Source organism: Lutjanus erythropterus, chromosome 8 (genome assembly GCF_056507025.1).
Source record: "Lutjanus erythropterus isolate fLutEry1 chromosome 8, fLutEry1.hap2, whole genome shotgun sequence".
Classification (NCBI taxonomy): Eukaryota; Metazoa; Chordata; class Actinopteri; order Lutjaniformes; family Lutjanidae; genus Lutjanus; species Lutjanus erythropterus.
This window is the reverse complement of record NC_139324.1, coordinates 40,888,711-40,960,799: the sequence shown is the minus strand read 5'-3', so window position 1 is coordinate 40,960,799 and position 72,089 is coordinate 40,888,711. Positions and strand designations below refer to the sequence as shown.

General features: G+C 39.1%; 2 protein-coding genes across 2 annotated transcripts; one reads left to right on the top strand and one right to left on the bottom strand.

Moving 5' to 3' along the window:
* Nucleotides 1-26,941: 26,941 nt before the first annotated feature.
* On the bottom strand, nt 26,942-33,938 carry LOC146323345 (carboxypeptidase O-like). The gene is made up of 11 exons (XM_084724195.1): nt 33,715-33,938; nt 32,595-32,658; nt 32,096-32,197; nt 31,424-31,534; nt 31,221-31,337; nt 30,788-30,878; nt 29,396-29,488; nt 28,958-29,067; nt 28,641-28,725; nt 27,375-27,455; nt 26,942-27,289 (listed from the first exon to the last, which is right to left on the bottom strand). Exons 1-11 carry the CDS (start codon nt 33,780-33,782, stop codon nt 27,069-27,071), a joined length of 1,143 nt encoding a protein of 380 aa, XP_084580321.1. The 5' UTR covers nt 33,783-33,938; the 3' UTR covers nt 26,942-27,068.
* Nucleotides 33,939-34,389: 451 nt separating this feature from the next.
* Nucleotides 34,390-41,182, top strand: LOC146323344 (melanoregulin). The gene is made up of 5 exons (XM_084724194.1): nt 34,390-34,662; nt 34,745-35,003; nt 40,449-40,539; nt 40,645-40,811; nt 41,024-41,182. Exons 1-5 carry the CDS (start codon nt 34,586-34,588, stop codon nt 41,129-41,131), a joined length of 702 nt encoding a protein of 233 aa, XP_084580320.1. The 5' UTR covers nt 34,390-34,585; the 3' UTR covers nt 41,132-41,182.
* The last annotated feature ends 30,907 nt before the right edge of the window (nt 41,183-72,089 follow it).

Below are 72,089 nucleotides of genomic sequence, written 5' to 3'. Positions count from 1 at the left end.
GCAGTACAATCAGTCAAGGAGACAAGGCGGCATTCAGATGCTGCTTGTTGTTCCAAGACAAATTCATCACAAAGCAATTAGTTTGCAAGACTTTAACCCCACAGTCTCTTTATTACTTTACTGATGCAACCCCACCATGTGCACTGTACCTGTAGCGCCTGGCGATGTAGCCTCTGTCCCATTAAAAACAGATCAGGATGTTTTGCAGCTGTGTTGTTATATAAAACCTGAACATAAAAGTACTTGAGGTTTTTTATGCCCTCCCCAAAATATTTTGTATGGATCATTTCATATTAATTAATATTTTTATAGATCAAATAAGTACGACTGTACGTATGTATGATTAGGCAGTTCCCCCCAACAAAAATTTTATAGTGTCAAGGTTAATAAAGGTCAAGGTTTATTTATATAGCACACTTAAAACAACCACCACTGACCAAAGGAACAGAATGCACATAAAACAGTAATAAAGGATGAAAATCAATTTTTAGTGGTGGCTTAAAGGTTTCAAGGGTCTGGGCAGCCCTTACCTGAAGAGGTAAGCTGTGGGGAGGAATCACAAAGGCTCGATCACCTCTATTTATGAGCCTCGATCTCGGCTCACCCAAGACCATTTGGTTGCTCGACCTCACTGCTCCAACTCAAGTATGAAAGTGCAAAAGATCTGCCAGAAAAAGTGATGCTATCCCATCTTAAAATCAATCCTGAGACAGACAGGAAGCCAGTTGAGAGAGGCCAATACTGGCGTGATGTGATCACAGAGTTAGATTTAGATATGACAAGCTTTAGGCTTTATAAGTCAACCCATAATGTTCAAGTAATCAAGTCAGAAAAAAGTAGAATACATTCTATCTTAAGAGTGCAAAACTTTGTCACTGGGGGAGTATCTCATAAATGTACATTAATCTACCCTTTTGTATCTTTTTGCTTTTTTCTTTCTGTTTGAAATGTTCAGTTTCCTTGAAAAGTTTATTTTCCTCAAAAAGTGTAGACAATGGAAACAGACAAACAAGGTGGATACTTTTTCATTGCATCACCTGTCTGTATAAGTAACAGACTGTATTTTGTATTACTGTCTCCCTAAACTAAAAAGTGCTGTTGAAACTCCCATCCCTAAAAAACTGGTCCTCTTCAATTTCAGACCTATTTCCAACCTGCCATTCTCCAGCAAAATCTCAGAATGCACAGTTTTCAGAGCAACTCAATTACCCCCTGTCCACTCACCACCTGTCAGAGCCCTTTCAGGTTTCAGGTTGCAGAAAGCAGAAGCATTTGTCTGGGTTACTTACTGCAGCCATTCCATTCTACTCAAATGCAAGGAAAAGTTTCTATGAATATCAGAAACTGCACCAGCACAGTTTACATCTCACCTGACATAATGCTAGTAAGGAGTCCCACAAGGCTCTGCTCTGGGCCCGCTGTTATTGTGCATTTACATGCTGCTTCTCTGCCATATTGTTAGGAAATAAAGGATTCCACCGCTATGCAGATGACACACAGATTTATACATCAGCCAAGCCTAATAAGACTGACTGCTCTGTGACTCTGCATGGTTGAGGACAACAAAAGTTTGGATGCAGCACAACGTCTAGACTATTCTCATCAATACTCTGATCAACTATAGATACAGCAAACAACCTGACCTACTGACAGCACTCCAGTATCTCCGTTATCACTGGTCCGAAACTTTAGTGTTTGACAGCCGTCTCTCACTGAAAAAGTAAAGTTGTTATCTGGTGTTTGGGCTTCACCTGTAGTGTTACTGAACTTTTGATCGACAAGCTTCATTTACTTTACTTTTAGTTTGTTGTACATTGCTAATAAATATGTTTCCCCAGTGAAATTCATTTCCTGTCCTTGGCCGGTGCACTCAGTGATCCTTTCAGCCTCATGTGCTGACAGGACGTCCAACAAGGCGTCGTATGGCATGTGACCAAACCCTAAGACAACACAGACAAGCACATAGACAAACAAGGGAAAGTACTTCCATATGCCTCTGCATGTATGTGTGTGTGAGGTCTGATAAAACTAATGTATCTGCAAACAGAGAACGAGTGTCAGACTCATAAAAGGCATCTGTCAGATAACTTTCTACACCGTGCATGGTTTTCTCATATGAGAGACAGGGAGGTATCTGTAGTGTAAACAGTGTCGGTATCCTGTGACCTATAAATCAGACACAGTCTTGTGTTAACAGTAGCGGCTGAGTGAAGGGTGTGTGTGAAGGATCATTTAAATTAACCGTTCAAAAGAAAATCACACTACCACCCTGTCTTTCATCCATGAAATTCCTCTCTCGTCTTCATCCAAAAACTCATAGACAAAAAAATGTCCTGCTCAAATTCAGCATATTTTATATGAAACAAACAGCTCTAAGGTTAAATGGCAAGTTTTCTAATCATCATAGCATTCATTTCAACTTCAAAACAGGTTAGTCTGGCTTCTTTGCAGCAGAGATGATCAATTTCAATGAGTTTCTTTTCACGGACATTGATTCATAATGCTTCATATTATAAGAAACCATCTGCAAAGACCAGACTTGCTGCTGTGTTTTCTTTCAAGTACTTATTTTATTGTATAGTATTGTATTTTGTCTTGGTTTGTTTGACTTTTAAGTTCACCATGACTGCATTTAACAACATACATTTCATATATTTAAGAAAAAAATTGGACTGCAGTCTTATCAAAGAAAACAGTCAGAAGCAATATGTATAATATGTAATATAAAACTTATTTCTCGGAGGATTTTATCTTATTATCTGATGTAAAAAAAAACAGGTTGAATGATGCACAACAGAGTCTGCATAATGTAACTCCACTGCCTCACTAGTTGGCCTAGAAACACTGGATAATAAGTAACATTTCCACATTAAGATGTCTCAAAACGCACAACATTTCTTGCTGAGTTGTGTACTTGCATGATGCCAAATTTTTCCAGTGAAATATCTAATTTATTCACGCTAACAGTGTGTTTCCTACTAGATGCTACCTACTACAGTGTGACTAAACATAATGTGAATTAAACTTTAATCCCTCGTCCATAAAAATGATTTCTGCCTGACTCATAGATTTTCACTGGCAGTGGTAGTTTTTTAACAGTGAAGACGATTCCCATGATCCTCCACTGCCTCACCACATCATCTTTAATGTGAAAGAGACGCCTAGCAGCAGAAATTGAATATTTTGCTTCAAAAAAACAACATAACATTTCATTAACTTCCCTCTGTTTCTTTGTGGTGAGCTTTAATGTGTCTCTTCAGGTTTGTGGTGTTCTTACCAACTATTTTATGACTATTTTATGTCTGTAACAAAAACAGGGCCAGATATTACCTTGTTTGTTGCTCCCATGTCCTGTTATTGTCATTGTCAGCTTACACTTGCTTTCTGTAAAATATGTATATATATATATGTATATATATATATATATATATATATATATATATATGTATATATATATATATATACATATATATATATATATATATATATATATGTATATATATATAGAGACTGTGGGAGGAAGCCAGGGTTCCCGGAGAACCCACATGGACATGAGGACAATGTGCAAACTCCACACAGAAAGGTTCCAGACCAGTACAAACTTCTTGCTGTGAGGTGACAGTGCTAACTACTGCACCACCGTACCGCCCTGGTTTTAATGCAGTTGGGGGAAATTGATTATTTTTGTTTTGCATCGTGTGCGTTGCCTTTCAACATCAAAACTGATTTTAATCTAAACAGACGAGACAAGAACTCATTAAAAAAAGTATTGATTTGTGTATTCATCAGTGCATTTCATGCACAACAAACGCAACAAGACAAAAACAACGTAAAAGATGTAGCAAGATATGAAGGTGTGAATTGACCACAGAAAAAGTGACATCTAGTTCCCTTTGCACAGATATAGCCAATAAAAATGTCCTTCAGAGGGCTTTATAGTTTGAGTGTTTCAGAGCCTGTATGTTTTTCCACTTTTACTTGAGTAAAGAAAACGAATCAGTACTTTTACTGCTAATTGAGCATGTGTGCATTTTTGCAACTTCTGCTTATCACCAAATATTTCAGCAACAAGCAGATGTCCCAAAACTCCTTGTGAGTTTTTATCACAGAGGGAGAGTGAAACAATACAATCCTCCATCTTTCTGCTGTCTCTCAATGTACATATTGTGTGTGTATGCGAGCACATGCCCTACATTTGCCCATGTGACGTATGTGTGTGCAACAGTGTGTGTGTCAGCCAGTTTGTGGCCAGTCAGCACTAATACAGGCACTCAACGATAATGAGTAATGAAGGGGCATCAATAACAGCCATGAGCGACATATCTGACAGGACAGCTTTTAATAACGGCCACCGTCAGCAGAGACAGACAGAGAGAGAGAGAGAGAGAGAGAGAGAGAGAGAGAGAGAGAGAGAGAGAGAGAGAGAGAGAGAGAGAGAGAGAGAGAGAGAGAGAGATGCAAAGTAGAGATGGAGAGAGAGATGAAGCAGTGAAGGCAAGTAGATAGGAGAGTGTTGATAGAGACGCATGGATAAAGATTAAAGAAGAGCAAGAGAGAGGGAACAAATAGAGACAGAGAGGAGCTGGAGTCAACATGGGAAGAAGGGATCAAGGGAGATCCATTCATCCATTTGTCATACTCAGTTTTCCTGTGCAGAGCCTCTCCCAGCATGCTTTGTGTGTGGCAACAGTGGTAAAAACTTTTACGAGTAATACAGATCAGCAGCATCGTGTTAGTCAAAAACACCTGCGATTATTGGTTTCCATGTGATGGTGAAAACCCACTGGAAATGAAAAACATAATGTAATTCTTGCTTATTAGCAAGAATTATGTAAATACACAACTCACGACTTTCTCCAACTATTCATGTGGCTCTGTGTCATGCAGCTTTTCCTAATTGTTTGTGCCTGTGGTCTTGGAGGCCCATATTAAACTCACAGAAACCTCAATGATGATTTTGGATATTTTTATTCACAGCTCTGTCTCCAACTTTCTCAAAAACTTCCTGTTCCACAACTGCGTTACTTTTTCTTTGACAGCTTCCACGTGAAATTTACCCTCACACAAATGTTCCACATTTTGGGATACACACTTATCCACTTTCTTGACAAAAGAAGAACAAGAAAGTGATTATGTGGTATTTCTTGAAATATCAAACCATTTGTTTACAGTAAAATTCCAACTTTGACCACTCCCTTTTCTCACGCTGGCCGTTTTGCTCGCCATCCTACGATGCCTGGGGTGCAATGAATTCATAAGTGGATTCTGTGTTACACACAATACATTTCTAACAACATTTTTTGTCCAATTACAGTCATGAAAATAGACTTAGGTCAAGGTTAGATCACACACTCGGAGCCATACATTTTCTAACAATGTATATAAACTAGAATGCATAAGCATTTAGAGACAGAGAGGAGCTGTTCATTTTATTCACCTGCAACGAGTGAACAACTCTGGAACTACCACCCCCTCCAAACGTCAGTCACAAATGTACCTTCAGCAACTTTTTCAGTCCAGATCAGCACAAAAGTTACTGCTCACTTAAGTTCCAACAACCTGATGCTGAAGAAAATAATCACTAATCTGTCGAGGATTGAGAGGAACGAGTTGATTCTGGGGCAGGTCGCTGTCCTCTGGCTCTGGTGGCTCAGACATGTCTGTGCAAGTCCAGAAAAGCTGCTATTTATGCATTTATGATTCAGGTCGTAGTGGTGTTAAGAATGCTGTTTAAAGTTTTTCATTTCCTTTTCCTCAAACCCTTTTGACTGGTTTTCATTGAGAAATGATAATGAGGTCCAGGCAAGCTGTTTTCTGTTTTGTATGTTAGTGTGAGGTATCCGCTGGAGTAGTTAATTATGTGATGGCGGGGAAGTACGCAGCAGTTGAAGGAGTGTTACTGCCAACTTTTGGAAAGTTCCTCTGAGGGTACTACAGCTACAGCTTCACCACCTTCCAGCTCAAAGACCTTTGTGTGAAAAACCAGCTTATTTATTTCGGGATCCATCCAACGGCAACCTACAAGGTGGAGCTTGCCACTTAAGGGAGCAGAGACCAGACCGATTTCTAGCTGGCTGCTCAGTAAGCTAACCCTCCTCCTGGCTGTTTCTCTGTTCTTTAAAACCAGTCGTTTCCCCCTTCACACATTCCGGGTCAGGGATACTTTATGACGTAAAATCTCTAAACTTTACTAGTCTGTAACATCAGTATTTGACACATTCAGAGTGTTTCAGAGCACAAAAAAACTTTTTTTTTCACAATTTTGAAGCCTAATTTCATATGCTGCAATTGTTTAATCATTTAAATTTGTCTGTGTGGTTAATCGTGTATATTTTTTTGTGGTGTGAAAAACTCAGAGCACATATTTATTATTGCTTTACATGGACTTGCATCATGTTAAGCTAGCACAGAAACAGCAGAGAAACTCACTGGACAAATGCTCACCCTGATCCTCATTTTCCTCTTGGACTACAGTACTACAGGACATAAAAAACTAAAGTAAAACAGCGTTTAGCTAACTTGCATCTACAACTAACTCTACTAATTTTCCTCTCTGTTCTTGATTCTAAAATGTGGTCATTTCATAGTATAATGCAAATACTATTGTAATGTCCGTGGTCGGTTTCAGGTATGCAGTACACAGAGATACAGGCATACGTTCTCTCCTCTGTCTGTCTCACATCAAACCTTCTCAGAGCATTAAAAGTTAAACTTATTATTACATTGAGAATTAGATTGGCATTAATCTAGTGAAGATTCTGTGGCATACTGATAATTATGTTGTAAATGTGGAAGGTAGGGAAACTATTCCAATTTCCTTCATGGACTGTAGAAAATGACTCAGCTTTATAGAAAGCTAAACCAAAAGCAATTAAGACCTTTTGCAGTTCATCACTGAAATTGAATTGTGTGAAATACAACCTAGTCATTATTAGCTGGCTGCTGGGCCCCCGCCATATTTTTTACAAATAATTGCAAAAAGCAGAAGAAAATGGATAGCGCAATTTTAATTAGGCGAGAGCTATGTATTATGTTATCATGCATGCCATGATAATAAAGAATAGCCATGGCCAACCAGGGATAAAGTGTCTAATGAATGGTATGTCTATTATTACCTTAATCAAACTGATTTCACACAATTATGGTTGACAAAGAGACAACTCAGTGGGAAAATAATTTGCAACGGTATGTCTCTTTCCTCAATGTCTGGTTTCATGTTTTTAATGAAAGACACAAGTGTCTCTGCAGCAGTTTCTTTTGGTTGACAGCAGCACAAACTGTCTTTGGACATGAATATGCATTTGATGATCTGTGTTTGTGTGTGTGTGTGTGTGTGTGTGTGTGTGTGTGTGTGAGAGACTGTTCAAGGGTGAAAGATGGGCAGAGAAAGACAGACAGACAGGCAGACAGACAGATAAAAGCTCCATCGTTCGTCTTTCTTTAAATGTAAATGGTTGTGTTGGGATTGGTTAGGGCCTCGCTGCTAACGAGGCACATCGGGGTGATAGATGGAGCTTTAATTCTGAAAAGGAATTGAACTACAGGCCTGGGACACATTAGTTAAGCAGCATGACACTCTTCCCATCCATCTGTGCCTCACCATCCTCCCTTTCAGCTCTTTTTTCCGCCCATCTTGCCACCTTGGTTTACCATTAGTCAGACACCATGTCCTGCCTCGGCCATCTATCAATCTATTGTTCCCACCCTCTGTCCCTCCATTCACCACTTTTTAATTTAAAAAACTCCATCATCTGACTATCATTCTTTCCTCCTCCTCTTCATCATCTGTTCATTTCTACAACAGCTTATTACAATTGTGCTAATCTTCTGTTTAGAATAAGTAAGTTCATTGTTTGTCATGCACACGGCATGGCTGAAGTGGTGGCAGTTTTGGTCCAGATGGAGATATCTCAACAACTGGTGGCTGGATTGCTGTGGAATTTGGTTCAGATATTCATGTCCCCTGCAAGTTTTATGACTCCACCAAATACTTCCACCAAATCAGCCACAGCTACAGACCTACTTTGTGTTCAGTGCTCATTAGCATGCTAACATGCTAAAGTAAGATGGTGAACATGGTAAACATTATAACTGCCAAAAATCAGCATGTTAATTTTGTCACACGGAGCATGTTAGCATGCTGATGTTAGCTTTTATCTCAAGCCTCTCAGGGCTGCTAGCATGGATGTAGACTCTATAGCACATTGTTCAAAGTAAGTGGTGCAAATGCACATAGGGTGTGTGCAGCTCCACTTTTGCTAGTTTAATAGTACATAATGTGGGCGTAAGGGATTGTACTGAGTAGGAAGCTGATCAGTTTGTGCATAAACTCAGGCAATGCTGAGACAGCCCATTGCCAAGAAATGCTGCACTTATTTTGACAGCAGCAAAAAGTGCTTAAGGACAGTTGGCATTAGTTTCCAAATCATCTGACGGGAGATTACAGATATCTGTTATAACTTGACAGGACTAAGGTTACAGGCCTGTCAAGTTAAAGCATCCTTTGTCTTTGCCCAGGAACAGGTATGTGGTCCTCGGCCTGAGTATCCTTTGCCCCCGCCACCTCCTAATTCTCTGTCCCATCAACATCTCCATTGACAGCATATGAGCTAATGTGCCGACATGCGCTGCTGCACATCCCTGTGTGAGTAACAAGCAGAGTGTTGGCATGTTGCGAACCTGCCTGTGTTGTACTATCTAAGAAATGTTTCCTACAATAGCAGGAAAATACTGCATAATTACTGCAGTTTTTATTGAGCAGTGCTGCAATGTCCTTCTGCTTCAAGGTAACAATGCACCAACAATGTGCCTGACCACACCTCATTTTAAGACCAGAACTTCCATGGGCGCACAGATGGGTGCGAGTACATTTGGAATGAGAGAATGAGAGTAACCCTGAATCAGTATTCCTTTCATCATTCTTTACCCTCCTTCATTCCTCCTTTCCCTCATCTAGTTTTCTTTACCATCCTCCCGCCTACAGCGTTCATCATTCATCACCAACATCCGACACCGTTTCATTCTTACTGTGTACTTACCATCTCCCCTTCTTCCCCCACGACATATTATTCCACACACCGGCCATCCATCCAGCAGGTTTGATCCCTCCCACTCTTACACTTTTTCATCGCTCTTTATCTCATCCTTACATCTCTCTTTCTCCTGGGTGTCTGCAGTGCCACACCCTGCCATCCCTGCCTCTGTCTTACATATTCTTCCCATTTATCAATGCTCCTCCCTTAAATCAAAATATTTGTGCCTTCACCTGTCCTCCTCTAGATCCCACTCTCACAATTTATACATTCATCCTCTTCTCTACTTTGGTGGTGTCAAGAAAACCAAAAATATGGTCTCATCCTTAAATTGTTTGTCCTCCATCCTCCACCTATTGTCTCCTTATTCATCTTATCTTTCCGTCTTCGGATCCTTTTACCATAATAACGCATCACAAGCTCTTTTTTGATTTAGCCATAACACAACAATTTGTTGCTCTCCGCTTATGTTCAATCCATCTTCCCCTCTTTCCCTCCCTCCTCTGACCCCACCCTCTCACGCTGCCTCCATCCATCCATCTGCCTCCCTTCCTCTCCTCTGCTTAGTGTTACATATGAGCCAGCGGCGGTGTAATGATTGGTTTAAACAGGTAGTCTGTATGCATGGAGGCTCACTAAACTATACTAATGTGTGTGTTTGTGTGTAGCTACCCTCTGTGTGTGTGTGTGTGTGGTAGGAGGCTAGGCTATCACATTATCAAGTAGCAGCATGATGAGTGTGTGCTGCCAGGAATTCATAGCTGAGTGTGTGTGTTCAGTGGTCTTATTGTCTCCTCAGGTGCTTTATCAGGGTTAAATCAGAGTTTATGGCTAATGGGGACAGAGTGTGTGTGTCTGTGCATTCTTGTATCTGAGTGACTGTGTGTGTGTTTTGCTTCCTCTGCATTCCATCAGGTTCTAATTTGATTTTCTTTTCCTTTTGAAACGGCGCAGAGCGTCAGACATCTTTAGTGTAAACCAATGGGCTTTTAGTTTGGACGGACAGTCTGAACGGCCAGACAGGCGGGATTGTTGTGAAAATGTTGATAGGAATTTACTGGTTGGACTTTTTAGTCACACCCAGCAATGCAGCATGAGGTCACCACTGAATTTTCTGGTTAATGCACTGTAAAAATAAATAGTTGAGACGACTGCACTGCAATAGATTTTTGAGTTTTGAGCCCGACTCAAACTCTGTTTCTCTTTAGATTAACTCGAATCTGTGAGTTTTAGAAACTAAAGAAAAAAGAAAAATGAAGTAGTCTTAATTGAAAATATTCAAATGTTAACATTTACTTCAATGAATTTACCCAATATTTTTTAAATACAGTGTTGTGAGTTTATAAAATTCAAAGCTTTAAGTTTATCTAAAGAAAAAAGTTCATTATGTCAACAAAAGTTGGTTGGTAAAACTTTTTTAAAACTTGTTGTAGTCTGTTGCCTCTGAGTTTTCTCCTACTCGACACATATTTTGATACGACTGCAGAAAAAAAACAGTTTGATGTTAATTTTTACATCATTATTCTTATTTTGATTGAAAAACATGTTAAAATGACTATTGTGTGACTTCTTTTAGTAGGAATCTGTACCCAATAAAGACTTTTTTAAAGTCTGTAAGATCTGATTTGTTGGACAGGACGTCTCTGCCTCACTACATTCATTAATTTAAAAAAATTCTGACACACATTTTATCTTTGACAAAAATTGCACCTCCTGCGATTTTGCAGGAATTGCAGAAAGCCTTTTTGCAGCCCTATCCTACACGTACAAAGCAGGATATATTTTCAGTGAACGCTGTCTGATTTTTTTAGCAGCCAATAAAAAGTTATATCTTCATCTGTATTTTTGTGATCCCACGGATGTCTTCTGTCTCCTTGTAAAGAAACATAATAATGTTGTGTTTCCACAGACTGCACTGCCCTGGCCTGCACAGTGGACTTAACGTATATTCCAGCGAGGAAGTGGCATCCTCTGTGAAAATATTGGATTTCCCCCCAGCGTCTGTGTAGGGAATGTAATCACAGAGAGACATATGAGTTGCTGAGATCGCAAATGGGGCTACTGTCCAAACATCTTGAGTGCAACAACTACTGTTAGACTTCTATGTGACTGTGTGTCTGACAAACGGTCCAGGTTTGTGCTTCCTTGTGTGTGTGTGTGCATGTTTTTTGTATGAGTGTGTTTCAGTTTGACTGAGAAGGAGGCCGAAGAGAGAGATCAGGCAAAAGATAGGGAGAAAAATGCTCTCTGAAAGGGCAGGAAACAAAAGGGCACACCATCCCTGACTGCTCTTGTGAGTTTTGCATCATGCAACATAAAATCCATGTTGTGTTTGTAGAGAATAACAGAATCATTGCCTGATGTCCATCACTAGAGAGAAGGTTAACTCACATTTGGTGCTGTGCTGTGGCTTTAATGTTTTCTCTCATCTGGAATAAACTGACTTCAGATGGAAAGCCGTGTATTGTTCCACGCCATCAGCAGGTAACTTGCATGATTTGTTGATCTGCTCTGACCCTGAATGTCTGCCGCCAACAGCTCAGCAGCTTCATGACTGCGACACAGCAGCATGAGAAATGATGACACCCCGACACATGCAGGAATACAGTATGCTTCTTACGTGGGCTAAAGGGCACTGTCTCCTCAGAGGACAGCCGGGCGGGAGCTCAACTCCGGCTGGCTCCTGTGTGCACACATCCATGCTTGATTACTCCGGAGGATTATCCATCTTCTGCTGAGGGTGTGTAGCCATGTTTATGCAGTGTGTCCTTATGATTAGGTGTCTATGGGTTAAATAAGTTTATGATATGTGACATTTAAGATACATTGAGAGTGTGTGAGATTTGAAGAAGAAAAAAGACAGAGATAAAGGGAGAGATGAAAAATAAAGATGGACAGTCTCAGTCTGCTGTTACCAGAGGAAGCTGTCTTTGGTTGAAACTGCTGGTAAAATAAATAAAATAAAAAAGTTCACAGTTGTGTGCTCATTTGTGTGAACCACCACCCACACACGCCTACACACACAAACACACACACACACACACACACACACACACACACACACACACACACACACACACACAAAAAAAAAAAGTGAGTAAGAAAGAGTCAGACTAAGAAAAGACCTTTGATATTTAGCTTTCATCATGTGGGAAACATCTGCTGTGCAAATCTAAATGAGGAAAAATATGCTTTTCTGTTTAGCCTCATGCAATCTTGATATTTAATTTGGATGCTACTCATTAGAACCACAATTCCAAAAAAGTTGGGATGCTGTATAAAATGTAAATTAAATGTCGTTTGCAAATGCTGTTCAACCTATATTCAACTGAAAAGAACAGTGACAATATATTTGATGTTCAAACTGACTTTTTTGTAAATATACACTTATTTTGACTTTAATGCCTGCAACATGTTCCAAAGAAGTTAGGACAGGATGTTTACCACTGTGATGCAGCAGCTTTTCTTTTAACAACACAGCATTTAGGAACTGAGAACAGTAATTGCTGAGATTTTTCCAAACAGTCCAGGGTCTCTGTTGTCGTATTTTGTGCTTCTTAATGCACCACACGTTTTCAGTGGGAGACAGGTCTGAACTGCAGGCAGGTCTGTTTCTGAACTCTTTTACTACAAAGAAACGCTGTTGGAACACAGACACAATGTGTCTTCACATTGTCTTGATGAAATAAGTAGGGACGTCTCTGAAAAAGACGTCATCTTGATGGCATCAAATGTTGCTCCAAAACCTGTATGTACCTTTTAATGGGGCCTTCACAGACGTGACAGTTTACCATGAAGTTAGCGCTGGTAACAATCTGGATGGTCCTTTTCCTCTTTAGCCCGGAGGACACGACGTCCATGATTTGTAAAAACAATCTGAAATGTGGACTTGTCAGACCACAGGACACTTTTCCACTTTGCGTCAGTCCATCTCGGATGAGCTCGGGTCCAGAGAAGTCTGCAGTGTTTCTGGATGTTGTTGATATATGTCTTTCTCTTTGCATGGTAGAGTCTTAACTTGGATTTGTAGATGCAGCGACGGTTTTACAAAGTGTTCCTGAGTCCATGTAGGAATATCTTTTATAAAATCATGATGGTTTTTAACGCAACACCACCTGAAGAGTGTCTCAAGCACTTGGTGTTTGTTTTCAGCCTTGACCCTTCATGCAGAGATTTCTCTGGATTCTCTGAATCTTTTAATGATATTATGGATTGTAGATGGTGAAATCTATAAATTCCTGCAGTTTTGTGTTGAGAAATGTTGTTCTTAAACTGCTGGACTCTTTGCAGTTTTTCACAGAGTGGTGAACCTCACACCATCCATGCTTGTGAACCACTGAACCTTTCAAGGACGTCGCTTTAATACCCAATCATGATCATATCATCTGTTAACAGTTAACCTGTTCACTTGTTGAATGTCTCAAATGGGTGTTTGTTTGTTTTTTTTAGCGTTCCACAACTTTCACAGTCTTTTGTTGCACCTGTCCCATCTTTTTTGGAATGTGTTGCAAGCATTAAATTCAGAATGAGTAAATATTTATAAAAATTCAGCAGTTTAAACATTAAATGTCATGTCTTTGTAATGTATTCAATTCAGTAGAGGTCAAAAAGCATTTGCAAATTATTGCAATCTGATTTAATTTGTGTTTTAATCAGCATCCTGACTTTTTAGGAATTGGGGTTGTATATAATGTGTGCTGTACTATGAGGATGTTATATTAGTTAGTCAACTAAACCTAAAATATAAAATACTATTTTCTGTAAACTTGTAATATTTGAGGTTTAAGGCAACTAACTTATATCAGAGTGGATGTGGTGCAGCTTACAGCTTCTCCTGTGCTTCTGTTCATCACATGTCTAAAAAATTAATAAAAAGTCAAGTGGAGGTCCAAACACTGCAGGAAACTAACCCAGAAATGCTGCTTCACTTGATGCTTGTCATCATCTTTGTGTTTGACGTCTCTGTTTGCTGTTTAACAGTGCCACCTAGAGGCAGAGGAAAGTATAAGAACAGTGAACCTGTGATGGAGGTGGCTGCAGATCTCCTCCTCTGTTTAAATAATCAGCACAGTGTGGGATCTGTTTTCCTGCTTCAAACGGCACAAAGAGAAAGCTTGGACTTTGCAATGCCGTCCCACTGCAAGTGTTTCTGGAAGGGAAGGAAGAGGATCATGGTGTGTGTGTGTGTGTGTGTGTGTGTGTGTGTGTGTGTGTGTGTGTGTGTGTGTGTGTGTGTGTGTGTCCAGTGGTCAAAGATCTGTTGGTTATCATCATTATTCATAATCAGCTGTCAGGTCATGACACACAAATGCTTACGCTAATGCAAACATCGACACACAGGTACACATCAGACTTTAACACACACACACACACACACATACACACACACACACACACACACACACACACACACACACACAAGTGCTCACACACACATTGATTATTCTGTCTAGTGGTACCATAAATCAGCATGTAGATCCATAAAGCCACAGATTTAATCCATCATCAACGTATTTCTTTTTCGTACAAACCCAGACTCACACAGTTTCCCCAGAATATACCAAAGAAAATTACAGTAAAGGGGCAGTTCACCCCAAAATCAAGATATATCCTTTTCTACCACCTGCAGTCCCATTTAACAGTCATAGAAGGGAACCCTAGATCTGCAACAGATCTTCGAAGAGAGACGATTTCAGTCCAAACCGTGATCATTCTGTAACCCTAACAAAACGTCCTCTGTCTTTAAACCCATCCAGAGTTTCAGCACATAATTAATTTGTACAATGTGCACAATGAAGAAACATTTACTACAAAGAGTTTTGCATATTAAAGATTCCCTTTTAGACACAACCCTATTTAACAAGCTAGTTTTGATGTGAATTGCTGAGTTTTGCTCCAAAAATATCTGTGAAAACCTCCACAGCAATGTCTTTTTCCAGAAACCATGACCTGTTTACTCAGAATAATCCATCCACTCATTGAGAGCAAATTCATGTAGAGTAGGAACTATTTTCTTTCTTTTTTTCAGGAGTAAATTCATTGATTTCTAAGGGTCAAATAATTACAAATGAAAAGACAGAGCAAAAATACAATCCCTCTTACTTACCTTTAAAGGGATAGTTGACCTAAAACTGACATTTTAGTCATTATCTGCTGACTGAAGGACAGGTTTAGTTTTTTAGTTCACAAAACACTGCTGGAGTTTCACAGCGAAACAGTGTCGCAGAATCTCACAAACAATGGAAGTGAATGATGACCAGTTTTCATATGTAAAGAATACAATAGGAAAAAAGCATGAAATGCCTCCATACATCTTGTCTGTTGTAATCCGAGTCTCCTAAAGTCCTAACATGCCGTTTGCACACCGTCACACCACACACACCCAGTTCAGACAGTGAGCACATGAACGTGGCTCCAAGCTAAAGATCTACAGTGAAGATTCAGGCTGAAAATATGGTGTAAATAACATTTCTTTAGTCAACTTGGCATGTTGGGGCTTTAGGAGACTTGGATAACAACAGACGAGACGTATGGAGGCATTTTACGTTTTTATTCTGTTTGAAAACTCACTCAATCACCATTCACTTCCATTGTTTGGGAGATTCTGCAGTGCTGTTTTCCTGTGAAACTCTTCTAAAAATAAACTAAAAAACTAACTAACTAACTAAACCTGACCTTCAGTCAACCTTCAGTTGGGTGAACTCTCTCTTTAAGGGAGTGGAATTTTGTGGGTTTCTGATTTTTTAAATTCTTGTAAATCTCTTAAAATGGAAATTACTTCATGCTTAAGCGTAAAAAGTGCCATATAAATACAATTATTATTATTATTATTATTATTGTTGTTGTTGTGGTTGTTGTTGTTGATATTAACTAATGATCATTTTCGTAGTTGATTGATCAGTTGATTATTTTCTTGATTAACTGATTAATAATTGTTGGCCTATGAAATGTCAGAAAATGGCAATCAGAATTTCCTAAAGTCCATGATGTCCTCAAACGTCTCATTTTTCCCACAAACCAAAGATATTCAGTTTACTGTCATAGAGGAGTAAAGAAAACAAAAAATATTCACATTTATGAAGCTGAAATAAGAGCAACTGGACATTTTTTCTTCAAAATTTACTCAAACTGATTAATCACTTATCAAAATAGTTTAGTTGTTTAATAATTGGTCAATTGATCATCATTGCAGCTCTAAAACATACAGTTACTTTGAATAAATTATAGATTTTTCTGCGTTGGAACCTTGTTGGAAACATTTGGGATAATGTCAGAACACAAGTCAACAAAATATATAAAATGTTTGTAATGTTTTTTTTTTTTTACACATTTTAATGCAGAAATGCAACATATTAAAGCTTTAAGTTAGTTATTCTCTGCATACTTACAGGATTAGTCTTAAACAAATGCTGCCTGTGTTTATTTGAATGTCTAGTCGGTGTTGGTCTGAGATTTACTGTCTTTCTGTGTTGAATTTAGAGCCCACTTGTCCAGAGAGACTAAAGAACATAAAACTGACGATGTGCAACACACAGCACTGACTATCCACACACACACATTCAAGCACGCAAATACAGAAGTAGTGCCAGAATCAAGACGTCCATCAGGGCATTCTGAGTGTTGCCTCAGTGTATTAGTTTGATATTGGCTATTTCCTGTTTTGAAGGCGAGTCATTTTACAGGCGGACAGAGACACAGATGGCCCGGTCACCTCTTGGTGATGGTCTGTGACTGGCATGATTGCTGTGTGGTCTCTGTTAGTTTGTCTGCCTCTTTCTATTCCCGCTGCAGTGTTCCTCATTCACTCTCTATCAGTCTCCTTCCTCTGCCTCCTGCCTTCTGCTCTCCCTGTTGTTTTATCTCTTGGTGCATGAACAGGAAAAACAAATGTGAAATATTTCCATAGTTATCTCATGTCGAGAACGTCGGGTCAACAAGTTAGAGCGAGAGCGCCGAGCAGGAAGTCGAGGGAATAAGTCCTGGCTTGTTTTTAAGGTTCAAGGAGATGCAATTGTTCATAGATGAAAAAGAGCTTTCAGTTACAGAGGTTAAAATAACAACTGTGAGAAGCTCGTTGGCTGTCTGAGAGGGAATGAGACAGTTTTATTTTCTATAATCAAACATCCGATCAGATTTAGAGAAAGACCTGGATACAAAAACTAAGATGAGCTTCTTATTTCTCAGAGAGATTTTCAGCACATTTCTACATTTGTTAAAAAAAGAAGAGGAAGCTGGCTCCAGTTTGAAAGTTCATCCTGGTTAAATAAATAAAATAAATCACCCTGTGCTCACACGGTCACTGGTGAGAACTGGGTTAGGAGAAACAGAACGTTTTTCATGTTTTTACAGGAGCACCACACCTACTGAAGTACTGACATCAACACATCCTGTTCCTCTGCACAGACGGACTGATTCACTCTGCTTCTAAAATAATATCAGTGGATTCAAAGGAAAACATAATTATTATGTGATTAGTTACCAGGGGTGCCAGTAACAAATTATAAATACTCAAATTACTGTGCTTAAGTCGTTTTTTTGGGTGAGAACTTGTACTTTTATGAGTAGATTTTCAAGTCTGTACTTTTACTTGTACTTAATAATGCATTACACTATATAATCTACTTAGTTACTTTTAAAATCATACTTGAGTATTGAGTAAACTTTCATCTGCAGGTGAAAATCACAAACAGACAAAGACAGATGGATGAAAAACTGCAGCAGCACAGGTTTGCAGTGAGGATGTCAATGATGAATTATTAATCGATGAATCGCCACTGAGAATTTAAACAACTGAAAATATATTCAGGGACATCGAAAGTCTAAAAATGGCATTAATTACAAAAGTAAAGGTAAAAAAATGAATAAAAGTAATTTGCACCTTGTTTGACATTGTTTTGTCTGGTGGAGCCATTTGTTAAATAAGGAAATTTTAACTTAAAATGAGAAAAGAAAAATTAAACAAACATCAGAAACGTGTTTTGTGCCTTATCAATGATCATTCAGAGTTTCAGCAAAGTGGAACACCGCCCACAGTAGAAACAACGCAGCGAACTCCACGCAGTCTATATTCCAATAAAAAAAATGTCCACATTGATCTCTCGAGCTGATCCATACAGTGCGTAAAAGTAAAGAAAAGAAGAAACAAGCAAACAAACACAAAGCTCATTTTCGGATAATGAAAATATAAAATATTTGCAACCCTGGCTTGGAGAGATGACTGTGACCACTGAGCTTGATGATGCATTAAATATTTAAAGTAAAAAGGTAACTAATACTCTGAGTAGTTTTTGAGATGGATACTTTATACTTTTAGTATTTTTCTAGCACCAATACTTTTACTTGTAACTGAGTAATATTTTAGTAATTTACCAGTACTTTCCATCACCACTTGCTTTCAAATCACTTCTTAAAATGTTCTGGGAAATACTTACACAAATACATAATCGTGCACAAACATATTCAGACTCAAAGAGACAGAAATAGAGAGGATCTTTTTTAAGCAGCCTGAAATCTTATCTTCAGTTCTCCCCTTAAAGCTCTGAAGGTCCAGTGTGTAGAAATAAAAGACTCTATATAGCAGAGAAGGAATATAATATTCATAACCAGGGGAGAGTTGCTTTATTTGTAACCTTACAGTTGTAACACACATTTTCTCTTGCCATATAAATGTCATTATGATGTCATCACATCAGCATGTGGCGTGATTGGTCCAGTTTGCAGGGACTGGTGCCTGTAAAACCCATTTAGGACAAATGAAATGAAGTGAAAATCCAGATCCAGGGGTATTACTGAAATATAAAATTGTGTTTGTATTTCGAGGAGCTAAAAACCCAGCTGTCTGCAGGTATCTGCTCTTTGTCAGAATAGTTTTCACGTCATACATGCTAGTTCTGCTCTGTAACGAACTCCAAAGCATGTGCCCAAAGAAGTGGTTCGTCTGTAGCTCAGGGTCAGTGTGTGTGAGCTGTATTGGCCAATAGGCTGCTCTGTGATCATATCTGATCACATCACAGCTGCACGACTGAAATATTGTCGTTTTGCCCTGAAAACTGTTTGTTAAATGCTCTTTTACAGCCGTGTTATAACCACAGCTCATGCCTCATACTGAGGCTCAGATGAAGAAGAGCTGTTGGACAGCGTCAATTTTCTGTTTAATTCCCACAACTTGATTTCTTAGATTAAATTATCTCACCTGGGAAGCTTATCAAAGTTCCAAGAAAAGCAAGGCAAGGTGAAAGGACACTGAGATACACCTGCAATATCGAGTTTGTCAATGTGCTTTTTCCTCTCCGCATTTTTAGCTAGCTACAGTTTGTGCACTTTGTTAGCATTTGAGCCCTTGGTTGCACATTGTGGCACAGATTGTTTTCCCAGTCTGATGCAAAATAATCAAAAGTGTTCAACCTCTGGCAGAAAATACTGAAATCATGTAAGAAGACCTTATGGCTCATAATAAGGAAAATACATGCATCATAATGCTTTTTATCGATGAGCAGCACTATGAGCACCTAGACAGTTAATAAGAAAGAAAGGAAGGAAGGACGGAAGGAAGGAAGGAAGGGAGGGAGGGAGGTTGTGTTGTTTGCTGTGCTGTCTGGTGATGGCCTCAGAATGATGATTTGAAATATGGCCGCTCTGCTTCCTGAGGTTTGTGTCTCTCTAGTGTCAAATTCTTTCCAGCCTTCCACCTTTGTCTGTGTTTTTATGTTTGTGAGTCCCCTCTTCCCTCTGTCTGTCTCTCTGTCTGTCTCTCTGTCTGTCTACTTATTTCCACTCTCTCACATCACACGCTCACATATCTACTCATCATCACCGACAGCCAGCATGATGATCATGTGTCATCCCAAGTCAGCTTTGTTATTGATCACCAGATGTAATGATCAGGAGATGCAGATGATGGCGCCACCCTCATTGATTACCGGTGACAGTTAAAAAGCATGGCATAATTCCCATTGATTGTCAGTGACAGTGTGTAAAAAATGGTGTCATCCACATTGATTAGCTATAAAAGTGTGAGGCAGAGCTGTGTCATGGGTCCAGAGCAGAGGAACCCTCTCACACACACGTCCATCCATCACGGGAATGTGTGTTTGAATGTGTGTGCGGTACACGTGCAAACACACACGTTTGAAAGGAGATGAAGAGAAACACACGAGTCTCAGCTTAGAACATGAGGACAACTCCTTTCATAGCTCAAGGTTTTTCTCTAGAACATACTCAGGGGGTTCAACAGAGACACTTTTTGTAATCAAATTATTTGATCTAGAACCCACCCAGGTGGTTCTACCAAGAACCCTTCTATATTCCAAGGGTTTTAACTAAAACCAACCCATTTAGTTCTACTAAGAACCCTTTTTATTTTGGTACAAAAAAGCCTTGACAAAAGAGTTCCTCAAGGATTTCAAGAATCCTTGAGGAACTTGTTCTTCTACAAAAGATTCTTTGGATGAAAAAGGTTCTTAATGCACCCTTCAGTCTTACAGAGAACCCTTGACAGACCATTTCTTCAAACAAGGGTTCTTCAGAAGCAAATTGTTCCTTGTAGAACCTCATCCACACTTATTTCTGCGAGTGCAGAAAGAACAAAAGAGCAGTACTGAGGGTTTTTCCCACTGGTATCCATGTAAAACAGAGCAAAACAGACAAATGAGAACTAAATCTGGGTGAGTTCTCACAACAGTTTCAACACTTACAGAAAGAAAAACATGATATCTCATCTTTTAACCTTGAACGTCTGGAACCTGAACCCTGGCTGCCACCTTGGGGATTCACAGAGAGTCTGTCAGAGTTCAGACGCATTGTCTCACCATAAAAATACAAAGTTGAACCTGAATAAACATATTACCATCATTTCCTTTAGCTGGCTGCAATTAACATTTCAACAGGGTTTCCATTGTTGAAATATTAAAGGAAACGTGCAATCATCAAAATTTCTCTCAGTAAAGCACATCTGATTCTGTAAAACTCTCCATCATCCATCTTTTTTTAAACGTCTCCTGAAATCGCTGTGTGACACAGAAGCAGAGCGGTCACCGGCACACGTGTCCCTTGGTGACTGGTTCCGTATTGATCGGACACTAAAATAGTCTGTTGAACTCTTGCTTGAGGGTCCCAACAATGTCAATGCACCAATATGATTTAATGAGCTCTTGCTGGGTCAAAAGAGAAATAAAAATAGGTTAAAAAAAAGTCTCTCAGGCTCTGTGCTCTACTGAATCATCTGTTAAATAAAGGTTAGGCTGAATGTTTGAAAGATCACCTCTTCTTCTCGGTATGAAACCTGGAAGGGCACCTTGGTGGTTTGCAGCTCTTAAAACTGCTGATAAACCAGAGCAAACAGATCTACTGCCATCTGTTAATTTTCTCCAAACGAAAACAGATAACTTGAATATGGATAATATTACATTCATATTTTACGTTGACATTCACCAGATGTAGGTTAACCTAAAAATGCAGGGTCATGAAGCAAAAATGCTGAATCTGGCTGCAACGTAAAACAACCACATCTGGCAACTAGAGGAGCACAGAGACGTCATTATTTGTAACTTATCTGTCTCTGTATCTGTTATATGTCCTAATCCAGTGTTTCCCAGACTGTTTTTCGAGGACCCACTGTTTAAAAATGACAAATCATTGCAAGCCAACTGACCCTTCGCCAAGTACTGCTCTCCTCAGTTACTGTTATTGAGTTAACAAGCTTATTGTTTTTATTTCCTCTGATCAGGAAAAAACAGAGAGAACAATTCAGCCTACTTCATAAACAAGACAAAATGAGTGCATTTTGGCAGAAGTAAGAAAACCATCCATCCTGTTTCGATCTGACACAGCCCACCCACACATATGCAGCACAGTGCAGCTTTTGGTCTAAATGCCCACTTTCGTAGGCTGTGATACAGTGAATGACAACATGTTGTAATGTACAAAAATAATGGAATACACACCCGCTGCAGACGAAACAGTATTACTCAGTTTGTGCATGAACCACTGCAGAGGTAACACCCTGGGCTTGATTCTATCATGGGATGGCGTTTTTTTCTCAGTGTCTGCTGTGTGTCAAATCACTCATTAAATCTGAAGCAGCACTCACCTGTCCTTGTAATGTTTGTGTCGATGCACCGCTCTCCACACTGGTCCAACAACTTTAAATGCAGTTCCACTGCCTGTGGCCCTGGCTCCTCTCACTGCAGAGAAAATTGTAACAGTGACTTAAATAAAACACCTTCTTGTCTCTTGAATTCAGTTGCACCTCTTTCAAGACAGTCAAAGACGTCTACACTCTGGTGCATTGTACACATGCTCTTAAGCAAAGCTGCAAGAAATTGGAGCATAAACGGTATAAATTGGAAGAATCACAAGTGCACTCTATCCAATGACAAAGCAGCATATTTCTCCTGGTTAATCAGTAACAATCAATTTGTTTGGACACTGTCAAACTTACTCAAAAGCAGCCATCTGTTAGTTGCTCATGACTTTTTGTTGATTTTTTTCTTTGCTCTCTGGTTTCCTGGTTCTGGTGGTCTGCTCCCTCCTTTCAGCTGCGCCACTGGTCCCTGCAGCCACTCCAAGGTGTCCAGTTAGCTAAGAAGGTAAAATCTTAACCAGGTGCTGCTCATGAGGGATAATCAGTTTAATTGTCATGGCAGGAAGTCAACATGTATGAAAACATTAAGCACCAGCACATTTCAAACTAAAAGCATGCAAATCAAAATTAAGCAGCAATAAAACTATTTATAACGCAATCTTGCTATGTCAATGTGTGTGTTTGTGTTCCGGGTAGGAGAAGGTCCACTCTCACAGTAAAGTAGTCCAGGATGCATGCTCTGGAGCTGGATGGCATTCACTTTGATTTGCATCCCCGTGTGGACCCTGTGTGGGCGTGCACCACCCATGCAATGGTTCTGGTATCAGTACACAACACAATGTGGCACATAGCTTTTTTCTTTGACATTATAGACACTTTTATGCAAAAATGCTACATATCATAACTTAGGTTTACCAGAAATATAATTTTGCAGTGTGATTCAAATGATGCAGGTCTGCTGATGCAAAGAGAACTATCTCCGTATTTGAGAAACAACATCAGGTACAATTATGCTCATTTTTTGAAAATCTTTTTTCCTTGTGTGGAAATCACTACAGTTTACTGTAACTGAATCATGTTTCCTGAATCACACTCTGTGCTAGGTGTTGTTCCACATCACTTTCTCCTCCTGTTCTTATTGTCTTCCTGAACCCCTCTCTTTGTTTCTTCTCTCCATTCTTCATTCACCTCTTTATCGATGTGCAGGCTTGATTTCTTCCTCCTCTCTTCCTCATGGTCCCTATCTTTTTGATATATACGTCCACAGTGTGTTTTTCCCCTGCTACCTTGATGAGTCCTGAACCACACACGCACATAGATGGATGAGCTAAACCAGCCAGACTTCACTGTGAATTATAATCACCTTCAATCTGTGTCTCTGAATCCCTGCCCAGTTCTTATGTTCGTGTATGTGTGTCAGGAGGCCCTGCCTCACCAACTCATGTGTGAGTATCTTTCATGAGTGTAAGTGATGGAGCAGTGAATAGTTTGTTCCCCGAAGGGCTGTGTATGTGTGTGTGTGAGTGTCGGTGTTCCTGCTTATTATTCTCTTGGTCCCCTGGTGTTTGACCCGACTTTCTGTTCTGTCGAGGTTTTATGTGAGCTGGAATATAATTCTGTTTCCACTGCTGCTCAAAATACAGTGTATGCACACACACACACACACACACACACACACACACACACACACACACACACACACACACACACACACAGACACACGTTTGGGGAACAGCCATCAGGGCGAGTGGTCCATCACTCAACCTCACATAAGGTATTCCACTGCACTATGTCAGTGTCACATTGTCAATGGCTGTGTGTGTGTGTGTGTGTGTGTGTGTGTGTGTGTGTGTGTGTGTGTGTGTGTGTGTGTGTGTGTGTGTGAATAACTGGTGGTCTTGCAGTCACTGGGGTTGTAGGGAAGGAAACACTCTGGAAATATAAATCTCTGAGAGAAAAAGAGGTAGAGAGAGGATGTTTGGGGGAAAATCTCAATAGAAACTCCTCTAAACAAAAACATGCTTGCAAGCTAAATTAACATGAACAATCAACATTTTTCTCAAAAAAAGACCTTAAAGTTTGAAATGGCTAGCAGAGAGCTTATTGCTTATGTGTTTCCTGTTAACCAGGCAGCTGTAGGGAAGGACTTGTTGCAGACATTGGGCTTCATGCAAGAATCACTTGTATGAACAGATTTGTTCTTCTCTGGTGTGTACAAGTGATTTAGGAGAGTTTGCTTTCACTAATTTTCTCGTATTTTGAATTTTCTTGCAGATACAAACACAATTTATGTGTGGTTCTGTCCTGTCAAAGAGATGTGCAGCTAGTCTGCTCTCTAAGTTCCTCTTTTTACTCTTTGATGCCATTTTCATGAATGAACATAGTAATGGCAACATGAGCATACACATCTCATTCATTTCAAATACGTCTTATGTTTTCACTAATGTTCGGTTGGCGACCTAATTTACCTGTAGAGCCACAGACTGAAGTAAATGACAGCCCCAGTTCAGTTTATAAGGGAGATTTGAATTCAGCATTAAAGGCGGCTCCTGTGAAGCTGCTCAGTGGTGCATGAAGCAAACTTCCATCTATGAGCTTCTGCACACGCTTCCAAACTGTACCACCCATAGATCAAGTGCAGAAGAAACTTCCTTCCACTGAGCAGCTAATTTATAAATTGATTAAACTGTGTGGCTCTTCTTATTGAACTGAATGGATCAAATAATGATATTGAAATGAGTCACTTTGCGGAGGTTGTGATGCTCAACAAAAACAAAAGATCCATAATTTTACGTGTGCTTCTTTCACAGTTTAAGTCGACGGGGAATTTTTTGGGGGGAGCTTTTATGCCTCTAATGATAGGACAGATGAAGTGAGGACAGAGGGAGAGAGGGGAGGGTTGGCACGCAGCAAATGGCTGCAGGCAGGAGCCGAACCCACTGCAGAGGACCAACAGCCTCAGCAGCTCATTTAGCAAACACTCCACCAACTCAGCCACCGGGTCACCAGGGGAAAAATATTTTGGGGCTGTAGTGCATCATGTGACGTTGTTATCGCACAGTTTGGCTACTATTTGAAAATGGCTTCAAAGCCTGGTGCTCTTCCTGGGGGCCCGAGTGAGGCTCCTTCTGCAGAAACGCTCCAGTCCGCTCTGATGAACGGATGTATTCTCCTTCCATGCTCAGCTGCCTCATAAATGAGAAAGCATTACATCAAATGTTCACTCCCGAGTGTAGTGCTGTCATCGACAGTTTTTAATTGTTTTCCTGGAAAAAAGCAAACTAAAATACCATTCAAACACCAGAAAACATCTACCTTTTGACATTGTTGGGCCAGATACTGGTGCATATGTGACATGCAGCACAATCTGATAATTAATCTTGACTTCATGAGAACATTACAGATTAAAATCAAATGAGAAAACTTGACTCTGAACCTTGAGACAAAGAAGTTCATTTAACAATGACATGAATGACCACGACTGTCTGTGGTGAAGCGTAATCCTCCCAACACTAGAGGACACTGTCTCCTCAGACATGACTGGAATCTCATTTTGAGTGGAAAAACAGACTTCTTATGCAATCTGAGATCTAATTTCATGCAAAACTGAAAATAAAATGATAGTTGCCTCATACTAAAAATCTATCATAGCTGTACATGATATTGAACTTCTTGCTGCTCTGATAACCACACATTTTCATAGTCATTAGCTGATACTGATGCTTCATCTAAATGCAATATCAACTGGCTTTCCATCAGTTTATTACTCTGTTATGGTGATTTTTTAGGCGCATTTGTCCAAGAACACTGCTTTAATATGATTTGAACTAATTTGTAGATTAATGGGCTTAATTTATTCATAGTTTAGAGAAAACACTGCACTGACCTTAAGACAGACACAGAGATGTCTTTGACCTTCACTCTCTTAAACGGCCTTGCTCCTGAATTCATTTCTGATTTATTGACCTGGCATGTGCCCTCTCAACCGTTGACATCTGCGGATGGAGCCCTGCTGGTTGCTCTGAGGTCACAGTTTGTGACAAAGGGTCCCTGCTTCTTTTAAAATCTCTTCTTGAAACTTTTCTTTTTGTTAAAGCTTTTGGAAATGTTTGATATAATGATTTATTTAGTTTTTATTCTAATCATTTGATTTTGCTTTTGTCCTTTTTGGTTTTATTCTCATTTTATCTCCCTTTTCTGGTTCTATTTCTTTTTTCAAACCACCTATAATATTATTTAGAAAAATGCTATGTAAGTAAGGTATACTGTTATTGATCTTCGACATTTAAATGTTAATAGAAATGTACATGAACAAATGAAAAATAAGCCAGTGTCATCAGGTCATGTCTCGAATCTGTAGTTTATTTTGGATGTGAGAAGGAGCAAGAGCCATGCAGAAAGACAAAAAACAGTCAATGAAAATATGCATTTTTCTGTCTTTATGATGGATAATCTGGTGTGTTGAAGGAAGAAAATCAGATGACCAAAGATTCTCACAGATGAGGACGTAACTACACTGTAGAAAAAGTCCTCCAGCCACATGACACAGCTGAAGAGAGAATGCAGCTATAGAATGTGTCTATGAGAAAGCTGTAGAGAGAAGAGTGTCATGCATGAAATGAGGTGACAGTGCCACCTGCTGCAGAAAGCAGGAACAACATCAGCATCATTCCACTCTGGAAACATTAAGTTTTCTAGTCTGATACCTTTTTCAATGTGTAGCCATAAGAATCCCAAGCTTTGATAATCATGTTTACTAGTCATTTATGTCATTAATGAGCACTTTTGATTATTAAATTTGGGTAAATATATCTGTATATAGAAAAACTATACAAGAAATTACAGATTGCATAGATGCAGTAATAAATATTTCTGTTGAAAGCATCATCATCACTGTTGTGGCCATCAGGATGTCCAGAATCTCCTTCTATCTACAACATTTTGGTGCAACCATCTTACACCAAAACCCCTGTGGTGAGAGACACAGCCATGATAGTGCTCCAAATTGTCATAGCAACCCCAGAAACCGTGACGACTGTAGCAACAGCAGCGTTAGGGAGGGTACCATCGTTGAAGGCCTTGTCGTGAACATATGTGATGATGGAGAGAGTTCCCGCGGAGGCCTCCTCGCAGGCCGGCTGGATCTGCTCCTCTGGTAACAAGTGGCTGAACTCACCTGGAGGATCATTCAGTGATTTAGTACCATTTAGTCATGTTTGACTGATGAGAGGAGACCAGAGGTTACTGGAAGTCCAACTCACCTTTGTCTCTCAGCTCAAAGGTGTAAGAGAATGGGATGCCGATGAGACGAGCCCAGTCACGGCTTGAGCCCGAGTTTGGATCTGAAGGTTAAGGAGAAAACAGGCTGTGAAGTTTCTTCATCTGAGCTGATCAATCAGAGAGACTAATTTTCAACTTTCCACTCTTTCTTTCACCGTACTCTCTTATGATGTGTTATAAAGTCAACCAATTCACATTTAGTTTTAATCATTCAGTCAATAAATGTAATGGGTACCCTCTTTTTTGTACAAACACTAACATGTGCACACATATCACAGGCTGCTACACTCTTAGAAATAAGGGTTTCTTCACTCCCTCTGCTTCTGAAGAACCCCTTTTTGAAGAAAGGGTTTGTCAAGTGTTCTTTGTAAGACTAAGGGTTCCATTAAGGACCCTTTTCATTCAAATAGCCCTTTCTGGAACAAAGAGTTCTTCTTCAAGTACTGTTGAGAGCATTAAGTAAAGTTTTTTATGCGTTAAAGATTATTTGAAGATTTCCTCAACTGAGGCATTTGTAACTGTAACAAGGATTGTTAAAATGATGGTGGCCGCATCTAACAATCTTGTGAGATTCAAAATTTTGTCTCATCTTCAGAATACTGTATGGTTCTTCATAGAACCCTGCAAAGACAAGAGCGTTATAGGAGAAACCCTTTGAATAGAGTTCTCAGTAGAATTCCCTGGGTGGGTTCTAGACGAAACCTATATAAAATGGTTCTCAGTAGACCTCCAGATGGATGAAACCGTGGAGTATAAAAGGGTTCTCAATAGAACCCCCTGGATAAGTTCTAGAGAGACCCCTAGAATCTAAAAGGGCTCCATGTAGAATCCCATGGTGGGTTCTAGATGAAACCTTGGAATATGAAAGGGTTCTTGCTCTTGTTACCACCCTTAGATGGGGAGGTTCTCGATAGAACCCCGAAACAGGGTCCTAGGTGGAGCATTCCATCATAGCAGGGTTCTCTGTAGAACTTCTTATAGAGGGTTTTGGATGAAACCGTTAACAGATGGCTTTTGGTGTAACCATTTATGTTAGGTGGAACCCTCTGAAAGGGTCTCTAAAAGGTTCTACCAGGAACAAAAAAGGTTCTCCTGTGGGGACAAGCCAGAGGATGCTTTGTGGTTCTAGTGAGCACCTTCATAGCATATGGATAAAAACATCTGTTTGAGTCTGACTCGTCAAAGTGAGTGCAGATCTGCTATTTATGAGGACGGGACAGAACAGGTCAGAACAGTGAAAGTCTTACAGAGGATTTGTGGAGACGTTCCCACGGTGTAGTTCATCCCATGTACCTTCTTCATTTCTTCTGCTGCTGCCTGACCGACTGACACCTGCAACAGTTCACAAAAATGATTTAAAAAAAAAAAAAATCTGCATCAAAGACAGTCTTTCTAAGTTAATTGTAGATAAAAAAATTATCATACTGAGCAAACTAAATCTACTGAAATGTTTTAGCAGTGCAGTATATGTGCACAAGAGTTGTACGTAAAGAAGAAGAAGTAATTTCAGATAACTGGTCAGCTGCTTAACTTAATACAAATTCATAGAAGCACACAGACTCACCAGTTCATTGTAGTTGGGTGCAGAGATCTCAGGGTGGCCATATGGCAGGAGTATGAGTTGTCCAGCAGAGTGGATGGTGAGGAAACACAGGATCTGCTCAACCATCTTACCTACATACAGACAGAATGAACAAGTGATTAATATCAACATGGCAAAACATCACTTTCTTTAAACAGGGGTCTTTATATTTCACACTTTCACAAATGCAACTGGAAACTGAAAAATGATATTAAAAGAAAACCCAAAAACCTGAAAAACACTGACATGTGGTTTCACACAGGACTTGTGTCTGCTAAACTTTGTGGCAGGGTATAAAATAGTTGCCATGTGACTACTGTCACTTAAGTGCAAATAGACACTCTGTTAAAGAAATCTACCTTTTTTGTTTTTATTAAAGTTTTTAAAAATATATAATTTCATAGATAGATAGGTAGTTACCAACAAAGTCCATCACAGATTTCGCCTCTGGCTCCGACCCTGCTGATTTCCCACAGTAGGTGTCTGCACAGCTGTCAAATGACACACCGACCGCTGAGGACAGAAAGTACGTACACACAAAACTCACAGCTCAGTGATAATGTATGGAGCTTTTGTTTAAATTATGTCAAAAATAATTTTGAAGCGTGAGTTCATAGAAGGTCTGTAAGAACCTCCTTCCAAATTTAGGTATCATAAATCAGCATACGATCAAACTGAGGCCTTGAGATCATTTTGAGGCCTGCACTAAATCTTAACAGTGAGACAGACTGTCTCTCCTTGAGACAGGAGATGCAGTTGTCTGCTCCTTTTGGGGAAAACAGGAGGCGCCCTGATAGTGTTGCCATGGCAGCCAAGGTCAGAGATATGTCTCTGTCTCTCAGAACGGAGCAGAGGTAACTGCAATCAGGGACTGGATATCACTGACCCTGAGGAACTGGAGGAGAGGTGCTGAACTGTGACCTCAGACCTCGTACATTCATATTCCCCTTGTTTTGGGTTTGCAGACCAGTAGACTAATTCTATATGCTGGAAAGTTAAATGTGTTGGGTCTGACCGTATATAACCATGAGGTTACTCAACAATTTTCAAATTACAATTTTTTTGTGTCTAAAATTTAAAGATTTTAAAGATCAGTGTTTTGCTGAGAAGAAAAGTAAATTATCTCAACAAGAGATTAGAAGTTGACAAAACTTTTTTTGTTAATTCAAAGTGTAAGAATTTAAGTTTGACTTAAAACTCAAACTCTGTTTGCAAGGTTTATGACTTTTTCAAAAGAGGAATATAAGTGTTATGGTTTCACAAGGTGGACCCAAATGCAGATGACGCAAGAAGGAGAGCAGTTCAAAAGGGTTTAATTAACATGAAAACAACAAAACAAGGGCTTACAGGAAGTGCAGGGAGGTCAAAAATCCAGAGGTCCAACGAAACAGAATCCAACAAGCAAACTCAAAAACAAGCCAGGGGAAAAAAAAACACAGAAGAATCACAGGAGGGAGACACACAGGACGCAGGCTGACATACATGAAGAACAAGCAAAAAAACAACCACGAACTGACAAAGACACTCAGGAACACAGGGACTAAATAGGGAGAACTAATGAGAGACAGGAGGGTAAACAGATGAAACACATCACAATCAAAAGGGTGGGAAAAAGAACAAAGACAGGAAATAAAGACTGGACACATGAGGGAGAAGCAAGACTACCAAAATAAAACAGGAAATCAACAAAAATCCAAAACCATGACAATAAGTCCTGCAAGTCAGAAATGTTTTACCTCGAGTGACTGTTTGCTTGAGGAAAATGGGGGCTAATTAACCACATTGTAATTCTTGAAAGCAACTGCAACTCACTTCCCCAGTTGGCATTAAAATTTCTGTTGAGATCGACGCCGTAACAGCCACTGCCTGGAGGAGTGGAACGAGACTTTCTCCACAGACGAGTCTACACAGACAGAACACACGGACACAGGAGTCAGACACAGTATAATAATGCATCTAATAATGCAATATAATATTAATATAATAATATCATGGCCAGTATGTTTGTCAACATACACTGCCATTTTGGATTTTTTTTTTTTTTTTTACAAATGATGAGCATATTTTTGAATGTGAAGTCACATGACCAGAGTACTTGACACATCTTCCTTTCAGTATTTCTGCTCCCACAGCCTATCAGAGGACTGTATCCTCCAGGACACAGAAACCATTTAAGGTTCTAATGTTTTAAGTGAATCAACTGATCTGAATTTACTGAAATGTGACTCAGAGTAACAGAACTCACGCTGTCATTGACCCAGCTGAACATGTATCCGTCCACATTGATCACAGGAGTAACGTAAACATCAAGGTTCTGCAGCATCTTCTCCAGCTTCTTATTGGTTTTATATGAGTTGACAATCTGAACAAAAGAGAGGAAGAAGATGTCAGACTGTACCGGCTGTGGTGAATATGTGCATCGGCGAGAGTATGTCTGAGTGTACAAACCTCTTTAACAAACCACTGGCAGAAGGCTGGAGCGATCCACTCCCGAGCATGGATACCACAGTCCATCCAGATCACCTTCTTCTCTTTGCCCTCTGGGTGTTTCAGTCCAAACTGGAGACAAAGTGAAGCATTTGGAGTGAATGTAGGATTAAAGTTGAGATATGCAATATTTCTCATTTTAAACTATTATCAAAAAACAACATCGAACCCTGTTGAGTATTAAAACATAAAAAAAGAACTTATTCTCTGCAGGGTTTTTATTGGGGGTCAGAGGGGATTTGTACAGTATATAATAAATAAAAGCTTGGTTTCCTGCTTCAAGGGCCACAGGGCTGCAGGGATCTCCACCTAACTGCTGTTACCTGATTTTATTAGATCTTTTTGGTTGCTATAAATTTGCTCGCTGATCTAGAGTGACAATAGTTGCAATGTTATGCAACTTATGCATGTCTTACACTTGCACTCAGATAATCACTAGCTTGCCGTTCGCTTGTTGTACCTCAATCATACATAGTGAGAAAGTAAATCTGTGGAGGAGGATTTGGCTCAGTATATACATAAATATTAATGACAACAGTTCATATGCAGTTCAACCTGTAGGACTCAGCAGAGTCTCCACGGGAACATTCAACTTTGTAAAAGTTAGAAGGTAAAAAAAAACGTCTTGAATACCTTCAGCAGGGTGATATTTCTTCCTTCAAAAGTGTGACCGTAGACAGCAGAGGAGACCAGCTCTGGGTTTCCTCTCTCCACATCTTCCATCCACCTGTATATCTGTGAAGCAATAAATCAATCATGGTAATGAGTCATTTTGAGAATGGTATTTATAATTTTCTTTGGCCACCATCCATCTGTAATCTACAAAGATTAAAGTGCAAATCCAGGTGAACAAAAAGGTTATTGTAGTTCACAAAAACTAGCCAAAAAAAAACTCAACAAAATTAACTAAAACAAGAATAACTAAGAACCCCTCATCTTAAAATTAAAAAAAGAAACAGATAAAACCAATACAATACACAAAAATACAGAGAAATATTGTGTATAATAAAAGAGTTTGCAGTCTTGTTCACTAATAAAAACCCATTAACTCCAGTGGGGAATCTCTGTTTAACATAACTAATAAAACTAAAGAAAGTCCAACTTGGAAACTTAACAGTAAATAGACTCTTACCTCGTCCATGGGGTGATATTTAGTGTAGTCATAATTCCTTGTTGATTCCAAACCCTCCACTAAACTGTGAATTTAACAAAAAGGATCATGAATCCAGGTTTATTTGCATTATTTAAAAAATAATTACTAATATGTCATCATTCAGTTTTACAGAGATACCATAACATAACAAATTATACAAAGTACATGCTAGGAGCCCTTAACTGCGTAAGCACATACAAACATTTTGGAAAATTAATCAATTGCTATTTTCTAACATATCTAGGCTAAAATAAACAAAACAAAAAAGATTTTTTCAAATTATGACCTAATATTTTCCAAATTACACTCAATATTTACAGATATATTAATCATGTATGGTAACTTAATATTTTATAAACAATTCATTAACTCCTTTATTTCATGTTTTGCACGTAAAGTTTTAAACAGTGACAAAAATTGAACTAGTTATTCATGCATATTTTGAACATTGGAATTTAATCTAATCTTTGTACATACAATCAGCTAACATTAGTAAATAAAGCATCCTATCAGAAATGCAAGCTGAGCAAACAGGAAAAAGTCACGAGCATTTTGACAAGTGACCATGCAGAAATATGTGGTGGATTAATCAATAATACACTAGAGCTGCAACAATTAATCAATTATTAATTGACTTCATTATTCACCAACTATTTTGATAATCGATCAAATTCTCTGATTTCAGATTCTCAAATGTGAATATTTTCTGTTTTATTCACTCCTCTGACAGTAAACTGATCATCTTATGGACATTTTATGGACCAAACAACTAATCGATTAATCTGGAAAATAATCAACAGATTTTGTATAATGAAAATAAACATTAGCTGTAATACACATGTAAAAGTTAAATGTAGACTAATCCAGATTTAACACTTTCATATTATTGATTATCTAAAACATTATCTAAAACAAAATCCTCCCAACATACAATAACCATGATAACACAACCCTCACATCATTGCCTGTGTTGTTGTCTGCATACTATACATTTTTGGACTGGAAAATGATAAGCATATTTTTGAATGAAGTCACATGATCTGAGTTTGTCTGATCTGAGTTTGACCTCCTTTTAGCTCCTAAAATCAACACAACTCACCTGTAAGAAGTCACTAAAACGCTGCTCAGAACTAGCAGGGACAAACCTGGTGTCCAAAATCTATGCATCTTTTTCTCCCTTTGCTCGTTTTCACTTTAGACTTTTACTGTCTGCTCGGCACCTCAGTCTGTTAACTGCTCCTACTGCACCCTGTTGCACCTGCTCCTGCAGCAGCACTAAATAACACTGCTGTCCAGGTAACATCTGTCCAGTCAGGCGGCCTTGGATCTCAAATGATCCTGTTATCATGTTGACAAGAGGGCATTCCCATTTTTATAGGCCTGCAAAGCTGAGAGAGAAAATCAGATAAGTATTAATATTTATGAAGTGCCACTAAAATTATATAACAGCTGATAACGCAAGGTAGTAGACATGCTGCCTGCAGAGACATTTAACTTAACCAGTTACAAAGCAGGGTGCATGATCCATTCAGGTTCAGGTCCAGGTCTAAACTACAGGTTGAGCAGTGAGCTGGTGTTTTGCAGTGACTGAGCTAGAAAGCTGCCTCTCCAGCTGCATTCTGCACCATCAGGAGTTGCTGAATAAATGTGCCATTCATCCCTGAACTGTCCTGTGTTGTGTGTGTGTGTGTGTGTGTTGTTGGTGCTGTTGTCCGCTGTTTGGGCTCACGTGGATAATGTAATTGCTCTCATTCAGGCCGGGATAGGCACAGGGATGGGAAAGGGGGATGGACATAACAAGGAAAGATGCTGCCTGGATTCTTAGTTTTTTGCAAATGAGGACATTTCAACTTGAAAATATTTAGATTTCCGGAGGATTCTGGAGGAAACCTGTGGGGGCAGGTGTGATTGTTTGGGGATTTTATCAGGGAGGAGATATTTTGATTGTTGACAACTTCTGGAATAAACCAATGGGTGCCAAGTTTACCATCTGCTGCTGTCGATACTATCTGAGACACACCAGGGACGAGAAGAATGCCATCCTACGGTGAGAGAAACACCTGACAATCTTAAAAAATAATTTGCTTTTAAACCAGTTTTATCCTCTTACTGATTTTCTTTCTCTCCAGTATGCGCTCCACCAAACCGTCCAGACAGCCAGAGCTGGTATCCAGTGAGTCCAGTGACAGTGACCTAGATGGGGAGAGTCTTTTTGGGCCACAGCCTCCAACAAAGAGCCCGTGGAGCAACAAGCCGAGCCAGATGAGCTCTGAGGATCTGTGGACCAGTGCAAACAGACCATGTGAATCTTCTATGAGGAGGACAGGATCGGACAAAGAGTTACAGGCTTTTATTAACATGAGAGACCAGGCTGACAAGGCTACAGAGGTAAGAGAAACCATGCAGTTGGTCCATATGAAACGCTGAATAGAAGAGACAGTGAAAGAGGGAATAAGCAAACATATACGCATAAACATACGGGTTCATATCCTAAAAAATGTCTGAAAATAAAACTTCTTTTCTCTGGTATGCAACACATGCCAGGGAGTAGAATTAAATTTAGACAGGACACAGGGTGCACTGTTTATTTCATTATTTAGACCAGGGGTGTCTCATTTTAGTTTATGGACGACATACAGGATGATTTCAAACCAAAAAAGTGGGCCAGACCAGTAAAACCATTACATAATAATCTATAAAAACAGTACCTCTAAATTTTCACCTTTTTCTGTGTAAAGAAGTTCTTAAAACATTCGCAGCATTAGGGTGATGAAACAGGTGATGAACAGCCTGAGAAAAGTGCCATTTCAACAATATACATCAGGAGGAACAGTGATTTTTAATGAAAAATTGGACTTAATGACTTCTTTGCAATTTTCATGCAGTGGGCAGTTAGAACCACTGCCTGGCTGGTTCTGGTTCAGTCCACAACCTGATTTATACTCATCTCATGGTTAAATGTTAGAGGCCCAGTGTATAAGATCTATGGGGATATATTGGCAGAATATTGCAGATTACAGATTATAATACTCATGTATGCCATGTATGGTCCTCTTCCACAGAGGCTGCTATGTCGAACTGTAGGAGATTCCTCAAGTGAAAGATCTCGCGATGTGTGCACCCTGTTCAGATTACCTGATTACAGGCAGGAAGTTGCTTGTTACTTTAGTTTTAATGCGTTTGATGCATTCACTGATTATTTTTTTTTTATTTTGCACCACTGCCTGCAGCCTTCTTAACATAAAGACTGATTTCAGCCTAAACAGATCAGACAGTAACACATAGAAAAGAGATTTCCGTGGTGAGTCAGCAGCGCGTATCACACACAACAGACGTAACAAGACAAAACACACAAGTGAGTGAGACTCCACTGCAGAGAAACAATGAGGTTCAGTTACCTTTGCACAGAAAAAAGTTTGGAGAAATTTCCTTCAGAGGGCAACTTTTACTTGAGTACATTTCAGAGCCTGTACTTTTTCTCTTTTACTTGAGTAAAGCTGTTGAATCAGTACTTTTACCAGAGTCTTTTTTAATACAAGTGTCTGTACTCCTACTTGAACAAAGAATGTGTGTACATTTGTCAGCTCTGCATTCTTTGAAATCATCATCCTTTTTAGGGTAATATGTTTTCAAAATGAAGTGTTCTGTTCTTTATGTGTACTGAAACATAAAGGACAGTGAACGTCCTTGTTCAAGTTCAAAGGAATCAGTCACTACATTTATTTTAGATTATTTTTCTTTGTGCATAAAGTTATATAGTCAGTTTCCCATAGTTATCAGTCATTTGGTAAATAAACTAAGCAAGTATTTAGATCTGGAATCAGATCTTTGTAGTTAGATACTTTCAGAAAATCCACACAGTAGTTCAGTCTCATTTCTTTATCTGTTCCACTGCAGCTCTCTAATGTCATTATCTAATAAGTGGAGAGGACATTCACACAGGTGTCGCTCAAAGAAACCATTCACCCACTTTCATGTCGAACTTGACCTGGATTCCAAAATAACTGAATTTCAGAATGAACAAATTAGAAGAAATTAGGTTGGTGTTGCAAGAACCGTCCAGGAACTTGAACCAGAAGACGGTTTACTGCTGCAGCTGCTGCTTGAATGTCATGAGTGATAATTTAAAGGAATTATGTTTCTTTGAGTCTATACATTGTTTTTGTTTTTTTGTTTGTTTGCTTTTTTTTTGAAAATGTTGCAGATTATACCTTTAAATTGATTATTAAAAATAAAGCAACAAAGAAGCAATTGAATATCAAAGGTCAATGATTGTTATTGAGCTTTTATCTGGTTTGTGATCTGTCCTGAAGCTCACACACACACACAGACACACACACACAGACACACCACACAGAAGCTACTTTATTCAGTTACTCAGTCTGTGACAGTCGGTGTAATGCTTCTTAAACAGTTACTTTCTGTAAGTTGTTTACTGGAGAGTTTAAATGGGTTAGAGACAGAAACTCTATTTGTCTCTGTGTGTTGGATAACAGTATTTTTGTACATTTGTTTCCAGTGACATATTAATGAGTTTATAAGGTTTTACTATTGGAAACATGACTGTTGCTGCCCTAGAAACAACACTCTGAATTTATTCTTTAAAAAACAAAGAATCAATAACATACGAAGTATAGTAGAATCAATACAATCCTAATGATGCCCATCTCTTTTTGACAAGCTCATGCTTTTAGTCTCCTCATTTTGAGAGTGCTGTAAAAATCCTTACCGTAAAGACAATAAAACATACATTTTGTGCAGCTAAAAAGTCTATAATCTGAATTTTAATGCAATTACAGCACAATGCTGGCAAGCCTACCTATTAAATTTTATTAAAATGTCTTAGTCAAGGTTGCATGCATTTTCTTTTCTTTTTTTTTTTCTTTTTTTTTGCCAGGAAGGCGTTTTTTTCCTTTTAAATGAATGATCTTAAAATAAAGCTTCTGAATGAGTTACCACTCATTTTAGACATAGAATGGAATTTTTCCATAGAATATAATATGTTTTAATTTAATGTACATGACATAAAGATTTATTTTTGGCCCTCATCATCCATACAGATTCATTTTTGGCTCTTAGGGAAGAATTTGGGCGCCTCTGCTTTAAAAGGACGACCCCTGAGTTCATGACATCATTTCACAATTGTTACTGATTATTTCAAAGTGATGCACATCATGTACATAATTCTTATATTTCTTATTTTATATATCTACTTTTATTCTATACCTTTACTGTATATATTTTGTTTAATTTATGATTGAGGAGCAGAGACACCTTTTTATATTTTTTAATAGTTTGTTTCTTCTATTTGCACTATGCAGTATATTTCTCTATTCTTGAAAGGGAGCATGTGTTACGGGAACAGTTTCTCCCCGTATTTCTGATTCTGATTGTCTAAAAAAGACAAGCCACTCAGTGATTTGTTTTGAAGTGTTTTAAAATGGTTTGAAAGAAAAGACTGAACTCTTGACCCCAGTACACACACATTTAAAAAACTAGTTTCTCTTGCTTCAGTTAAATAACGTTACCAAAAAGAGTTGATATCATCATTTTCAGTGACATTCTCAACCATTTATTTTATATAATTTATGAGTCTCGCTCCACTTCTTTGCAGAGGAAACGCACTCATATTGTCAGGACTGCAGCTGAGTGAAACTCCTCAGGAGTGACTGCAGTCTCTGAGCAGAGTTTGGTGAACATGTGACAGGCAGCGTTCGTGTTGAGAATAGTCAGGACACAGTGAGCACATTGTGTTAATGAATTCCTTAATGGATATGTGGGCCAACGGGCTGACTGGCCATTCAAAGAGAATATTCACTGAACCGTCCCAGTCATGTTGTGAGACTGTTTTTAATATTAAAGCCAAATGAAGTGAGGATGAGTCTGTTACATCAAAAGACAACAAAGAAGAAAACTAAACCCAGTAAATAAAAATTCCAGTCTGCAAACTCTCTGCTTTATGTGATTTACACTTACAGTTCAGATGTTTTTGTTTTCATGTTCAGTAAGAAAATCTGCTATCTGTTAATTTGTTTGCCTTAACTGTGCAGTTTTAAACTCTTTTTCACAGCAGACATTTTGACGTGTCTCCCAACTTGGCAACTCGTTCTTCCAACTTTTGTTGTGTGGTCACGAGTTTTTGTGGAAACATCATGAATGCTGCATAAGACAGGATATGGTTGGGTTGTTTTTGTAGAAGCGTCTGGGTGACGGGTCGGCTCAGACTGTAGGATCCCAGAGAAGGTTGTGCTTTTCAAGTATGCTGATGCTTCAAATTACAAATTGATTTTTGTGGCAGTTTTTTCTGCACCAGTAAATCCCCATAAAACAAGATAAAATATTGCTTTAGCTGACCTGTTATGAGTGCTAATAAATAACTAAGCTAGGTCACTCACTTCATAAAAAAAGTTATCAGCAGAAAAAAGCAGTTAAGGGCATTAAGTTTTTACACATCTATTTCCTGCTTCACAAATCTTCTGTTTTTGTCCTGAAGTTGTCTGTGGAGCCCATAAACTGACACAGTGTCAGGTTATCAGACAAGTCAAAAATATAACTAAATACATTAATACATACAACAATTAGTTAAATACCTAAAATAAAAGTATATTAAATATATCGGTTTCTTTAAGCTCCAAACAGCTGGTAAAAAAAAAAAAAAACAGAAAAAAACTTTTTATTTCTTGCCAACTTTACATCTGGCCAGACACTACAGATGAAAACTGGCCTTCTGGCATATTTATAGTCATGTTTGTTAATATTCACAGTCCCTGACAGATAAATAAATAAAATAAAGTTGACAGAGTAAATTTAGAAATTTAAATAGACTTACATTTATATAACTCTAAGTTTCGTATTTTAGCTCCTTCACTCACGCACTCAGGATTTCGCTGGCTTTTTGTGGGACTGTTGCGTCCTAAAATGCCTGATTTCATGGCAGCTTTTCTAAAAAATTGTAATGCATGTTGCAATGTTTTAAGGTGTTTTTTTGCAAAGAAATTTGGGAACAAGGAAAAGTTGAGATTTCTTAATTATTTTAATAGTTTCAAAGGAAACTTGAATGACACCACAGTCTTCACACTCTATTCTGAGTGTTCAAGCTCATCTTACTAAAAAAAACTCAAGATTACAAAAATTCTAACAAAATATGCTTCAAATGTAAAAGAAGTTCACTTCCACAAAGGGGGGTATTCCATAAAGACACAAAATGTTTTCAGAGCTGAAAACATGCACAACATTATACAAAAGTGCACACAGCACTGATATACAATGATAAACCTCTTCAGTACCCCTGACAAAATAAAATAAATAAAAACACAACAAAATAGTAAATAATAAAACACTGAGTTGGTTCATTAAGACATACATGTATGATTTTAGTGTCGGGGACAGCTATGATTGCCAGAACTCACAGGAAACTACAATGATTGGTCATGTTTGCAGGAAAGTTGTAGTGATTGGAAAAAAGTGCAAGGTTGTGCAGAATTCACATGGATTGGCTGAATTTGCATTAACTATTGCAACTGCAATATCGCAACTTCCTGGAGGGACTGCTTACTGTGCATCCCTCTGCTGACACTGCTGCTGAACTTCTTCCTCTTACAGCCTTTTATCGTGGTGTTTCTCCAATTCTTGGGTTTTTACACACGGAAGAACACCTGCCTTTAGATAGTGTTGCTTAAGAAGTAACTGAAGCAGATTAGGATGGAAGAATTTGAGTGTTTGGCGCATCTAGAGTGGACCTCTCTAATTTTTTTCCTCTTACCAGAACATTAAGAGAAGATATAAGAGAAAATTTAAGGGAGGCCTCTTACATGTCTGTGTGTTTGCCTATAGGAATGGGAGAAGCTGAATTATGACATACACACTTTACGCTACGCAAGGCGAGAAGTCAGATCTCGATGGAAGAAAATCCTGCTGCAGCTCGGTGAGACACTGATGTTTTTCTGTTCAGTTAATATTTGCTCCCGTCACCTCCAGTTTATTATATTCTGCTGTACTCAGTGTGTGATCTTCCCTCGTCTCTCTGCAGGTTATCAGTGTGAGGTCGACGCCCTGCTGTGTGTGAACAGACAGAGCTGCTTCAGTCGAGACCAGGAGCACCTCAATAAAGCAACAGAACTGTTGAAACAGCTGCTGGACCACACCTCTCTGTTTCCTCCAGAAACCGCACAGCAGAACAGATACCTCTGTGTCATGGTACGCACGCAAGGTGCATTTTTTCTCTTAGAAAACATCTCTTTTGTGTCATATTAAAAGTACAGTATGCTTTCACGTGTTCTTATCTTCCCTTATCTCTCCTGTGTGTGTTTGTTATGTCTCTGCTCCTCAATCTGCACCTGCCATCTACACTCCAATCTCACCTGTGTCGTTCTCCTCACGCTCCTCACCCACCTCCATCATCTCCTCAGGACCGCCTGGTGTCTCTGGACAGCGCTGAGGACTTTGTCAGACTGGCCAAAGAAAAATATCCCAAGAAAGTAGCTGGAGAAATAGAGAGAGACAACACTGAAGGCTGAGAGAGAGAACATACATTAATGTAATTATAGAGACAAAATTCATTCGACCCTCCGATCCCCAAAGCAAACCAAGAGCTTCACCTGAGGTCACAAGGCCTTTTTGATTTTAAAGGGTGTGAGAAAACTTACCAAAAAAGCAGTAGGCCTTTGGCTCAGCATCTCATTCATTTCTTTGCAGAAACCTAAATTAAAATGAAATTTTGCACTGCAAAAGTACATAGCACCCATATTCATGCACGCCTCTCCAAAAAGGTGCTGAGTGGCAGACAGCCAGCAAAGTACTCACGGCTAACAAGCCGTGACTGTTGCCAGTGAGAGTAAAACTGGATGAACCTTTCATGGAAAATCTTTTTCCAATTTTAAGAAAGACATAGCATCATGTATCCAAAATTTAAAACACTGAATCTCCTGTCCTGCATGTTTTAGATGCTTCCCTGCTCCAACACGCCTCATTCAAATAATCAGCTCGTCATCAAACCTCTGCAGAAGCCTGATTATGACCTGATCATTTGAATCAAGTGTGTTGAAGGAAACATGCAGGGCGATGGACAGTAAAGATTGGGAAACAACGATTTAAAAGATGGTGGTAGCAGAATTCTCACAGATGGTGAAAGCAATAACATTTTTTATCAGTTATTATTTTTATGCACTGAAAATAATATGAAGTTTCCATAATATATGTCATTTATTCAGCAGTTTACTCAATGATAGAAGAGGGGTTCTTTGAGGAAAAAGGTTGGGAGTCCATACAAGTTCTAAAGCTGTATAAAAACTTGTGATTATTCTGCTCAAATGCGTTTTTGTGATTGTTGTTTGAATTGTGCATGTATGGATACCCAATCCAAAAAAAGCTAAGAAACCCTCTGCAGGTGCAAAAACTATGTGTGTACTTTATTATTAACACATTTGCTGTTAATGGATACTGATGATAACAAACTGTGAGCTTCTTCTGTGATACTGGGTTGTTTCTTGCTCACATTGTCACTAATAAAGTATAACTGGTGAGTTTTACAGCTGAAGGTCCTCAGTCTCATTCAAACTTACTGTATCTGTCCAACAGGGGGCAGCATTACACACATTTTACTGTAGTCCTGTTCAACTGGGTTAAACTAGAAGAAAAAAAAAAGCATGAACTTGGCTGGTTGGAAACTTCTGTGAGAGATGGACTAAAATTGTATCACATTATTCAACTCATGAAGTTGTTTCCTCCCAAAATAAAATAGAATATTTAGCATTTACTGTTAAAAAAGATGTTTAACAAAAAACAGTTTGACATTCAGTTTTGTGTATTTTAGTGAGAAAGTGACAGTGTTGACAATGTTGTTCAAAATAAGAATATGGTGCATATTGTCAATAATGCAGCGTATCCATAGGAAATTAAACTTCCCCTTCTTCATTTTCTGAATTTCCCTTTCTTGGAGATGTGTGCAGGATGCAGATGATAATGTCTCATCTTGGCTTCCACTCAAAGCCAATTTGGGACACACCCATTTGGGACACTGCCCTATCTACAGGTTCAGAGAGTGTGAGACAGTCATCGTACTGTACAGTTGATGATTGTGCATGTTCGTTGCACACACGTTCCTGCTCCTGTGCACACACATGCACACAGAAAGAAAGAGTTTACTCTGACCCAGATATTGTTCTCTCCAAGGCCCCTTCCCGAGTTTGGGAAACAGATGTGGAACTAAAAGAGGGGGGAACGTTGGGGGAGGGGAGCAGAATGAGAGGTGGACCAATGGTCTGGCAGCTCCGCAAGGCATTGTGCTGCTTGCACCTTTTTCTCATTATACAAATGTGTGTGTGTGTGTGTGTGTGTGTGTGTGTGTGTGCATTTTAGATCAAGTCATGCTGACATCATTCTTTATACTTCAACTGAAAGACCCCCTCCATTTCCAAAGAAAGCAAATTAGACACCACAAAATAAAAAAAATACACATTTACCTGTAGTCATATTTATTCATTTAGATTGTTTTGGTGTGATTTGCAGAGTTTAAGAGATATCCGCCTTCTCTCCAATATCATGGGACTAAATGACACTTGGCTTGTGGTGCTAAAAACACCAAGAAAATACAAGTGAAAAATTCAACACCAGTGTCTCTTTCCAGAAGTCATGACCCAAATATTCAAGATAATCCACAGACCTTGTGAACAGTTTCATGGGAACTACTTTCTTTGCAATAAGGACATAGTTCTGATAGATTCTGCTATAGAAAGAAAGTAGTTCCTCTATGAAACTGCTCACGACAAGATCTGTGGATTGTCTTGAGTCACCGGGTCATGACTTCTAGAAAGAGACACTGGTGTTAAATTTTTCATACTTTTTTTTTTTTATGCTTTACGCACCACAAGCCTGTGCCATCTAGTTCCATTATAGGTAAGGTACATAAGGTAAAGTATAATTGTTCTGGAGGTTTTCTTTGGACTCAGACCTGCTGCATCACACAACATACTACAAATACAGATATTGTACATATATACACTTGCATAGATGTGCAAAAATGTGAAAAAGTGTGACAGTTTCAAATAAAGCCAGGTAAAATTAAACCAGTTTGAAAAAAAAGTCAAATCAGCCAGTTTTGAACAATGAAACCAAATAAAGTAAAATACAAGCCAGGTAATAAATAGTCAGGTTGCAATATTCTAGTCCCTAAATCAAAGTCAAGTACTGTTATTTGGTGCTAGTCAATATTTTGATGCAGGATAAGATGAATGTAGTTTTGTCCTGGTTCTTTAGAATCTTCTTCTCTTATATTTCTCTTATATATATTGCAAACATCTCTACAATTCAGCAGCTTACATCAAAACTATCCAGATGGATAAACAGCAGGAAAAATATGTACTATACTGTACTTTATACTTTTCATTCTGGGGTGAACTGTCCCTTTAAAAGGGTGATTGTGTATGATGTTGGAGGAAAGAAAAATCCACATTCTGGTTGCTGTTTGTGTCCAAGTATGTGTGTGTGTGTGTGTGTGTGTGTGTGTGTGTGTGTGTGTGTGTGTGTGTGTGTGTGTGTGTGTGTGTGTGTACAATAAACTGCTGAGAGCCAGTGAGTGGACTTGGCGCGCAGCACTTTATGGTCATACACTCATGGAGTCGACGGTCATTCAGACTGTGACTCCTGCTGATGGTCAGATATTTTATGAGCGTCTGTAGTGGGGCGTTGTCTGTCCACACACACACACACACACACACACACACACACACACACACATGCAGTGAGTGGTGAGTGATGGTTTTCTCATTGGGCATTCATGGTGAAGTTATGTCTGAATAAACTGTTTTACCATCTTGTCGTTATTTTTTCCTGTCATCTTTGCTTGTTATATATGTTTTCAAATTAAAGGGATAATACGTATAATTTTCTTAAAAAGAAAATATATTACCAATAAATCAGAGGTCTTCAACATTTTTCAGGCCATGGGCTGCTGATAGAGAGACTAATATTTCCAGGGCTTTTCTCATTTGGGCTTTGCTTTGCTAATAATATGTTAGCAATGGATTTGTGTTGATGTGTATTTTTAGGTATTTTAATATTGAAAAAAAATATATATATATATTTTATACATGCATGCAGGCAGAACAGACTGAGGATCACTTAGTGTGTATTCACACAAACTCCAGCTGGTGAGAGGTGTGAGCTGTTTTCTTCATGCTTTAGAGTGTAACTGCTGTGTTTTATTTCTGTTTCACTGCTTTGCTCGCTCTCCTTATTCACAATCTTTATCTCTTGCCCTCATTTGTTGAGCAAGTGAGGAGGAGCAAACTTTAAATGGTGCATTTACAACCAGTGTTGCGGATTCTACTTTTAACTTTATTACCCCTTTGTGTTTTCATTCAATTTAACGGAATAGTTCAACATTTTGGGGAGTACATTTCTTGTAAAGGGTGAGAAGCTCAGTCATCCGTGAGGAACTCCGAGTAGAGTCGCTGCTCCTTTGCATAGAAAAGAGACAGTTGAGGCGGTTCGGGCATCTCGTAAGGCACGTCCAGCTGGGAGGAGGCCCAGGTGGAGGGATTATATCTCCACCCTGGCCTGGGAACGCCTCAGGATCCCCCAGTCAGAGCTGGTTAATGTAGCCGGCCTGCTGGAACTGTTCACCTAACTCAGTTTTTATCAACTTGTTATTAACACTCATTTTAAATAAGTTATTTGTACTTTGAAGTCAAAAAAGCTGCCAAACTCAGTGTACTTAGGTTGAGTTCACTTAAACAAACTTAGATGTTATGCTTTTTTCAGTGGTGAAATGTAACTAAGTACATTACTCTTGTACTTAAGTTTCCCACAAATTAGAGGCGCTTTACATAAGTGAGAATTAAAAATGCCTCTAAAACAAATTGTCTCAAACCATCCAGTTATTGAAAGTATGTGATATCTGATGTTTGCTTTATTTAAATTCTTTATGAAGAAATGTACTGATGTTTTATTCATTTACACTTGAGTTCATGAAATTTCTATGAATTATAAACATTTTCTTATTCAGCTGTCTTTTATTTATACACTCACTGCGATGGTTGCGGCGTCTCTTAAGCAAAGAGAACGGTGAAGGATCTGCTTCCTCTGCCGCTGTGGCACGGCTTTTTTCAACATTCAGACGTGCAGATCACTCCTCCTCTGGACACGCCCAACTGCGGGTGGATGTTGTTTCAACATCAGTGGCCATTCTTCTCAGCATTACTGTGATTCTTGTGTTTGCTACACTGATTTGATGAGTAAATAATTTCATGGTGTCTTGTACAAAGTCAACGCCAGGTTTATGTGCTCGCTGGTTAGGGATAATTTAGCTTATCCGTTATATCACCAAGAACATGTGGTCGTACTGCTGCAATGTGACTAACAAGGATAAAAATGTACAATCCAGGACTTTGAACACTTTAGTAAATTCCTCACCTTTTGGCAAACTCACCATTCTAAGTTTGAATTGAGAAAAAATGGTCAGTGACTACACTGGTGTGGATCTGGGTGGGGGGTTCGGGATGAAGGGTGTTCAGTATTACCTTAGGTAGTTATCTGGCCAGCACGGTCAACAAAGACTACACTGACTTTATAGATACATAAAGTGTTGATATCAGTGTTGCACACTCAAGTAAACAAGTTAGTCTAACTTTTGTGCTCTCACCATAAACAAGTTAGTTTAAGTATTTCGGGCTCAAAGTAAACAAGTTATTTTACTTTAAAATCTCAACTTTACTTAGTTTTTTTGAGGCGTTTGCATGTTTTTTTTGAGTACACCCAATTTATCAGATTTTACAGTGCACATCCACAGCTGGTCCTGAGTGTCCTGCTGTCCTTCACTGAAGTGTTACATCTCAGGCAGATAATAATGCAGACTAATGATTCATTAACTCCAGACCTTCATGTTTATGTCCAGATACAAAGCACTTTACTGCAGTGACTAATGGTTTACTCAAATATCAAAGTTTGTATATGAACTATAGAGTGCCTTTTGAATTTAGAGATTATACAGTTGACTCAAAAATGATTCAGTCCATGACTTGATTAACACAAGTTATAACAGTGACTAGATACAACTTATCCTACTTGTCCTACTTATCTGCTCATCCCTCTGGAGACTAAACATGATTATTATAAGTTATCTTTATTACTCTGTATTATATTAACACTTATGTTTACACAAACCTCTCATCATACACTCACGCTGGAATCTTCAGAGAATTTATGACTTTTACTGTCACATAAGTCAGTAACTGAGACATAAACAGTTTGATTTTGTGAACCACAGTTAACTCAGCATTTGAGTTAACCAATTTTTAGCCATGCTAGATGTGTGGCTCTGCAATGCTCATTGGTCGGTCCACCACTTTGATCCAGTCAGAACTATCCTGACAAATATTTCAAACTTTCAACAACTTTACAAACAAACAAACAAACAAGTGGCATTCCCATGAGCCTTGGCCGTACTTTGCTTTTAGTGCTAATTAGCAAATGCTTGCAAACACATAAAGCTAAGATGGTAACTGCAAAATATGAACATTTTAATATTGCTTTTGCATGTTGGCATGCTGACATTAACATTTAGCTGTGCAGTCTCATAAGAACAGATGGCGTGGCTGGACTCTGAGTCTTGTTTTGGCTGGGCTTCAGTTGGGCAAACAAAAAAGATTATACTCTGTCTTGTTTTGGTTTTATCAAAGAAATGAGATGGTTTAGAACTTTCAGATAGTTGGAATTTTAAGCTTAAAGTGGAAACAGACAACATTTTGACTCCCCCTTGCATTTCCAAGTGGCTTTTATTTTTTGTGGTGCTCTCACAAAGACAACATCTGTACAGAGTCCAGCTCTGTGGAGAAATGATCAACACCACCTTGAAAATAAGAGAAGAAGGAAGCATGTTTACTGAAGAGATAACTTAAAAGCTATTGTAATGATCTACATAATAACATTATTTGAGTAATTAGCCAATAGATGAATCTGACCAGTTTGTGTGCTCCGTTATCTAGCAGAACCACCATTACTGCAGTGCAGTGGCAAACTGTAGTGTCTGTCTGCAGGTCGTGTTTCAAAGAGATCCTAACAGTTGCGAATCATGGTTTGAGTTAAAATGATCATTCTTGCGAGATCTTTTGCTGGTCTGGGGTTCTCTTGTAGTTACCGTGTCTGCTGTTGCCTGGTCTCTACAAAGCACTCAGCCGTGGAGGAAGGTCTGGCTCCACACAGACACGTCCTCCTATAAGGGAAAAGTCGCCCTGCTTTGTCTGCATTTCTTTAAACCAGTCATAAATGTCTTGGGTGGTGCTAAACCTGTAATGCAGCGATGGTACTCTTGCAAAATAATGTCAAGGGGGAACTGGCTGTGGTGCAACATTTGCACATTGGGAGGCGAGCTCTGGTATTAAAACTACTATGTTATTGCAAAAAAAAAGCTGACAGCTGTAGCAGCATCCCAGGTGCGACGTTGGCATTTTCAGTGTCTAGGTTGCAACCAGGAAGTTCTTGTTTCCTGGGAATGTAGCTAGCGGACCCTACGATGCCGCTTGAAGTGACCAGTGGCAAGACTTATACCAGCAGTGTGCATCTGGTGAGTCAGACTAGCTGTTGCCTGCTCACCGTGACACATGGATAATTACTAGAAAATTGTATACTTGTTATGACAACACCACCACAACAATGGTGGCTTCTTTACTTCCGGTACTTCCCCAGATTCGTGCATAATTTCGCACACATATTAGGAGAAAAGTGTCAATGTGTTCATTGATTTAGTCCATAATGGAGACATTATTTTCTTGGGAAAAATCCTGTCCAGTGACACTGATACAATGATACAAGGCTCAGAGGGAACAGGGATGGTGACATTATTCTATAGTAATGTATATATTGTGCAATCAACATTTACTTCATAATGAATAAGTGGTTTCTTTGCACTTTAAATGCATTTAAATAACATTTTGACACATCAAATTATATATGTTCACTTATATGTTTCCTTCCACAGATCTGTTAGGTGCCATGGTTCTCCAAGATGATTTACGCTGTGTGAAAATAAACATCACCTCACTTTGTTATATCCCCATTCAATTATAGCAAAGGTATACTTATGATGGCTATATTGAATTTATTACTCTTAAACAAAAATGGCACTTTAAAAGTTCAAATTGTTTAAATTCAGCTTCACTTAACCAGGCAATATGCATTTGCCAACACCCCGTTTTAACCCTATGTAAAGCCTCCACTGTTTATCTCACAGAGTAATTTATGATAAGACGCTGTTACACACACACACGCAAACATTAACAGACATATACTTACATCCACCCCCCCCCACACACACACACACACACGCTCACAGTAACTGGTAACGGATGTTTGGAGAACCAGCCAAATAAACAAGGCTGTGGTGTGCTGACCCCCATGACTCCCGACAGAAGGTCAGAGGTCAACAGTCTGCTCAGGAAAGACAACATTATTATGTCGCTTTCAAGTCAAAACCACCCAACTGCAGTTTCAATATTGCCTGTTTAGAGAGGTGGATTTGGGTTTAAAGCTATAGTCTGTACATTTTAACTGTATTACTATGATGTATGATGTATTACTTCTTGTTTATATGATGTACAGTTCCACTGGCAACAATACTGCATTTATACTGTACATTTCAACTAATAATCTCCTATATTATTGCATTTCAGCACTTATTTATAGACCTTCTTTTTTCAACTTTATGGTTTATGTACAGTGTGGGGATACATTTATACCTACTTCTGATCAGACTAAATTAAATAGGCAATGCTTCAATTTCCAGGTCCCATAATTTCATGGTAAATAGGTGGTAATATATTTGAAACTGAATGGAAATTACCCCCAAATCAGTTAAATGTTTCTGATTCTGATTCTAAAGAAGAGTCTACATTGTTTTTTAGTATTTGTCACCGGATTATTGCAACTTTCAAAGTCAAGTGAAGTCAAATTTTATTCATATTGTCCACAATCATGAACCACAACTAGTTTGTCTCCTTTATGAACTAGAAAATGTGTTAAATGTCCTATATTGTAGAAGAATCGAGTTAACTCCAAATTTCAAGTCAACTTATTTCAATAGTCTTTTAAGTTTTGAGGCCCCAATTCAAACTCTGACATTTTTTAAAAAAGTTTTGCCAACTAAAGTTTTGTTGAGATGATTGACTTTTCTTCTTTCTTATCCCTTTTTCCCTGTTGTGGGTTTTGGAAACCCCCACAAAATTGTATTTCAAATAATTACTAAGTAAACTGGAAGTGAAAGTGAATCATGTTTTCAAATACCAAAATAATGACAAATCAGGTTCACTGTGAATTGTGGAATACAGTTTTTGAGGGTTTTTCTAAAACTCAAAGATTCAAGTTTATCTAATGGTGAAAAGTACATTTTCTATGAGAAGAAAATAACAACAATTAGGTAGCCTGTTAACTTTAATGCACTTATTTCTCATGTATAAAGTATTTCACATACATATATGCATGTATCAAGATAATATAAGGTGATGCAAAATGGTAAGGAATATTCGTCCATGCACAGCTTCCTTCCCAAGATTTATTAATAAGGCCTGTTGTGAATTGAGTTGTGATGGTTTGTCATTTTAAAAAAGTGGGTCCCCAGGAAAAAACACTGCAGGGGAAAAAATGGAATAAACCTCAGGGATCCCCCTCCCAGGATGGACAGATTCAATACATGTACAGTTTGTCATAAATGAAACTGAACAATAAAAACATTGTTTTCAGATTAATAAATGAAGACTAAGTGTTTAATTCACACCACAGTCACGGAAAGCATACTGTTCAATCACTGTCATTCTCAGTTTCATAGCTTAGGCGGAAAATAATGTAGAACACACACACACACACACACACACACACACACACACACACACACACACACACACACACACACACACACACACCACAGATGGGTTGAGCAAGGCTTTGGGCAGGGCAGGGTGTGTTCTACAGCATGTCTGTGGTCATCAGTGGTGGATCAGTAATTACACAAGTCCACTGATGCTCTTGAAATATCCTGATTTATTTCCCTCAAATTGAAGCATGATTAAAGGAGATAAATAAAGACTGCACAGACACATATTGTTGCTGTAATTGTTATTCTCATATCTGTGTTGGTTCTGGGCCTCAGGACTCAAAAGGGGAATCACTGCACAGTGCGTCATCATCTAAAAATAGTTCTTAGTAGGTACTGCCTATTTTAATAAGCCTGTGCGTTTCCAGATAACTGACGGGGAATTCTAGAGTATCCAGGGTAAACGTCCAGACACAGCTGTGTGCATGTGTATATACATGTGTGTGTGTTACAGCGGTACACTGATGTGGTTTTGGATGTTTGACTTGTACAACACAGCTTGACACAGCTGTTGAGGCCAAGCCCTCATCCCTGACCTGCCACCTAAAACTCCACGTGTGTGTATATTTTCTCGTCCACAAGTGCTGATTTGGACGTATCCGTCACAGAAGCAATTGTGGTTAAGTCTTATGACAGCTGAAAGATTTCTAGTATGCAGATGAAATGAAATGAAATGGCTCTTTCCATTTTCAATGCAGCAAAAATACATGGTGCTAAAATCTCCCAAGTCATGTGTAATCACCCATTTATGGTCCATCTCTGGTGCAGAAAGTGAGCAGAGCATTTGGCAAGTATGGTTGCCATGTTTTTGCATATAGATCTATAGTATTATGATTAAAGAGATGGTTCACCCAAAAATAAAAATTCAGTCATTATTTACTCACCCTCATGACGATTGAAGGTCGGGTTTATTTTGTTAGTTTGCAAAACACCACTTAAGTTTCAGGAAAATGGTGTTACAGAATCTTCCAAATAGTGGAAGTGAATGGTGACCAGTTTTCAAATGTGAGACAACAGTAAAATAAAAACATAAAATGTGTCTCCATGCTGCTCATCTGGTGTAATTCAAGCCTCATAAAGCCCCAACATGCCATTTGCACACCGTCACAACACACACACCCCCAGTTCAGACAGTGTGTATGTGAACATGGCTCCAGGCTAAGGATCTACAGTGAAAATTCAGGCTAAAAACATGATGAAAATAACTTTTTTACTTTTGAAAACTGGTCACCATTCACTTCCATTGTTTGGGAGATTCTGCAACACTGTTTTCCTGTAAAACTCCAGCAGTGTTTTGTGGACTAAAGAACTAAACCAGACCTTCAATCAGCATGAGAGTGAGGAGATAATGACTGAATTTTCATTTTTGGGTGAACTTTCCCTTTAATACTTGTGCACAAAGTTAAATGAACCTTTATATATGAGCATAGAATGGTTTGGGAACGGACACACCGGCAATGACCATGTACTAAAGCTGACCAAAAGTAAGAATTCTACTCATCCATATTCCATGTTATAGATCATTTATTGTGAAAGTCATCTTCTGTGTACAGAATAAGACTTTTCACACTGCACTTATCACAGGTCTAAAAGTAATGTTAGAACTTTATTATCCTGGGGCTAATGGCTCCTACAGACTGTGAGATTTCAGCAATCTTAGAAGTTTATTGTAAGCCACATTGTGCCACATGGATTTAATAAACTTACAATGATCAGTACAATCAGTAAGATGTTCAGTAAGAGCACCCACTGAATCATAGGACAGGACATAAGTCAGTACACAAGAAAACATCATCAGCATCCATCTGCACCACTGTAGTGGAAAATAATGAAGCTAAGCAGGATTCTAGCCTACCAATTGTGGCATTTATGTGTTTGGAAGAAAATCCAAAGAAGAGGAGGAGGAGGAGAATGTGGACCTGGTCATGGCGAAGGAAAAGACGCCAAACTGGTGATATGAATTTGCTAAGAGAGCTTGTGTTAGCGTTTAAGTCTGTGTAAAGCATTAATAGATAAACAAGTGTTATTGACCACCCAGACAAATTGCCAAGTTAATAAAATTAGTCTGAAAATCATGAAATAAATTTGCTCTGAAATGCTGGGGGCCTGTCCGCTTCGTTCTCAACTGTCAAATGGACGCATCATCTGGCAGCTTTGTTCAACTTGCACAGACATGTTTGAGCCAAAAAGAGACGGAAAACAGTGACTTATCAACTATCAAATTCTCGCAGTCTGCAAGAGGATGTTTTTTTTTTCTTCAGCGCCGGGTTGTTGAAGCTGAAGTGACTAAGAGTGCATATCAGCCCATATCAGAAGGTTCATTTGTGGCTGACTGTTGGGAAGAAGCAGCAGTGTCGTTTGTGAGTCAGGTCACAGGGATTATGTAGTGGAGACTAACGGTTCCATTGTGTCACTGAGCCATATTCCACATCCGCCAAAAAACCCTGAACACAGAAACTGTGAATAGTTTATTGGTCTAACGCCACAATTCCTGTCATGTTTTCAGCAACAATGTGCCAACATGTAAAATGTGTATAGAATAAAAACTTTTCTTTGAACAGACTTCGAGTATTTTTGTATCTTTGAATTTCTCTCACAGTGTGATGCTGTACTTCCGCTTTTGAACCACAACCAAAGATTCTACCGTGTTTCTTTGATGTTGGTCATCTTTTGTCTGGGACAGCCCAAACCTTCACAGTGTATACCTGGCTTAAGGGAGCTGTTAGCCCCAGATTAAGAAAGCTTTCGCACGAACACAATCCTGGCACGTTCCAAATCCTGGGACTAACCCCGATTTGAGCCTATAGGACTTGCTGGTCCTGCTCTGCAGCAGAGTTAAGGCCAGGGCGTACTACAGGTGCCAACTAATATAAAACTTTTTTGATTATGAATCCTGATGTTACTGTACAGTTCTGTGGTTTATTCACTGCAGACTGGAGTCTTTCAGTGACAGACGGATGCTCATCTCCATGAAACATCTGTTACAGTGCATTATTGTAAACTATGATGAACTGTCCAGACGCTGACCTTTCCTCTTCATCTCCTCGCTATATGTTGCTGTTCAAGTTTGCTGTCTATAGTGTAAAACCCAGCTGATGTAAACTGTCACCAGATAAACTAATGTACATTATCTTGGCTGCCTTTATACAAAAACAAATTTTAAATATGAAGCCTGCAGGAGCTGCATTTGATGTAAGTTTAAAACTGAAGTTCAGGAACTAGACCACGCCACCCTCAGCCGATCACTATCACCTGCTTCACACACCTGATTCAGATGATCAGGTTGTTGTCAGGCTTCTGCAGAGGCGTGATGACGAGCTGATCATTTGAATCAGGTGTGTTGGAGCAGGGAAACATCTAAAACATGCAGGGCAGTGGTACTTGAGGACCAGGGTTGAGAAACACTGGTCTAACAGTCAGCCACAGGTTCTACTGCATCCGGCCCAGGATCCTTCTAGAAGGAGCTGACTCATCCTCCCTACGTCCACCTGGGTCTCACTCGGGTGAGAACTCGGGTTCCACCTCAGGACAGGTTTACAGAGTCATCCCTGAAAATCGACGTAACACTGGGCTAAGTGTTGTTAATGAGTAGTTATGTGTCATTCTAGAATAAACATTAATCGCATGCTCCAGTGGACGTTTAACCCGGGACAAGTAGAAGTGCAGTGTGAATCATACATGTGTGAGAAGTATAGCCCTGGGCTAAGAATATGCAAAGCTCATATGTGTGTATAAAGAAAAAGGAAAAAAAGAGAAAGGGAAGCATTCAACAAACATCCTTTAGTGTTTCCAGTGTTGTCTGATTTATTAAGCAAAATAAAAACAGACTCAGACAGACTAAGAAAAAGAATAGAAAGAAAGTTAGAGGAGGTAAAACTGTAAAGAGCTCCAGCTCAGATTCTTTTTGTCATCCTCATCTCCCCCTCTGTCTTCTTTCCAGGGCGAATCCAGACGGTGATTCATGCCCCCATACGATCACCTGGCTGGGTTTTCTGTCAACACTCATCTGATGTTCGCTCAAACTACCTGACCTGCAGCCGTAACCGCAAATCAGCCCCACGCTCAGACCCACTCACGTTCACTATTCCTTTGTCATGAATCAGAGGCTGGATCAGCGCTTTGTACTGAAGACTGAAGACAAGAGAAGAGAAGAGAGCCTGCTTTTGTTGTAACAGATGCCTCGACTGCGAGTGATGTCATGTAATGATGGTTCAGATGAAGGAGCTGCTCTGCTTTTGTTTACAGAGACAGCGATATACAAACACTCACACACACATACACACACACACACACACACACACACACTGTACAGCATAAACATATGTTAATACCTCAAAATAGTCAGTCCAGTCCAGTGTTTAAGACATCACCATCAGTCGTGTGTGTGGGTGTGTGTGTGTGTAATGCATGTACCACAGCTGGGAGTCTAATCGTACAGAGCGGAGAGAGAGTCCCTTTATAGAAATAGAAGCTGTTCTGGAATACTAATAGAAATCTAATTCTGATTCCATGATTCTATCTACCACAGGATCAGTCAGGCCAGAACAGTGACTTCATATTCTCTGTCTGTCTCTGTAGATGACTTTACATCCAAGTTTTTTTTTATTGTTGTTGTTGTTTTTATCATGATGTGTTGAACTTGAAAAGCTGAATGAAGCAGTGTGGAAGACCGTAGGAGACATAAAGAGTGAAACAGTTGAATGAATATGATTTATGTCGGGGAAAGAAAAAAAAGAGGAGCCTTTTGAATCCTTTTTTATCAGTTCCATCCTCAGTTATTGCTAATTATGGCTAAAAATTGTGGGGTGGAGGGACAGAAATAATATGTCGCTCATTAGGCAGGTCATTATTGTGAAATAAATCCCAGGAGGGGGTCTTGAATCATCCTGAAGGGGTTTAATTCACAGTAGTGACCTGCTGACTGTACATTATCCTGCTTGTTACATGGTTGTGTACCCGAAAAAAACAAAGAAAACAAACAGACCTTAGAATGCTGTCATTGACCAATCAGAATTAAACTGTCTTAGACCCTTATTAAACTTCATTGGAGGATAACTGGAGCAACATTACAACAGAACTGTACTGTAAACTAAAGTGTATTATTTCCCATTGTTAGACTCTATTTAAACCAGAGATAAACTTGCTTTTAACATTGCATTTGCATGTGCATCACGGCTGTCTCATGTATCCTGCATCTGTTTGGTTGTGTAGAACTTTAGGGAGAAATCTGTAATGTATTTATTGTAATAAATCATAAAATGACCCTGATATGTCATCAAAGATCAAGGTAACATATAAAGTTGAAATACTCACTTCACTTGGCATGAATGCTACAGCTGAGGTGACCCCCTCTGAAACTGTTTTGTATGTCTGTTGCACATTAAGTGGAGTTCAATTTAATGTTAAAATGTTGTTAATTAATGTTCACTGAATGAGTAAGTGCCTGTTTATGACTCGTAAGACATCTAATGATTCTGTAGAGGGCTTAGATATTTACAACAGTAACACTGAACAGAATATTAATGGAGTTTGGCAGGCAGTGAGACAGGCAGTTACTTAACTCATTGTTCCAGAGTGTGTTATTTCAGAGCAGTGAGCCTTTGTTTTCAGGATAACAGGCTTAAATTTACACTGAACGAAAACTGACAGTTACAAAGAGCCAGTCAACTTACAGTGGAGGACGCGTTGTCAGGTTGTCAAGGTTGCACACATCTTGCAGCCCTGCAGCCTGCATGTCTCTGCCGTGTCTGTGGAGGAAGGGGCGAGGGAAAAAAGCCCGCTTAAGTATATTAAACCACCTATTTAATATACAGTCCATTACTCCAACTTGCTATTTGAACTGCTCTAATAACGTCTAACAGAGAACATATTTTAATTTTTATCTAATTTGATGCAAAGTATGTCTTGTTACATTTTGTTTTTACACTGTAAAATAAAGTGTAACCCAAAATCTTATAGTTTATAATGACTTCAGAAATTATCATATCCAACCACACTCACTTAAAGACTGGCATTATCCCATATTTTTCTGATTTGTCAGCAAATACTTTGAAAAGACCAAAACCAGCAATATATTAGTCTGTCTCTCAGTATGACATCCTGTCTTTGGCATTTATCAAGCCTGAACCCGTTTGTTCCCTCTTAAGTCGTAAATCTTTAAGAATTGGTCATAAATATATACTTTTGGTTTTCTTAAAGGTTAAGTAAGTTCCTAAAATAGCTTGGCTTTGTAATTTAAAGTAAACATTACTTAAACAGCAGAATATGGTTTATTTCTTGGGGACAATTTCCAGTGGCATTTGCTGCTCGAGTGAGTTTGCACTGCAGTAAGAGTAGTAATTGTGGGACTGACTCAAAATAAACCAGAGTTCATTGTAACAAAGAAACATGTCGCCCAGTGCAACGGAGTGGTTCACTTATGTGTTTTTAAATGATTTACATTCTGCCTGACCCCAAAATGACTGACAGACAATGTTGGTGGCAGTGGAAAGTCGAACATGTAGCATCTAAAGGATTAGATCATCTGTGTCTTCCACATACGTAAAATAGGAAACTGTTAATATTTGCCATACACAATTATATACGTTGGTGACATTCAGTGGCTTTGTATGTAAATTAATTTGGTTTAAAAACTATTCATTTTCTAGGGTTGAACCCTGAAAGTTGAAGATTCATCTCATCAGTCAGAGATCCCCTCAGTCCACTGAGATTCTTCCACTTCAGCGGTCAGGGTTTCTTTTCATTTGTCAGCCAGTGTGCATTACAATAACAGAATAAACAGCTTGAAAATTGCTGCTTATGACAAAACTAACTGTGATGGAAGCAGAGAAGAGTGAAATGGTGCACAGTTAACGTGCTATGAGCCTGTTGGCCTCTGCTTGTTTTTACCACTGACAGACTCAGATTGTTATTATAAGTATCTGACAAGATTATGGAAAGGACCATTACAGTTAGAGACCTTCTTTTAAAGAGTAAGATGCGTTTCATTTAACCAGAAACAGTGGTTCTGTTGCTCTCACCAAACTGACTCCCTTTATAAAACTGTGATTTTAACTCCATTACCTTCACTCAAACTCCACAGAAACACCAGAAAACATTGTGATTCATCTTTCCACTGTTCTAACAATCACTAAACCTGGTTTGGTTGAAATGAACCCATTGTTCATGGCGTGACGCAAAGTTAACAGAGGACAATTTTACAATTAAAGAATCTCTTCTTCATTGTAACAAGAGCGCACCAAGACCAAGGTCAAAAAGCTTGTGCGCACACACACACACACACACACACACACACACACACACACACACACACACACACACACACACCTCCTTGTTCAGTTTTGGCTCCCATGTTGGTTCCCATGATGGTAATTCTCCAGTTTAGCTGAGGATGTTATTGTAAAAACACCAAACTGACTTTCCAGCTGTCTGTCCTGTCTTTACAGCACCGTCTGCGGTCATCACTAATAGCAATGAATTTATGTAACCTCTTCTGAGACTCATATTGCTACAAAATGGATTGTCTTCGGTATTTTTGTGCCTCCGCGCCATCTGTATGTCCGTTCGTCCCTCTGTCCATCCCTCAAGAACACCTTTAAGAAATTTCTTCAAACTTGGTACAAACATTTGGACCCAAAGATGAAAACTGATTAGATTTTGGTGGTCAAACTTCAAGGTCACTGTCACCTTATGAGTTATCTTACGATATCTCCAGAACTCCTTGGGCAGATTTCTTCAAAGTCTTCAATGCATGAGACATGAATATAAACAGCAACTTGACTGACCGCAAAGCAGTGATTCTAGTCATTTTAAACTGGTCCTAGATGCATCATCATCTGCTGCCTGCCACCATTCTCATTATCTGTGGTGAAATCAATAGTCTCAACTTGATTTAGATGAATACCTTTGGTGAACCTTGATGTTTATAATGTCTGCCCAATTCTCCCAAACATCAGGGTGATTCATCAAATGTGATGCCTCATCAAAGGTCCAATCATCTTTCTATCCATCCATCATTTCTTTGATGTCTCTCAGCATGCTGCAGCTAGAAAATACCTTCACCTCCAAAACCCTCTCCCATTTTGGGCCTGTGTTGTTTGGAATTTGATCCTTTGCTTTAAAAATCTGCGTGTTAGAAGGTGAGTTAACAGCAGCACCATTAACAGAATCCACACTTGTTATTTTTAGTCCTTTCAAAATGTGTGGAATGAATCTGGATGTCTACAGTTTCTCTACAAGAACACAGGACTAAATATGTGTATTTCAGAGCATAAAATGAGTAATAACTTAAAAAAAAAAGAAGTGATCTGACAGTTTTATCAGCAACTATAATAAGTAAAATATTTCCTGTGCCTGTAGATACAATAGCCTGATCCTCCCTGAGGATATGGCCGTATCTCTGACCATAAAAGAGTTGGCACAGGCAGGTATACTAGAGTAATGTTGGACATCTGCTACTGAGGTGGATTTCCAAACCTCTGTGTGTGCGTATAGGTAGGGGGTGTATTTTTGCTCGGGGACACTGGGATATGTATCTGCCTGACTCTGCAATCTCCACTTTCTGTGAGTCACCGCCCAGAAATCCACTCTGGTAGGTCTACACACACACACACACACACACACACACACACACTCACACACACTCACACACACGCAGACATGACAAATACTGGGCTTCCACCAAAATGAGCTCATTGAAAAACAGCTGCCATTCGCTCACAGAGGTCAAATGAGGGGGAAAGCTGTCGAACCTGTCCCCTTATCTGACTCTTCCTTATATTTATGTCTATACACCCTGTCTGTGTCTCTGTCTCACTCCCTTCTTCTGTCTATCTATCCCACTTTAGCAAAAGAGTACTTCTGGTTTAGCACAACATTGATCTTAGTTTTGTAGCTCTGGCCGTGTTTGACGGTGACGTCTCCACAATAAAACCCAGAGGACAGGTAACATGAGAACTTAGATGATCATACAGGTTGGAAACAAGCCAAAGATTATAAACTACTTAATTTGAAAGTAAAACCAGAAGTGAGTGCACCTTAAATGTTGGTGATGATAAGTCATTGCACAGGAAATAGTTGGTCAAAGTTGAACCATGAAGACAAGCAACAGTTTGGATAATGATTTCACAAAATTCTCAAGTAGAAGAGTGCATTCAGTAGAATGCAGATCTCCGCCAGGTGTGTCTGAGCACATGTGGGTAGGGAGCAGAGAGTGCAGGGCAGACTGTGTCCAGTGCAGCAGTGTGTCTGAATGAGAGTATTGGAATGAAGGGGAAACAATATGCAGGTTACATTATTAAGGTGTAACCGGAGCAGGCAGGGTATGTGGAGCGAGGATAGGGCGATGTCTGCTGAACTGGTATCTGATGATGTCCACAGTGAACCTCCACGATGGATGATGATGTCGTTGTTGAGGGGCGGCCCACAGAAAAGAAACACCTCTGCCAACATCCTGGATTCACCTCACTGGACAGGTGCAATTAGAAAACTGACAGTACATCAAAATGTAGGACACTGACCAGCGGCAACAGCTTCTTCTTATTTTCTCCCCCACATGTCAAAATTGAACTTCAATAACAACTCCAGTCTTACGTCAACCCTTGGGGGGAAATACACTAGAAGAAGAATTGAGTCTCACTCAGTTGTTCCTCCCTGATCCTTTACTGTCAACGATTTATATTTATTCAACTTTTAGTGTGTCTAACTTTAGCAGATCATAACATATTGGTTATGGAATTCATCTGCAGATGCTCCGGTTCAAGATGAGATGAAACATTTCAATGGGTGTCATCTCTTGAGCCATGACAAAGAGCAAAATGTGGCCTGTATCAAACTGGGTAAGTCTTGTTTTTAACCTAGCTGATTGCTGGAAATACTTTGCTGGGTATTGTTTAAAATATTGCGATACCAGTACCAGTACCCTTAAAGTGGTACTGATACCATTAGAGTACTTAATTCTATACCTTTGTTAGAAGGTTGACATGATTGTATGCAAGAAAAATCACATTTTTTTTTCCTATATCTGGGTCCCAAAATGATTGAATGCAAATAATTTGACGGTAAAAGTTTTGTTACTAGTTGGCACTGGGTTATTTCAATCAATACATTAAACGTATTGACATCCAGCCTTAGTGAGAAATTAGCAGGCTGTGTAAATCAGAACAGCCGATAAATCTGATTTTTCAGAATCTGTGAATCACTGCAACCACACCTGGTCCTTGAACGTACGGCCATTAATGTGGACAGAAAATATGAAGCTGATGGGTCCAGTAGGATGTGAAATTAGCTACAGACAGATACACACACAGACACACACACAAGCACAGCCAAATGCACAAACCCCACCAGGGTTACACCTGGTGGAAATAATTACTGTCAATTTTTCTCCGTGTCTGCTGATTGTGTAAATAAGCAAACACATCTGCCATATCAGCAACCCGAACAACACAATTACTTGTTTTGTCCTGTTCAAACACATTGCTTTGTATCTGGTTCATCTCTGACTAATATGATGAATTTGCAAAACTGGAACACTGAAGTAAATCAAACTAAAGTGTGGATACAGTATGGCTCAAGTACCATGGTGTGTGTGTGTGTGTGTGTGTGTGTGTGTGTGTGTGTGTGTGTGTGTGTGTGTGTTTGTGAGTGCATGTTTCTCTTTGCATGCATTTCATTTGGCTCTGCATCCTATCTGACTGAAGAACTTTGCTCCTCCCTTCCCTCTGGGAGGAACACATTAGATGCGCACACACACACACACACACACACACACACACACACACACACACACACACACACACACACACACACACACACACACAGCGAGAGAGGAAGACCCATCAAAAAGAAGGCTTTTCCCCGTGTGGTATGGTTAAATGACAGAGCATGAGCGCAGCGGTGGTTAAGGCAGAGGAATGGAGGGCAAAGAGGAAAGTCAGCTTTTTGGACATGAAGGCAGAGAGGGAGTGATACTAAAACCACACCTAGAACCCATGAGGAGAACAAGTGATGAATACATACAGATGGTGAAGAAGTTCTAAGAGGCTCTTGTGTACATCAGATTTGATTTTTTTGAACCAAAGCATCTTAAAAACCTGAGAGAAGACATGCTGCTATCATGTGAAAACCTCATGGCGGCTAATTTTAGTGCTCCAAATCCAATTTTTCTTGACTTGAAACTTCATGTCATCCATTTTGTGCGTCTGACAGTTTTCTGTTTTTCTTTGAAAGCCACCTGCACGATTTCAAAATGATAAATGCATTGAACTGTTTTTTATTCTTATTCTTTAAAATCTGACATTTTCATGAGTGTTATTTTAAGACGAATGCCAGGAACTTGGATATGTGTGTGTGCACTTTTACAAATAAAGGTTCTTCCTGAAGGACTGAGGATCTACCCAGAACCATTTGCCTTTGAAGAGGACTTTTTGGAATAAAGTATTTGTCAAGACTAAGTGTTCCATTAAGAACCATTTTCATACAAAGAACCCTTTTTTGAGTTCTTCAAGCCTTGTTGAAATCCTCGAAGAACTCTTTTATCAAGCGTTTGACAAGCGTTCTTTGTGCCAAAATATTTAAGGGTTCTTGGTAGAACCCCCTGGATAGGTTCTTTATAAAACCTCTGGAATATAAAAAGGTCCTCATTAGAACCCTTTGTGTGGGTTGTTTTTAGCATCCTTCAAATTGTCCTGTTCCACCAACAAAAGAACCGTCCTGATCAAGTTTACGCACCTAATTTTGAACCATTCAGAGCACTTCCACCAGAAGTGAAAAATCTGTTCTGAACAGATTTGTTCCCAGCTGGAACCGCAAAGTAGCAGGTGTTCCTGGGGAATCAAAATTTCCTTGTCATGTTCTGCACCCTCAGTTGGTTTATCCGTGATTCCAGTGGTTCTACTCTGACTGGTGTAAACACAAACTGGTAGGTGGTATCAAGGTTCCAATCTTGATGGTTCAAGGACCAGAGCTTATTTTGTGGTTGGGTTCTGTGTGGAACCATTACACCATAGAACGGTTCTCTGTAGAACCTTTCATAGAGGGTTGGGTGAATCCTTTAACAAATGGTTCTAGGTTAGTCCAAAACCAACAAATATGTAAGTGTTCCAACAGGGTTGGTCATGAAGGACTAAGGTTCAACCATTTGCTTCTGAAGAACCCTTTTTTGTAAAAGAGTTTTTGTAAGACTTTTGTAAGACTAAGGGTTCCATTAAGAACTCTTTTCATCCAAAGAACCCCTTTTAGAAGAATAAGATTATATATATTCTTAATATAACAGGGTTCTCTGTAGAACCCTCTGGGTGTGTTCCAGATAAAACCCTTGGAATATAAAAAGGCTCCTGGTGGAACCCGTTGACTGTCTTCTAAAACCTTTAAAAATCTAAAAGAGTTTGTAGTAGAAGGGGCTGAAGTTCTGCTCAGAACCATTTGTTTCTGAAGAACCATTTTTTGAGGAAAGGGCTCATCAAGAGTTCTTTGTAAGATTAATGGTTCCATGAAGAGCCCATTTCACCCAAACAACCCTTTTTGGAAGAAAGACTTCTTCAAGGTGAAAAACTTGCTTGTCTTTCTACCACAATATAAAGAGGTTCTTGTTAGAATTCCATGGTTGGGTGCTAGATAAAACTCTTGAAATATAAAAGGGCTGTTGGTAGAACCCCCTGGGTGGGTTCTTGTTAGTACCCTTAGAGGGGGGAGATGTTTCTGGACAGAAACCACAGAGAAGGTTCTGGGTGGAACCATAACACCATAGAAGTGTTCTCTGCAGAACCTCTCATAAAGAGTTCTGAGTGAAAACCTTCACAGGTTGTTCTAGGTATAACCCTTCATGTTGGGTTCTAGGTAGAAGCAGCTGAAGAACCCTTTCTGGTTTCTTTCTACGGGTGTGTGGTGAGGAGCGAGTCATGTAAAATCCCCTGTAGTCTCTCGATTGTCCACAAACATCTTGTTTTTTCTTCTGTCTTTTCTTCCATCACTTCGTTCTGTCCGGACACGCCGTCTCTTCTCTCTTCTCTCTGTCTATACCTCACTTCCTGTCTCCTCTCTGTGTGAACTCAGCTCACTGTTGATTCAAGACTTGCGTATATGAAACCCTCCTCTAATGACCCACAGTGGGATCAGAGCGTTTTAAGACAACACAATGAGGGAGTCTCTGGTTTGTTGATTCTGGCTATGATTCATAAAGCCTTTAGCATCATAAATGAACCATGACTGGCTCGAGGTCTCTCCACTGGCCCTCACATTCTCACTGACATCATGTTGGAGTCAAACTAAACACAGATGAAGTTTACCTGTTTCACTGGAAGACAGATTAACGTACAGAATCACTAAATCACTGAGATTAAAGAGGAGATCAGGGGGTTTGGATGCACAATTCCAAGTAGCTGGATTCAAAACTTTACTCCCAGTTTTTTTCTTTACTTAACCTTCTATAACCTGCACTCTTAGAAATAAACGGTGCCAACTAGAACCATGGGAGAGCCCTTGCTGGATCCTGGTAGAACCCAAGGAAACTAAATCTAACTTGCTGGCTTGGTAGTACTGTTTATAAAGGTTCCACTTGGAACCCAAGGGTCTAGGATTATACCTGTCTAGAACTGTTTGTAAAAAGTTTCACACACAACCACCTATGAGAGGTTCTACAGAGAACCCTTCTATGGTGTACTGGTGCAGAGGTGCCAAAAAGACCCTCCCTAAGGGGTTCCACCTACAACCCTTTTATGTTACAAGGGTTTTATGTAGCACTCAATCAGGGGGTTCTACCAAGAACCCTTTCATATTTATATGTTTATTTCCAGTCTTATATATATATATATATATACATACACATAATAATGATGATACTAAAGATAGTATAAAATGACCCTCTGGTTTGTTGATTCTGGCTATGATTCATAAAGCCTTTAGCATCATAAATGAACCATGACTGGCTCGAGGTCTCTCCACTGGCCCTCACATTCTCACTGACATCATGTTGGAGTCAAACTAAATACAGATGAAGTTTATATATTATGACACAAAGACAAGCTTGTTCTTTTCAAAAAGGGTTCTTTAGATGAAAAGGGCTCTTCATGGAATTTGTAGTCTTATAAAGAACCCTTGACAAACTTTCCTTTCTTTAAAAAAAGTGTTCTTCAGGAGCAAATGGTTCTGTGTAGAACCTCAGCCCTTCAGGAAGAACCCGTTTTATTTCTAAGATATATGATCAAAGTTGTTTGACCTCAGTCATGATTATTAGTGTCACAGGAGCAGGTTTTTCTTACTTACAGACAAAAAAAAAGTTTATTATTGTGTCCAGGAAGAACAGGAAATATGACAGCGCTCAAATCTAAATATTCCACGCTGTACACTCAGTCTTTTCTGGAAATCAAAAATATTCTTGAACACAAGGAAAGTTGGCAGGCCTCACTTAACTCCATATCTTTGTCTAAAAGACTGATATGGAGGAGGAGGGAGAGATGTGGGCAGGCGGAAGATGAAATTAGAGAAGAGATGTAGGAGGAGGAGGAGGTGAGAGCAGAGGAAGTTACTGAGGATAAGATAGATGTCTGAAAAAGAAAGACAGAGAGGAGCAGCAGGAGGAGGAGGAGGTGAGGGATGTGAAAGACGGGTAAATGGGGGGAGGAGGGACTCTGATATACAGATTGTGGACAGAGGGCTAGTCTGGCAAACTTCCTGTCCTGTGACAAGGGGAGAAAACTAAGCTCGTTCTCATGCTCTTTACTTTTCTTTCGACCCTTTTGCCCGCTCAGAAAAGTTGCCAAGTTCAACTTTACTACAATGCTCCATCTCTTTTCTTTTGCTCGCTTGCCTGGTAATCATCCCAATTCTTTCTTGTCTCTGCGTCATCTGTAAATGGAGTCTCGTGAGGGCTGCATGATGATTTTAGGTCAGTGCAATTATCCTCATTAGGGGCGGTTTACACTGTCCCTTCAGGAGTGTACATGTTTGTTGCTGGGTAGAAACCTGGTAGCTTCAGTACAACAGAGTTAAATTCTGTTTCACCAAACAGCAACATCATATTATCATACACTGTGAACCCAAATAAGTTAGCAGTACTCAAAAAAATCAAAGCAATCAGTTGCCACAATTTTCTTGAGTTTACAAATTCAGAAGTTGGAGGTAAAATATTTGGAGTTATTTTAATAACGGTTAAATTAAGACTCAAGATAAGACTTTTCATTTGCCTATCTCACTGCAATAAATAAACTGAATTAACTATTGTAGTACAATATCTGGTATGTATACTATTAGTATATATATATATTTTTTTTTTTTCTTTTGAGGGATCTAATTTCCCTCATTAATCGAAAATCACAAGTCTTATAAACACAAAGGAAATAAAATTCTACTTGCACTCAACATTTTTAAGTTTGCTGAACCTCAAAACCAATGTAAACTTTTAACTACTCGTGGCAAATAATTCATTTGAGCATTCAGTTTTTTTTATAATATTAGACAATATTCGATGATTCTCACGTGGTGAGTAGACATGAGCACAAATACATCAAAAAATTATCTTGTTACAAAATACTTGCTCATCAAATGTTGTAAAGAGTTCAACCAGGAGGACCCAAATGCAGACAACACAGAGGAGAGCAATTCAAAAAGGATATTTAATAAACCAAAGACCAAAAACAAAGCTCAGATGAGTGACGAGGGAGAGTTCAAAATCCAGGCTGGGGAAGAAGAAAACCAAAAAATCCAGACGAGGAGGAATCAAAAATACAAGCACACTGAACACCAGAGAACACCGACAAAAGACAAGGCAAGACGAGTGAATGAACCAACAAAGTAAAGAGGACAAGACACAGGATTAAATACACTAGGGAGGGGGGCGAAACAAGACACAGGTGAGGGCAGTCAAAGACAGGTGAAAATAATTACTGAACACAAAGGGCGGGAAAACAGACAAAGACAGGAAGTAAAAACAGGACACACGAGGGAGGACCAGAAACTACCAAAATAAAACAGGAAATAAACCAACAAAATCCAACACCGTGACAAAATGTAACAAAATACAAGACAAAATATTGGTATTAAAAATGTATTTCTGTCGTCCTTCCAGCAAAGTTTTGTTGACTCACAGCTGTAGAGAGGCTCACAAGTTTAATACCAATCCTTTCCTCTCAGCAGCATCCTGAAACAGATTGTCTGTATCCGTCTTTGTCGCTATCAACATCCCTTAATGCATTTTAGATTTAATTATTGAGTATATTTGAAGGAAGGAAAGAGGAAAGAGGCATCATTCAGGTTGTACCGGATGTTAGAACTTTGCCAAATGAAAAATGAGAAAATGAAAATAGGAGGATTATGCAAAAGAGGAAAAGATGGGTGAGTTTCCTGTAATTCTGAGCTTTTGGGGATTATTGTAGCAGTTCTACAAGAGAATTAGAAGAGAGAGAGGAATTAATAAATGGATTATCGGGTTCTGCAGGAACATTTGGATGAAAACACTAAAAAGTTCTACCTAGAACTATCTGTGAAAGGTTTCACCCCAAACCCCCTATGAGAGGTTCTACAGAGAACTCTTCCATGGTGTAATGGTTCCACTCAGAGCCCTTGCTGGGGTTTCTATCCAGAACCTTTTCCACTTTCTATTGGACCTAACAAGAACACGCTGAACAAGTTCTACTGACAGCTTTTTCATGCCAAGGTTTTTATCTAGGACCCACCCTGGGGGTTCTAAGAAGAACCCTTTTACATTCAAAAGGCTTTATCTAGAACTTTTCTCAGGATGCTAACAAGAACTCACCAACAGGGCTTTACCAGCAATCCTTTAACATTCCAAGGGTTTTATCAGGCATCCACCCAGGGGTTCTTCTAAGAGCCCGTTTATAATTGGATTATCAGGTTCTGCAGCCGTATTTTAATGAAACCACAAAGAAGCTGAAAAAACTTTGATTTTGAGAATATCAGTAATTCATCTGTTGCCGTTCCCAACTGCTTACTAAATCCATGTGATATAATATCTGACATTATAAGATAAAAGATATTGGTACATGCACTGACAGTTTCCTTCGGCCTGTTTTATGTTTCATATTTAACAACAGAAAGGCTGAAAACAATGATTTTAACTTCTTTAACCACCTTAATGGGAGCTGCATGGGTAAGACTGATATGATCATTTCACAATGTAAGTAAAGGCAAAATGTTTTGAACCTCATGATGTTTTTATTACATGGTTTATCCACTATGTCATATTTTCTTTAAAGCCGACCACACCTCCTGTGAACCTGCCCTAAACTGAAACAATGAATTCTGCTAATTTCACACACCACAGATTTGAAGTGGTCATTCATTGGCTGAGAGGTGAGCTGAGGTGCATGCTGGGTGTTTTCTAGCTCGTTTCTAGCACACGTCTTTCGCTAATTTGTGTTTTCCTTCTGTTGTATTTTAGTGTTATTCAGTAAACTTGCCTTAGTTGTCATATCTGATCATATTTTGATTGCATTATCTGTATTTTAGGTCAAGTTTGCATCAAACCAGAGCAAATTCTTTCCTCAAGCTACTGGTCACAAGGAAGATAAATGTAATTAACAGTGAACAGTTTTGCTCAGGTCTTGTGATTAATTTGCCTTTAGCCAAAGAATGTGATTAGGCTCTTTCTACAGTTTAAAGCAGTTTAAAGTGTGTCTTATTGTATCTGTGTATCTCAAATAGCCACAAAAACAGGTTCTTAAATTATTTTGTTACCGGCTAAATTTTATTGTTTATGCCTTATTATTTACAGAATACTCAAAAGTTAAATATAGATTTTAAATACATTTAATTGAAATACTGTCCATACAAAACAATATGTGTACTATTTCCATAGATGTCAAGATTTGTAAATAAATTATTAAATAAAGCCTTTTTATGTTTGCACAACTGATGCAGATACAGTGGATATCACTTTTAGATTAGATTTTAATCAACATAATGTCTGGGCTGCGGAAACGGTTTGTCTTTGTTTGTTTACTGAGGAGAGGATGAAGCCAGCGAACAAAATGGGGAAAAAAGGGTGAGAGAGGGAGAAATGAAGAGCAAAGGGGAGGAGACGAGTAGATTAAAAGGAGAAAGAAGATAAAACATGACAAATTAAGACGGCATCTGCTTCTCTTTGATGTGAAGGAAACTCTCAAAGGGGAAATCTGTTTTCTGCCTGACAACCCCAGCTGAGGGCTAATTAAGGGGTTATATCTATTGGCTAATGGCCAGCTCGTGATGTGATGGTTTACACACACACACGCGCGCGCGCGCACACACACACACACACACACACACACACACACACACACACACACAGGTTTACTTATTTAGGAACACTACATTCATTTCCTGCAGACTTAACCTAACCCTACTTGCCCCGCCCCTTATATGCTCCAATAACAGTTGAATGTGCTTGGTATTTTGGTCAACTTTCTCTTTTCCTGTTTCCTTTACTTAGATATGCTTTCTGCCAGGCTTGTCTATATTGTTCTTATATGGGTAAAAGATGTTAGGGGACGTATAATGGCTCATTTACGTTCAGTGTCAGATATGCATGCAGATATAGACGGAGCCGTCTGTCTGTACTCTGATCATTTCATCTGTATTTGTGCACCTTTCCTGGAAGCTTACCGGTATGGACACATTTTTTAAAGTTTTTGCTGTTGAAAGTGCAAATTAACACGAATCAAACATAGCAAGGATAAATCTGCTTATTTGTAATGTAAAAATCATTTATGTAAACACAGACCCCTCCTCCTCTCATCCTGCCGGAGTCCTGCATGTTGCGTCCTTTCAGCTCAGAACTCATCTGCCGTCAAGTACGACACCTTGATCCTCAATGTTTTGAAGCAGGTGTCTGTAAGACGAGGTCACAACGGCCTCTGGTTTCCCGCTGCTCGGCCCATTTTGTCTGTTTCGTTTTCCTGAGCAGACGTTAGCCAGGAGCAGCCTTAAACCCAAGCTGGGTTAGCATGGCTCTTATCCCGCTCACCTCTGCTCCCCCTGAGGTGGCTGTGGTGGCGTGTTCGACTGGTCTGGCTGGTGGAAGGAGGCCATGTCAGCTAGTAAGCCAGTGTATCACTAACATTAGCTAATTTAAGATGTGTCTATATGTTGCTTTTGCAGGAAAAAGAGAAAGTTGACCAAGGAACTAAGTTTGCTCAGCTGTTATTGAAGCACAGAGCAAAACAGAGCAAGACTTAAGAAGAGTCAGTTGGACAAGATGAACTGGTCTTTCATCTGAAATGTGTCCCTGTATATATGTGTTTCTGTATAGGGTGAGATCCAGAGATCCTTCAGTTATCATGATGTATGAACTGGGTGTGACACAGAGTTATGACACATACTAAACGCCCACCCTTACACACACATATAGACATCCACACAGAGAACGTCTTTCTTTATGGTGACTGTAAAGGCAGATAGAGTGATTAGAGGTTTCAGCTGAGGGATGAATAATAACACGACGGCTCTCAGATCATTTTGGCTCATCCGCACAGGGAAGAATCTGATTACAGACAAGAAGAGGAAGAGACAATGGGTGTGGACAGTGATTGAGAGACGCAGATGAGAGACAATAAGGAGAAGTGAGAAAGAACTTAACGAAAGCTATAAATCAACAGGGGGGATTTACAGTAGAAAGCAGACGAGAAGGAGGAAGCGGGAGAAAAACAGATGCTTGAGAAGGTAGGCACAGAAAGGAAAAGAGAAACACCTCTGCTAGACAACTTGGACACATTTCCAGTACCTCAGGACCAAAAAGTCACTGCAATCCTCCTGTGTGGCTCAGTGGACGACTATAAATGCGTGTGCAGTGTTGTGGTTGGCAGTTTCCATCAGATGTGAGCAGGAGAGCAAAAGCGGACAAGCTGAGACTCGTTGTACCTTCAGATGCATCCTGATGCCAGATGTGCACGGACCTCTGGATAGATCTAATGATCACACACTATAGGTGCACATTATAACTAACTAAGACAAGTCCCTTCAGGCTTTTGGATGTGGTTTGGGAGGTGTTGTGTTCGGTTTGTCTTGACCATGTGAGACACAGGTTTGCCAGTTTTATTAAAGCTACAAGGACTTTCTAACTGATCCTGAAGAAGTCTCAGTTTAATACCAGTGATCTACACAAACAAACAAGACCATCCGTGAAAAAATCTTGTACTTTACTGTAGTCATTCTTCATGGCTGCCACTGGGTCAGATTCTCCTTGAAATCAGAAGAATGAACCGCTGTTTACATTTTCCCAGGCAAAGTTACAGTTATTAATAACTTTATTTATAAAGTGCCTTTCATACATAACATAGCCTTCATGGTGTGGCATTAAAAATAACAACAAGGGATTAAAAACAAGACAAAATACATAAAATGTGAATGAAAAATTAAAAGCAGCAGTATGGCTTTAAAAAAAGATATTAAAGAGAATTACAAAAAATAAATTCATGTAAGTATAGGATCTAATAAAAGGCAGAGAAATGGAAGTTAGCCAGTTAGAAAGAAGCAGAGGGAGATTTTTATTTAGAAAATTTTATTTCTGAAGTTATATTTTGTCGTTATTATGGAGGAAACACCGCATATAACATACAGATAATTCATTAAATTCAAAGTAGCATAGGATAAAATATATAAAAAAAAAATATATAAACATGCATTCAGGGAATAATTCTGTAGTGTATTTTTAAAATTTTATGCATAGAGGTTATAAATCAATGTAGATACAAAAACTGTCATAAAATGAACATCATAGTTAAGACAAAAAATGATTATTTAATGACTAAACTGATTATTTGCAGTAGTTGAAAAAGTCTGTCTGTCCTGTTTGTGTCAGTGAGATAAACTGATGATATTACTGCTGAATGAGATGGAGGAGGTGTTTGCTTAAAAATGGTATCAGCTAAAGAGGGACATTTTTGTGAAAAAAAAAAAAAAGTTCACATGAGAAACTGTGAGTGCTGGTCCGGGAATCTGGCCTGGAAAAAAAAATCCTCAAAATACCAGTGAGCAGCATTATATAATTAATAGCTGTTGCAGCATGACTTCAGCTTGTCTGTGTGAGTGTGTCTGCTGTTCTTCTATTTGCTTCGGTTCTTTTGTCTTCAGCGCAGCAACATGTAGTTATAGACACGTGAGAGGGAGCATCTACAGTAAGAGAGGACAGTGTCATTATGAGCAGTTTCTTCATCAATCTGCAGCTCATGTTGTCCAGCTTTACTCTGCCACACATCAACTGTTGATGTAATGTTAGCTGGTCCTTCCTGTAAGATTTAATATGTTGTTTCTGCAAATGTAATGTGTGTGCTGGTAAAAACAGCTGTACGAAAGCTGTAGTTACGTGGTGCATTTAAGTATGATGGTACTATGCAAAGTGATGGATCATGGGGAGACAACATGTCTCATCCCAACTTGTCACATACCAACATTTTGTCACCGTCCCTCAGTGTCTCATACTGATGGACAAGTTACCCTTTAGCAGCTGTATGAGATGCTGCCAGAAAGCCTTTTTAACATGTGAATAACGCAGTGAAACGGTTTCACTTTGGTTTGGTTTGGCACAAAAACTCTTTATATATAAGCATAGGATAAAACTGTGTTTGGGGTGACAGTAAGTATGCTACATTACCTACATCACATCATAATAAGGGTTGTCACCT

Excerpts from the sequence above, each read along its gene's own strand:
- LOC146323345 (XM_084724195.1), bottom strand. The coding sequence starts at position 33,782 with ATGCATAGATTTTGGACACCAGGTTTGTCCCTGCTAGTTCTGAGCAGC. Across the intron at positions 31,338-31,423 it reads GCCAGTGGTTTGTTAAAGAG|ATTGTCAACTCATATAAAAC; the intron begins GTTTGTACACTC and ends TCTTTTGTTCAG. Across the intron at positions 27,456-28,640 it reads AACGTCTCCACAAATCCTCT|ATCCAAACTCGGGCTCAAGC; the intron begins GTAAGACTTTCA and ends CTTAACCTTCAG.
- LOC146323344 (XM_084724194.1), top strand. The coding sequence starts at position 34,586 with ATGGGTGCCAAGTTTACCATCTGCTGCTGTCGATACTATCTGAGACAC. Across the intron at positions 35,004-40,448 it reads AGGCTGACAAGGCTACAGAG|GAATGGGAGAAGCTGAATTA; the intron begins GTAAGAGAAACC and ends GTTTGCCTATAG. Across the intron at positions 40,812-41,023 it reads ACAGATACCTCTGTGTCATG|GACCGCCTGGTGTCTCTGGA; the intron begins GTACGCACGCAA and ends TCATCTCCTCAG.